The sequence below is a fragment of the Asterias rubens genome, unplaced genomic scaffold (assembly GCF_902459465.1).
Source record: "Asterias rubens unplaced genomic scaffold, eAstRub1.3, whole genome shotgun sequence".
Taxonomy (NCBI): Eukaryota; Metazoa; Echinodermata; class Asteroidea; order Forcipulatida; family Asteriidae; genus Asterias; species Asterias rubens.
In genome coordinates, this window is record NW_022985711.1 from 57,938 (window position 1) to 128,568 (window position 70,631).

At 39.4% G+C, this 70,631-nt stretch overlaps 7 protein-coding genes across 8 annotated transcripts in view; 3 read left to right on the top strand and 4 right to left on the bottom strand.

The window, feature by feature from the left end:
* The first annotated feature begins 11,847 nt into the window (after positions 1 to 11,847).
* LOC117305998 (matrilin-4-like) lies at positions 11,848 to 14,680 on the top strand. Its single transcript, XM_033790850.1, is given in 6 exon segments — positions 11,848 to 11,905; positions 12,332 to 12,849; positions 12,851 to 12,887; positions 13,764 to 14,001; positions 14,003 to 14,033; positions 14,366 to 14,680. Coding segments are annotated over 6 exon segments (1,179 nt in total). The 3' UTR covers positions 14,663 to 14,680.
* A 3,649-nt stretch (positions 14,681 to 18,329) lies between these two features.
* Positions 18,330 to 25,183, top strand: LOC117306005 (collagen alpha-5(VI) chain-like). Its single transcript, XM_033790857.1, has 6 exons — positions 18,330 to 18,504; positions 19,834 to 20,273; positions 21,529 to 21,634; positions 22,130 to 22,699; positions 23,592 to 23,863; positions 24,205 to 25,183. The coding sequence occupies exons 1-6, from the start codon at positions 18,483 to 18,485 to the stop codon at positions 24,499 to 24,501; spliced, it is 1,707 nt and encodes a 568-aa protein (XP_033646748.1). The 5' UTR covers positions 18,330 to 18,482; the 3' UTR covers positions 24,502 to 25,183.
* A 3,467-nt stretch (positions 25,184 to 28,650) lies between these two features.
* LOC117305999 lies at positions 28,651 to 31,197 on the top strand. Its single transcript, XM_033790851.1, has 4 exons — positions 28,651 to 28,688; positions 29,057 to 29,124; positions 30,049 to 30,291; positions 30,669 to 31,197. The coding sequence occupies exons 1-4, from the start codon at positions 28,651 to 28,653 to the stop codon at positions 30,905 to 30,907; spliced, it is 588 nt and encodes a 195-aa protein (XP_033646742.1). The 3' UTR covers positions 30,908 to 31,197.
* A 4,907-nt stretch (positions 31,198 to 36,104) lies between these two features.
* LOC117306007 (inositol hexakisphosphate kinase 3-like) lies at positions 36,105 to 45,093 on the bottom strand. Its single transcript, XM_033790860.1, has 6 exons — positions 44,920 to 45,093; positions 42,837 to 43,079; positions 41,798 to 41,987; positions 41,170 to 41,309; positions 39,846 to 40,021; positions 36,105 to 38,674 (listed from the first exon to the last, which is right to left on the bottom strand). The coding sequence occupies exons 2-6, from the start codon at positions 43,006 to 43,008 to the stop codon at positions 38,237 to 38,239; spliced, it is 1,116 nt and encodes a 371-aa protein (XP_033646751.1). The 5' UTR covers positions 43,009 to 43,079; positions 44,920 to 45,093; the 3' UTR covers positions 36,105 to 38,236.
* Positions 45,094 to 48,142: 3,049 nt separating this feature from the next.
* LOC117306009 (bcl-2-like protein 1) lies at positions 48,143 to 52,432 on the bottom strand. 2 transcript variants are annotated; one of them, XM_033790862.1, is made up of 4 exons: positions 52,235 to 52,432; positions 49,740 to 50,093; positions 49,187 to 49,409; positions 48,143 to 48,515 (listed from the first exon to the last, which is right to left on the bottom strand). In XM_033790862.1, exons 2-4 carry the CDS (start codon positions 49,982 to 49,984, stop codon positions 48,405 to 48,407), a joined length of 579 nt encoding a protein of 192 aa, XP_033646753.1. In that variant the 5' UTR covers positions 49,985 to 50,093; positions 52,235 to 52,432; the 3' UTR covers positions 48,143 to 48,404. The 2 variants fall into 2 exon arrangements, with proteins under 2 accessions (XP_033646753.1, XP_033646752.1); XM_033790861.1 differs by lacking the exon at positions 52,235 to 52,432 and adding an exon at positions 51,049 to 51,125.
* Positions 52,433 to 57,573: 5,141 nt separating this feature from the next.
* On the bottom strand, positions 57,574 to 68,097 carry LOC117306001. Its single transcript, XM_033790852.1, has 7 exons — positions 68,023 to 68,097; positions 66,048 to 66,234; positions 64,193 to 64,356; positions 62,546 to 62,673; positions 61,880 to 61,921; positions 60,058 to 60,132; positions 57,574 to 59,041 (listed from the first exon to the last, which is right to left on the bottom strand). Exons 1-7 carry the CDS (start codon positions 68,095 to 68,097, stop codon positions 58,816 to 58,818), a joined length of 897 nt encoding a protein of 298 aa, XP_033646743.1. The 3' UTR covers positions 57,574 to 58,815.
* LOC117305992 (methyltransferase-like protein 5) overlaps positions 67,343 to 70,631 on the bottom strand; it is a 7,490-nt gene continuing 4,201 nt past the window's right edge. Inside the window, exons 5-8 of the mRNA XM_033790846.1 lie at positions 70,509 to 70,591; positions 70,066 to 70,117; positions 69,240 to 69,289; positions 67,343 to 68,501 (exon numbers count right to left, since the gene is read on the bottom strand). Of these exons, the coding sequence (XP_033646737.1) occupies positions 68,379 to 68,501; positions 69,240 to 69,289; positions 70,066 to 70,117; positions 70,509 to 70,591 (308 nt within the window). The 3' untranslated portion in view covers positions 67,343 to 68,378. The remainder of the gene's footprint in view (positions 68,502 to 69,239; positions 69,290 to 70,065; positions 70,118 to 70,508; positions 70,592 to 70,631) is intronic.

Below are 70,631 nucleotides of genomic sequence, written 5' to 3' on the forward strand. Positions count from 1 at the left end.
ATAAATTTGGGGTATTTAATGCATGATATACACGGCATGTGGTAATTATTGGAGAAAACAAATATATGCCGCTGAAAAAAAGCCCGGACTTATAAAAACTTTCAGCTATACTTTTGAATCATTCTGGAACTAAAAACGATAGAGAGACGCAGTTTGTACCTGCGTCATCCTGGCATGTCCCTAAATCAAATTTCAAAAATTTATGGCGGCTTCCAGACTTCTTTATACCGAAAATTAAAAGTAGGCGGCTGTGCTCCGAAACGAACTCAACAAGCCTCCCTATGGGATTTTTGAGCACAAAGAAAATCAAAAGTACAACGGGTCAATTTGACCCGAAATCATTGCTCAATCTAAACAAATTTAGCACCATTGGATTGAAAATTTCACGGGCTTTCCTCTCGTACAAAAATTAGTGCTATGGGGATTTTCAAAGCGACGCTAGAGGCCAGGCAGTAGACCCGACACCCCCCATAAATTTGGGATATTTAATGCATGATATACACGGCATGTGGTAATTATTGGAGAAAAAAAATATATGCCGCTGAAAAAAAGCCCGGACTTATAAAAACTTTCAGCTATACTTTTGAATAATTCTGGAACTAAAAACGATAGAGAGACGCAGTTTGTACCTGCGTCATCCTGGCATGTCCCTAAATCAAATTTCAAAAATTTAGGGCGGCTTCCAGACTTCTTGATACCGAAAATTAAAAGTAGGCGGCTGTGCTCCGAAACGAACTCATTAAGCCTCCCTATGGGATTTTTGTGCACAAAGAAAATCAAAAGAACAACGGGTCAATTTGACCCAAAATCATTGCTCAATCTAAACAAATTTAGCACCATTGGATTGACAATTTCAAGAGCTTTCCTCTCGTACAAAAATTAGTGCTATGGGGATTTTCAAAGCGACGCTAGAGGCCAGGGAGTAGACCCGACACCCCCCATAAATTGGGACATTTAATGCATGATATACACGGCATGTGGTAATTATTGGAGAAAACAAATATATGCCGCTGAAAAAAAGCCCGGTCTTATAAAAACTTTCAGCTATACTTTTGAATAATTCTGGAACTAAAAACGATAGAGAGACGCAGTTTGTACCTGCGTCATCCTGGCATGTCCCTAAATCAAATTTTAAAAATTTATGGCGGCTTCCAGACTTCTTTCATGCACAAAGAAAATCAAAAGAACAACGGGTCAATTTGACCCGAAATCATTGCTCAATCTAAACAAATTTAGCACCATTGGATTGACAATTTCAAGGGCTTTCCTCTCGTACAAAAATTAGTGCTATGGGGATTTTCAAAGCGACGCTAGAGGCCAGGGAGTAGACCCGACACCCCCCATAAATTTGGGATATTTAATGCATGATATACACGGCATGTGGTAATTATTGGAGAAAACAAATATATGCCGATGACAAAAAAACCCGGACTTATAAAAACTTTTAGCTATACTTTCGAATCATTCTGGAACTAAAAACGATAGAGAGACGCAGTTTGTACCTGCGTCATCCTGGCATGTCCCTAAATCAAATTTCAAAAATTTATGGCAGCTTCCAGACTTCTTCATACCGAAAATTAAAAGTAGGCGGCTGTGCTCCGAAACGAACTCAACAAGCCTTCTTACGGGATTTTTGTGCACGAAGAAAATCAAAAGTACAAAGGGTCAATTTGACCCGAAATCATTGCTCAATCTAAGCAAGTTTAGCACCATTGGATTGACAATTTCAAGGGCTTTCCACTTGTACAAAAATTAGTGCTATGGGGATTTTCAAAGCGACGCTAGAGGCCAGGGAGTAGACCCGACACCCCCCATAAATTTGGGACATTTAATGCATGATATACACGGCATGTGGTAATTATTGGAGAAAACAAATATATGCCGCTGAAAAAAAGCCCGGACTTATAAAAACTTTCAGCTATACTTTTGAATCATTCTGGAACTAAAAACGATAGAGAGACGCAGTTTGTACCTGCGTCATCCTGGCATGTCCCTAAATCAAATTTCAAAAATTTATGGCGGCTTCCAGACTTCTTCATACCGAAAATTAAAAGTAGGCGGCTGTGCTCCGAAACGAACTCAACAAGTCTCCCTACGGGATTTTTGTGCACAAAAAAAATCAAAAGTACAACGGGTAAATTTGACCCGAAATCATTGCTCAATCTAAACAAGTTTAGCATCATTGGATTGACAATTTCAAGGGCTTTCCTCTCGTACAAAAATTAGTGCTATGGGGATTTTCAAAGCGACGCTAGAGGCCAGGGAGTAGACCCGACACCCCCCATAAATTTGGGACATTTAATGCATGATATACACGGCATGTGGTAATTATTGGAGAAAACAAATATATGCGTTGAAAAAAAGCCCGGACTTATAAAAACTTTCAGCTATACTTTTGAATAATTCTGGAACTAAAAACGATAGAGAGACGCAGTTTGTACCTGCGTCATCCTGGTATGTCCCTAAATCAAATTTTAAAAATTTAGGGCGGCTTCCAGACTTCTTCATACCGAAAATTAAAAGTAGGCGGCTGTGCTCCGAAACGAACTCAACAAGCCTCCCTACGGGATTTTTGTGCACAAAGACAATCAAAAGTACAACGGGTAAATTTGACCCGAAATCATTGCTCAATCTAAACAAGTTTAGCACCATTGGATTGACAATTTCAAGGGCTTTCCTCTCGTACAAAAATTAGTGCTATGGGGATTTTCAAAGCGACGCTAGAGGCCACGGAGTAGACCCGACACCCCCATAAATTTGGGACATTTAATGCATGATATACACGGCATGTGGTAATTATTGGAGAAAACAAATATATGCGTTGAAAAAAAGCCCCGACTTATAAAAACTTTCAGCTATACTTTTGAATAATTCTGGAACTAAAAACGATAGAGAGACGCAGTTTGTACCTGCGTCATCCTGGCATGTCCCTAAATCAAATTCCAAAATTTTAGGGCGCCTTTCAGACTTCTTCATACCGAAAATTAAAAGTAGGCGGCTGTGCTCCGAAACGAACTCAACAAGTCTCCCTACTGGATTTTTGTGCACAAAAAAAATCAAAAGTACAACTGGTAAATTTGACCCGAAATCATTGCTCAATCTAAACAAGTTTAGCATCATTGGATTGACAATTTCAAGGGCTTTCCTCTCGTACAAAAATTAGTGCTATGGGTTTTTTTAAGCGACGCTAGAGGCCAGGGAGTAGACCCGACACCCCCATAAATTTGGGACATTTAATGCATGATATACACGGCATGTGGTAATTATTGGAGAAAACAAATATATGCGTTGAAAAAAAGCCCCGACTTATAAAAACTTTCAGCTATACTTTTGAATAATTCTGGAACTAAAAACGATAGAGAGACGCAGTTTGTACCTGCGTCATCCTGGTATGTCCCTAAATCAAATTTTAAAAATTTAGGGCGGCTTCCAGACTTCTTCATACCAAAAATTAAAAGTAGGCGGCTGTGCTCCGAAACGAACTCAACAAGCCTCCCTACGGGATTTTTGTGCACAAAGACAATCAAAAGTACAACGGGTAAATTTGACCCGAAATCATTGCTCAATCTAAACAAGTTTAGCACCATTGGATTGACAATTTCAAGGGCTTTCCTCTCGTACAAAAATTAGTGCTATGGGGATTTTCAAAGCGACGCTAGAGGCCACGGAGTAGACCCGACACCCCCATAAATTTGGGACATTTAATGCATGATATACACGGCATGTGGTAATTATTGGAGAAAACAAATATATGCGTTGAAAAAAAGCCCCGACTTATAAAAACTTTCAGCTATACTTTTGAATAATTCTGGAACTAAAAACGATAGAGAGACGCAGTTTGTACCTGCGTCATCCTGGCATGTCCCTAAATCAAATTCCAAAATTTTAGGGCGCCTTTCAGACTTCTTCATACCGAAAATTAAAAGTAGGCGGCTGTGCTCCGAAACGAACTCAACAAGTCTCCCTACTGGATTTTTGTGCACAAAAAAAATCAAAAGTACAACTGGTAAATTTGACCCGAAATCATTGCTCAATCTAAACAAGTTTAGCATCATTGGATTGACAATTTCAAGGGCTTTCCTCTCGTACAAAAATTAGTGCTATGGGTTTTTTTAAGCGACGCTAGAGGCCAGGGAGTAGACCCGACACCCCCATAAATTTGGGACATTTAATGCATGATATACACGGCATGTGGTAATTATTGGAGAAAACAAATATATGCGTTGAAAAAAAGCCCCGACTTATAAAAACTTTCAGCTATACTTTTGAATAATTCTGGAACTAAAAACGATAGAGAGACGCAGTTTGTACCTGCGTCATCCTGGCATGTCCCTAAATCAAATTCCAAAATTTTAGGGCGCCTTTCAGACTTCTTCATACCGAAAATTAAAAGTAGGCGGCTGTGCTCCGAAACGAACTCAACAAGTCTCCCTACTGGATTTTTGTGCACAAAAAAAATCAAAAGTACAACTGGTAAATTTGACCCGAAATCATTGCTCAATCTAAACAAGTTTAGCATCATTGGATTGACAATTTCAAGGGCTTTCCTCTCGTACAAAAATTAGTGCTATGGGTTTTTTTAAGCGACGCTAGAGGCCAGGGAGTAGACCCGACACCCCCATAAATTTGGGACATTTAATGCATGATATACACGGCATGTGGTAATTATTGGAGAAAACAAATATATGCGTTGAAAAAAAGCCCCGACTTATAAAAACTTTCAGCTATACTTTTGAATAATTCTGGAACTAAAAACGATAGAGAGACGCAGTTTGTACCTGCGTCATCCTGGCATGTCCCTAAATCAAATTCCAAAATTTTAGGGCGCCTTTCAGACTTCTTCATACCGAAAATTAAAAGTAGGCGGCTGTGCTCCGAAACGAACTCAACAAGTCTCCCTACTGGATTTTTGTGCACAAAAAAAATCAAAAGTACAACGGGTAAATTTGACCCGAAATCATTGCTCAATCTAAACAAGTTTAGCATCATTGGATTGACAGTTTCAAGGGCTTTCCTCTCGTACAAAAATTAGTGCTATGGGTTTTTTTAAGCGACGCTAGAGGCCAGGGAGTAGACCCGACACCCCCCATAAATTTGGGACATTTAATGCATGATATACACGGCATGTGGTAATTATTGGAGAAAACAAATATATGCGTTGAAAAATAGCCCGGACTTATAAAAACTTTCAGCTATACTTTTGAATAATTCTTGAACTAAAAACGATAGAGAGACGCAGTTTGTACCTGCGTCATCCTGGCATGTCCCTAAATCAAATTTAAAAAATTTAGCGCGGCTTCCAGACTTCTTCATACCGAAAATTAAAAGTAGGCGGCTGTGCTCCGAAACGAACTCAACAAGTCTCCCTACGGGATTTTTGTGCACAAAGACAATCAAAAGTACAACGGGTAAATTTGACCCGAAATCATTGCTCAATCTAAACAAGTTTTTATAAAAACTTTCAGCTATACTTTTGAATAATTCTGGAACTAAAAACAATAGAGAGACGCAGTTTGTACCTGCGTCATCCTGGTATGTCCCTAAATCAAATTTCAAAGTTTTAGAGCGGCTTCCAGACTTCTTCATACCGAAAATTAAAAGTATGCGGCTGTGCTCCGAAACGAACTCAAGTGCTATGGGGATTTTCAAAGCGACGCTAGAGGCCAGGGAGTAGACCCGACACCCCCCATAAATTTGGGATATTTAATGCATGATATACACGGCATGTGGTAATTATTGGAGAAAACAAATATAAGCCGCTGAAAAAAAGCCCGGACTTATAAAAACTTTCAGCTATACTTTTGAATAATTCTGGAACTAAAAACGATAGAGAGACGCAGTTTGTACCTGCGTCATCCTGGCATGTCCCTATAAATAAAATTTCAAAGTTTTAGAGCGGCTTCCAGACTTCTTCATACCGAAAATTAAAAGTAGGCGGCTGTGCTCCGAAACGAACTCAACAAGCCTCCCTATACGGGATTTTTGTGCACAAAAAAAATCAAAAGTACAACGGGTAAATTTGACCCGAAATCATTGCTCAATCTAAACAAGTTTAGCACCATTGGATTGACAATTTCAAGGTCTTTCCTCTCGTACAAAAATTAGTGCTATGGGGATTTTCAAAGCGACGCTAGAGGCCACGGAGTAGACCCGACACCCCCCATAAATTTGGGACATTTAATGCATGATATACACGGCATGTGGTAATTATTGGAGAAAACAAATATATGCGTTGAAAAAAAGCCCGGACTGATAAAAACTTTCAGCTATACTTTTGAATAATTCTGGAACTAAAAACGATAGAGATTTTCAAAGCGACGCTAGAGGCCAGGGAGTAGACCCGACACACCCCATAAATTTAGGACATTTAATGCATGAAACACACGGCATGTGGTGATTATGGGACAAAACAAATATGCCTTGACAAAAAAAGCCTGGACTTATAAAAACTTTCAGCTATGCTTTTGAATCATTCTGGAACTAAAAACGATAGAGAGACGCAGTTTGTACCTGCGTCATCCTGACATGTCCCTAAATTCAAATTTCAAAGTTTTAGAGCGGCTTCCAGACTTCTTCATACCGAAAATTAAAAGTAGGCGGCTGTGCTCCGAAACGAACTCAACAAGCCTCCCTATACGGGATTTTTGTGCACAAAGACAATCAAAAGTACAACGGGTAAATTTGACCCGAAATCATTGCTCAATCTAAACAAGTTTAGCACCATTGGATTGACAATTTCAAGGTCTTTCCTCTCGTACAAAAATTAGTGCTATGGGGATTTTCAAAGCGACGCTAGAGGCCACGGAGTAGGCCCGACACCCCCCATAAATTTGGGACATTTAATGCATGATATACACGGCATGTGGTAATTATTGGAGAAAACAAATATATGCGTTGAAAAAAAGCCCGGACTGATAAAAACTTTCAGCTATACTTTTGAATAATTCTGGAACTAAAAACGATAGAGAGACGCAGTTTGTACCTGCGTCATCCTGGCATGTCCCTAAATAAAATTTCAAAGTTTTAGAGCGGCTTCCAGACTTCTTCATACCGAAAATTAAAAGTAGGCGGCTGTGCTCCGAAACGAACTCAACAAGCCTCCCTATACGGGATTTTTGTGCACAAAGACAATCAAAAGTACAACGGGTAAATTTGACCCGAAATCATTGCTCAATCTAAACAAGTTTAGCACCATTGGATTGACAATTTCAAGGTCTTTCCTCTCGTACAAAAATTAGTGCTATGGGGATTTTCAAAGCGACGCTAGAGGCCACGGAGTAGACCCGACACCCCCCATAAATTTGGGACATTTAATGCATGATATACACGGCATGTGGTAATTATTGGAGAAAACAAATATATGCGTTGAAAAAAAGCCCGGACTGATAAAAACTTTCAGCTATACTTTTGAATAATTCTGGAACTAAAAACGATAGAGATTTTCAAAGCGACGCTAGAGGCCAGGGAGTAGACCCGACACACCCCATAAATTTAGGACATTTAATGCATGAAACACACGGCATGTGGTGATTATGGGACAAAACAAATATGCCTTGACAAAAAAAGCCTGGACTTATAAAAACTTTCAGCTATGCTTTTGAATCATTCTGGAACTAAAAACGATAGAGAGACGCAGTTTGTACCTGCGTCATCCTGACATGTCCCTAAATTCAAATTTCAAAGTTTTAGAGCGGCTTCCAGACTTCTTCATACCGAAAATTAAAAGTAGGCGGCTGTGCTCCGAAACGAACTCAACAAGCCTCCCTATACGGGATTTTTGTGCACAAAGACAATCAAAAGTACAACGGGTAAATTTGACCCGAAATCATTGCTCAATCTAAACAAGTTTAGCACTATTGGATTGACAATTTCAAGGTCTTTCCTCTCGTACAAAAATTAGTGCTATGAGGATTTTCAAAGCGACGCTAGAGGCCACGGAGTAGGCCCGACACCCCCCATAAATTTGGGACATTTAATGCATGATATACACGGCATGTGGTAATTATTGGAGAAAACAAATATATGCGTTGAAAAAAAGCCCGGACTGATAAAAACTTTCAGCTATACTTTTGAATAATTCTGGAACTAAAAACGATAGAGATTTTCAAAGCGACGCTAGAGGCCAGGGAGTAGACCCGACACACCCCATAAATTTAGGACATTTAATGCATGAAACACACGGCATGTGGTGATTATGGGACAAAACAAATATGCCTTGACAAAAAAAGCCTGGACTTATAAAAACTTTCAGCTATGCTTTTGAATCATTCTGGAACTAAAAACGATAGAGAGACGCAGTTTGTACCTGCGTCATCCTGACATGTCCCTAAATTCAAATTTCAAAGTTTTAGGGCGGCTTCCAGACTTCTTGATACCGAAAGTTACAAGTAGGCGGCTGTGCTCCGAAACGAACTCGTAGTTAATTCTACATTTAATTCTATATCTATGTCTCATTCAGGTTGTGTCACGTGCAAAACCTGAATAAGCACAGGTGCATGTCATGCCCATTTAAAGGCAGTGGACACTTTCTTTGGTAATTACTCATCGGATAGCCATTTTCAAGGTATTTCTTCTTGAACTAATTTTAATGATATGAAATTTATCTAAGCGGGGCCAGCAGCCAGGAAGTAGACCTATTATCACCCCAAAGTTGTATGCATGGGCTATACACAAAAAGCCGACGAATTGTTTTGTTGAATGGTTTTAAAATAAATCTGAGCCGAACTCTTCAATAACTCTGAAATTAAACATGCTAGAGACACGGAGTCATTGTACCTGACTCTACCTGGCATATCCCTGCATCCGAATTGTAAACGTTTTAGGGCGGCTTGGACAATAGTTCTTGATAGCGGAAAAAACAAGTAAGTGGGAATCAGAACTGTGCTCAACAGCCTCCCAAAAAGGATGTTTGTGCACAGAGCTGTTCAATAAAAGATTACAGATTTATTAAGGTCATTTCGACTCCAGACTAATGCCCAATCTCTACAAGTTCACCGCGTCATCGGTTGGCCATACGTACACCCGATTTTTTCCGGGACGAATTTTGTCGTTTTCCTTTGTACATATGCTAAGTTGAATGGTTGAAATGGAGTGATAACAATGCTGTACATTCTCTGTGATCAGACACAAGGGCTTGGCCACAAAACATCGGTATTTCTCATTCTTAAAAGGTACTGCGCCATCTATATAGGCAAAGGAATGTGAAACGTTTAACTCTAATCGGTACAATAGATTGCATAATGGCCAAAAGACTAAGCTCAGGACATACCGTATCTTCAAACCCAGTTTGAGTTTGAGTTATATTTACGTTGTGTTAATTATGATATCGCCATTCTTTGGCCTAATTCAAATGCTCTTCACACAAGCTACTTATTGAACCATAGGGAGGTTTATTGGGTTAGAGTCAAACCGAAGAATTGGCAAAATGTTTCCGTATGGCGCCACCACTTATTAATTCGAAATGAAATGATACAGTATGTAATTTACCTCAATGAGATCCCTTTTTGTAAAAATTAGTAAAAAAGTGGTGGCGCCATATGGAAAGTTATCCAAAGAATTTGCCCGCATTGCCACCTTGATGTTGAAACTGAAATTCTGTTTTTTGTTTTAAATTGCCCATTAAACAACGACCTTATGAATATTATGCTGGTTTACGTTTTTAATAAATACAAAGACTTTTAAATTCTTGGTAGGGACGATAGATGTGCGTTTTTTTATGGACACTCCTGATGAAGCTATAATTCATTGCGGTGCAAAGTATGTCTTTTTATTTATCGTTAAAAATAAATCAAACTGTGTGAACAAGGCTTTACCAATGTATGTTTTTTGTTATTAGTTAAAGGAATACGTTGCCTTGGATCAGTCGAGTTGGTCTTTGAAAAGCGTTTGTAACCGTTTTTTAATACATTTGATTAGAAATATATTTTAAAAGTAGAATATAATGATCCACACAAGTATCACTCGAAGTTGCGTGGTTTTCCTTTTACCTTATCGACAAACACGGCCAGCCATTTATGGGAGTCAAAATATTTTGCTTCCATAAATGGCCGACCGTGTTAGTTCGTCAAGTAAAAGTAAAACCACGCAATTTTGAGGCAAATGTGTGTGGATCATTGTATTCAACTTTTGAAACATCTTTCTAAACCATGCATTTTATAACAAACTGTTACACACGCTTTTCAAAGACGAACTCGGCCGATCCAAGGCAACGTGTTCCTTTCACACTCATTTCCTTACGACTTCTTCACTAATTGCTATTCATTATTACAATGTTACCCTCCCCGTTTCGGAATAAAACAAATACGATTAAAAACAATTAACTTAGAGTATATGGACAAGCGGGGGTACGGCTGACAACAGCTTACCACTTGCTGAGTTAGACACGTCCTGCCGTGTTCAGACGCTATCACTCGGCGCTCAAAATGGCAGCAAACTTCACTGTTTCAGCTCTCCTTCAGACGCATTTCCTGATCGTATATCCATGCATATTGTGCATCAGTCCATAGACAAGTTTTGGTGATCATTTCTACCTTCTTGTGGCGGATGCTAAGACCTTTGATGAAGCTGAACAGTATACTGTCAGAGTTTGTCACGCCTCGGCAGACCACTCCCAACTGGCGTATGAGCCAAGAGAAAAAATGGCGGTAAGAGGGTCTTGTGTAGAGATGCGTTATGGCCCCTTGTGGAACGACACGCCTTGCACCGGGTTGTTGAGATTCATGTGTTAATGACCTGAAAAATTTCAAGCATACTCTGCTTAATCAAGATGAGCACAACTCGTCAAAAGTCATCGGGGAAGTAAATGAAAATATAGACTTGAAAGAAATGTAACAATTGTACACGTTTGTAACCTGTGGGTGGGGGACAAAATTAAGAACTCGTTGTAAGTGCTGAAATTAAAGGCAAATTATTAATGAAGACAAGTAACTTATTCAAATTTAGTTTGTACTTAAAATAAAGCACTAATAGACTTAAGATATAAAATGGTGGCAATGCACACTTTGTAGTGGTTGTGCCAATGCGCAACCTTCTTTAGACCTGTAGTTGATTGCGCTTTACGCAAATGATGTCATGTGCATAAGGTCCATTACGGTACTCTGTTAATTATTTTGTATTATTTATGTTGTTAGTTTAAATTGTAAAATTACTTGTAAGGTTTGTAGTCTTTGCGTTTACTTGAGAATTAAATTTGTTGTAATTCTTTGTAATTTTATGATCTTTTTAAATGTTACTACTTTTAAGTATTAAAATATTAAACACATCTGGTAATATTTGTATTGTTTATTTTTGTACTGGAAATAAACCTTAATTTAACATACACCAACTGACATGTCTTTATTCTATCTTTCTTCTTTTGACTCTTGCTAAGGTCAAAGGTCATAGGGTTCATCTCTTTTTTTTTTATTCGACCTTTCCATTCTAAGGTTTAAATATTAGTTCCGAGCAAATTTTTTTAGGAGCCGCCGTAGCGCAGCGGGCTAGCTCACAGCCCCAGGAATCCTGGAGCTGTGAGCAGGGTGGGTTCAAATCCTTCCGGGGACCCTTTTACCATTAAAAAACAAACTTTTTTTTACAATTCTGATAAAAAATGTGCAGGGTTTGAACCTGGGACCTTCCACTCTGTAAGCACTCTCTCTCACTGCTGTGCTACTGAGCTAGCTGTTATAAAAATCTAACGGCTTTTGGAGTGATGAAGTTAAAAATGGCTGACTTGGGGAAAATATTTCAGAAATTATTTTCCCTGGCTCAACCCTTGGATTTCTAGCTGATCTGAGAGTTGACCAAGGGCATACCAAGGGCCTTGGAGCTTGGCTGGAGGAGTAAAATTTCTAAGTGATGAGGATTAGGATGAGGACTTGGGGTGATGGTAGGAGAGTGGGATGGGCTGGTTTGGATGGAGGCTTGGGTGGGTGATGGTAGGAGTAATGGGGTGGGCTGTTTGAGATGAGGTGGTTGAGGGTGAGTGTTGTGTTGGGATGAGACGGGCATGATAAAGCTTGCGAGGACTAGGGGGTGTACGTTGGGATGAGATGGTTTGTATCCGAGGGAGGGGGGTGGTATCCATTAAAGTGGTGACTCTATTCTTAGATATAATTTGACGGTAGGGGTTTTTCGTATTAAAGGTGTGGTATGATACTTTTTTGGTAATGTATTTAATGGGGTGGAACTATTTCTATTAAAGTGGTTATTCTTATAACCTATTATACACGTCAACTTATTACACACGTCATCACGCGATTTATTTTATTAGATACTTTTCTTGAAACTAATCGGGCATTTAAACAATCACAGTGTTACTATTTTAATTGTTGATTTTCTTTTATTTCACCAGGATGTACAAACAAGGGCATCGATTTGGTCTTTGTAGTTGACGGTTCTGGAAGTGTTGGATCAAGTGATTTCGAGACGTCCAAGCAATTTGTAAATGACGTTGTCGATTCATTTGAGATTGGTAGCGATCGCACACGCGTTGGAGTCATTCAGTATTCCTCCTCTGTTAACATCTAGTTTCACTTGAACCAATACAAGGATAAAAGTTCAATTCAGCAGGCGATTATGAATATAGCTTACTTGGGTGGAGGTACTAATACGGAGGGGGCTTTGAATGTCATGGTAGATGAAGGTTTCAAAGTTACAAACGGAGCCAGGGAGCTTGGTATCCCTCGGGTGGCAGTTGTTCTAACAGATGGTCAATCACAAGGAGCTGACCGTGTCCGTGTGCCAGCAGACAGAGCCCGCGAAGAAGACATTACCATCTTTGCCATCGGTGTGACGGCAAACATAAATCAGGCTGAGCTGAACGCTATTGCAAACAAACCGAACGACACCTATGTGTTTGAAGTTAGCAATTTTTGATGCTATCGCAACAATCGGTGCTACACTCCAAAGTATTTACCATGAATGTTTGGTTTACTATAGGCAGTTGACACTATCGGTAATTACTCAAAATAATTATTAGCATAAAACCTTTCTTGGTGACGAATAATGGGGAGAGGTTGATGGTATAAAACATTGTGAGAAACGGCTCCCTCTGAAACGCCATAGTCTTCGAGAAAGAAGTAATTTTCCACGAATTTGATTTCAAGACCTCAAGTTTAGAACTTGAGGTCTCGAAATCAACCATCTAAACGCACACAACTTCGTGTGACAAGGGTGTTTTTTTCTTTCATTATTATCTCGCAAGTTCGATGACCAGATAACAGGTTTGTTATTTTATGGATATGTTGAGATACACCAACTGTGCAGGCTAGTCTTTGACAACTACCAATAGTGTCCACTGCCTTTAAAGGAACATTACATATTTTTTTGCTAACAAGTAATCCACCATATTTAAATAAAAAAACTGAAGAAGTTTCCGATCGATCAGCCATCTGGTGGGTCACGAGAACATAGTGAAAAACGATCATGGTGCTGGGGCGCATACAGCTGCCACAGCCAGGAACACCGGGGCGAACCCCTTCTCTTTTCGATAAAAAGATGTGACCAACGGTTTTACGTCCCATCCAAAGGACGAAGCAATGAGTAAATGTCTTGCTTAATTAAGGACAAAAGTGTCACGGTTGGGATTCGAGCCCCCACGTTCTTGGCACACCGTTTTCCACGCTCCCTCTACGACACACAATTACTTCACTTGATGTTGAACCCACACCCCGATGACCTAACCACTAGAACTTTAATCGGACGCTCTAAACAACTCGACCATGCAACCCTTTATTATTATTTTTAAATAGTCTTCAATGCTTAAGATTTGTTTGGGTTTTCAGAATCTGCTGAGCTGCCTCCACTCGCCGAGCTCAACGGAACAATCGGAGAAAACCAAGCACAGAACTTCGTCCAAGACATACCTCCAGAAGGTATTACCATTATTCTCCGAACAGCTAATGGTACCGTAGTCATGTATGGATCCACAACCCTCGAATTGCCCAACTCGGCCCTCAACGATTTCATACTGACAGCCATCGAAGGACAAGGCCCCGTAGAGATCTTCATTGGAGACTTCATTTGGTAGTTTGCTCGGCCGTAGACGACGTCAGGTATGACTTTGTAACCTTTCAACTGAAAATGTTTTCAAAGACCAGTATACTCACTTGGTGTTTCCGAACCAAAAATTTAACAGATTTGTAAAAATTTGGACTCAATTGGTCATCGAATTTGCAAAAGAAAAATGTAAGAAAAACACCCTTGTTGCATTAATACTTTGTGTGCTTTCGGATGCATAATAAAAGGCTTCAGCTGAATTGTTTTATTATTAATTTTTGATTGAGAAATTATCTTTTCTCAAAAAATACTTCACTTCAGAGAGAACCGTAAACAAAAATGCTCGATACAAAATATGTTTTTTTTTTTTTTTTTTTTTTTTTTTCAGGTGCCTAATCAGAACGACACGAAAGCGAACAATGAAACAATCGACAAACTGTATATCAGCATCAAGGGAAAGCAAGCAACCAATGTCTTCTCATTGGTTACAGCCGAGGGTGACGTCACCAAACCAGAAGCCACCGAACCGGGAACCACCCAACCGGAAACTACCGAACCAGAAGGCACCCAACCCGACACCACCAAACCTGACAATGGCGTTGGCATAGTCACTCCGACAGTGCCATACATTGCTCTGATCATCCTGAATGCATTTATTACTGCTCGTTTGGCAATTGAACTTTAAATCTAAACTAATTCGACCTTTATCACGCTGCCACTATCTTGTTCATGTTCCCTGTATCCAACAACAGTAACTGTTGCTAATATTTAGGAACCAGACTAATTCTCCTTCCAGCCTCAGTTTGCTTCAGTGATTTGAATGGGAGAAAATCAAGATGGCCGCATTATGATAAAGGTCTATAAAGTATTGCGCACCTCAAAGTAGGAAGTCCTCATGCATTAAGTCAAAGAGAGGCTATAGTTTATGGACACACTCCGCGCAACAACTTTATTGCACATTTATAGACAATCAGTTGATAGGCTTTGTTGTTTGCTGTGTTTTTAGTTGATAGGTTTTGTTGTTTGCTGTGATTTTTTCTCTTTCATCATTTCGTCTGCAACACTGACGGCGTGATGACGTCACGTGATGAAGCCTACACAGTTTCTAGAGTGTGCTAAATAGATAGATTGAAAGATCGATAAAGGAGTTCCTCAAAATAGTCATCACAACATATAAACTGAAATACAGCTATGATACAACATTGTTTTTAAGATAAAAGATCATCATTTAAAGTCAACAATGAATAACAAAGTACTAGCGAAAATTGAAACATTAAGCAAAATGCAAACACACACCTATGGCAAAGACACACACCTCACCAGCACCCACCCAGAAAAGAACAAAAAACGCACGCCGTACCCAGTCTCACAAAAAGACATTATTATTCTAATATTCAGCAACACTCACAAAACCAATTCATGCAAACGCAAAAGAGCATTATAAAAAGTGTGGAGGGAGTTTGAGTGTTAAATTCAAGTACCCCCCGTATTTCCAGAGGCCGCAGAAATAACGTTTGTCTCATGTGACTACAATAAAAGACACGACCAAATTTGGTTTTGTTGGGGGGGGGGGGGCTGAAATGACTAGTTTTTTAGAGGGGTGTGGTATTATTTACAAAGTAAATAATACTAACAGGAATGACTGTTTTTAATTTTAAGACATGTTTATATTTTCAGTAATTAAAAACTATTTTAAAGAGGTGTCGGTAGGAAACTATATTGTTTGGTATTAAGTAGACTATGGTTTGGGGTTCAAGTTCAACATACCAAATTCCAAGTGTGGGACTGGGGACAAAACGAAGTCCACATGTTGGGTGCGTTGCTTAGCTTCCCTGGGTCAACCCGCCCGGTGTGTGGTGGGGTTTTTTCCAGGACGAACGTGGGTAATTATCTGCACACGTTCGTCCTGGGGAAAAAAACCGCCACACACCGGGGTCGACCCAGGGAAGCTAAACGAACGCACCCATAAATTATGATTATGTAGGGACTTGAAACACTATGTCGACTAACAATCGTCCACACACAGCTCTATGTTGCATCCACTTTATTATATTTGGACATTCCTTGCTTCTGTAAGGAAAATCAGATTCTTCAACACTGGGTGCGTTCGTTTAGCTTCCCTGGGTCGACCCCGGTCTGCCCCGGTACATTCGAATAGCTTTGACGGGGCTCACCCGGGTCAGCCCTCAGTGCCCTGCTTGTGGAGTGGGTCACTTGGGGCTGACCTGAGGTGCATGCCGTCTCCACGAGAGGGCGAGTGTGATCGTTCGGGGTCGACCCAGGGAAGCTTATCGAACGCACCATATGTAACAACAATTGTGTGGAGTGTGGAAGTGTGGAAGTCCACATAGTGTTTCAAGTCAACACACTGTGCGGGCTTCTTTTGTTCTCTCTGGCGCACGCGCACTTTTACATTGTTTGACATCAAAGAGATCTATTATCAATGACCTCATTTTAATTTGACCAATTAGAGTCCGTTTGGAGTGGTTGTCATGTGCTCATTTAATGCATAATTTTTAGGCAAAATACATTAAACGAATAATTATCATAAATAGCATGGAGATATATTTTTCACTGTGTTACTACAGAAAATTATCACTAAAAACAAGAAACAAAACAAAACCCAAAAGACAGCCTTTTATAAATATAACCATATCCTTGAGAAATGTCTTGTTTAAAATAAAATTCAGATGGAACTCTCACCAAGTTGATACAAAAACCAGTAGAAATACTAAGAAAATATCAAATAATGTATGCAAAATATGAAAGTGTTACGCAGAATTGTTGTATAGTAAAATAAAAAGAATTACAGTGCCTATGCTACAATAGAAAAAGTGTATTGCTTCTATTAATATTGGAGACCGCCGAGCTGTGCTAAGCAGCTAAAAGTGTAACGAAACTAACCATGGAATTGCCCATAAGCTTTGTTAATTCTACCATCATTATCTTCAAACCGTTTAAGTTTTATGTTATTATAGCTTATAAGTCTTGTGTAAATCTGTGGACATGTTTTGTGTCGTACAAAAACTACCAAAACCTTTAAAACTTGTTGTCGGCATTTGTTGTCAGGCGTATTGTCAGTTATCGTTACTATGTGCAATGGTTTTGGGTTTATATTCAGGTGGGTTTTTTCAGGGATGTGATTGGCTGTTGAAAAAAAAGGAGTTGTTTTGAGGATGGGGGTTTAAAAAAAAACTATTTCCGATTTAAAACGGACAAATCAAATCCCTGTTTTTCCGAATTCCGCTTGTAAAGTTGTAGCCGTCGATAAAGGTTTAGCTTCACCGAAGTTCATGCGCTCTGTATATATCCTATAGAGGGTTTGTTTATCTTTTATTTGAATAAAAAACCTTGTCATAACTTTCTTTGAAAATAAGTTCGGAGTGACGCGATTGACTAGGTACAATGTTCGTCATACCTATAGCCGTAGGCCATGTCAGACAACTGGCAACCAAGGCCCACCGTCAATGAAACTTGGCCCCTTTCCTGCGACAATCTCTAACAAGAGAACACAAAAATTCACATTTATTTGAATGGTCGCATATATTTTTTTGAGATCGTTAGATAAAGTTTGGGAAATGACTCATGATTTGCCAGTATGCACTGCATTTGGTTGCTTCATGTTGCCGTGTAAAAAGTTGCCTCATGTGACAAGGAATTCAACAGCAAACAGAGAATCTAGTGACATGGAAAAGCCGCTCCCGTTAATACATACCGGCTAAAAGTGCATGGTCACTCTAAACAATAATTCAATTCAAAGTTCTATAACTTTTTCTGTGACGTCACTCAATTGATGAAAAAGTAGATTATTTTGACGAATTTACAGTCAATTAATTGTATATACGGGATCTACAGTTGAGTGTACAAAGTGATAGTTCAACTTGAAAATGAATCTTTCCCCAAATAACACGATGTGAAAAAAATCAGCTGTAAACATTTATTTCAATGTCCAAAAGCATTTACCAGTTAATCAAATTAATTTAGTAAAAGACGTAGTCCTAAGTTAGGACAAATAACTCGTCCTAAACTCGAGATAAGACTAATCTAACCCTGTTTTTGAAATCCCACCCGGAGCCTTGCACGTAGATTGGGTTTTCAGTCCGGACTTTGATCGCGTTGGTTTTCCCCTTTGGGCATAAATATGGGTTGTTTCTATAAAAATGATTGATGTATTCTCGTTTTATATTCATCCTGTCATTGGCGCTAACTGTGTCAATTAATGCGATACATCGAACCAGGACTGGAACTACAAACAAAAATTAGCATATCAATGCATCTGGCAAAGATCCCGAACCCGGAACCAGACGTGTTTTTTTTCTTGAAACCACAGCAAAGACCACAAAGTGTGTTCGTGTACATAAGCACAACTATCCAACCAACGGGCCCCAAATCGACAACTGCGCCATCAGGGGTATTTAATCAAGAGTTGCAATAGTTTTGTCATCACTAATTTTGGAAGCCTCCTGATTAACGAAACCGCACTAAAGAACAGTCTTCAACTAACCATGGGGATAGGCTTGATAAAAGGTGGGTCTTTTGGCAAACAAACAAATTAATCTGCCTTTTTATTTTTCCAGTTCCCTCCTTTTGATTAACTTATTGAAACGATGATTGTTTGTATCATTCATTATGTTCTGTATAGCTTTTAGTGACTTTTAAAGCCAGTGGACACTATTGGTAATTTTCAAAGACCACTCTTCTCACTTGCTGTATCTCAACATAATATGCATAAAATAACAAACCTGTGAAAATTTGAGCTCGATTGGTCGTCGGAGTTGCGAGATAACTATGAAAGAAACAAAAACATCCTTGTCACACGAAGTTGTGTGCTTTCAGATGCTTGATTTCGGGACCTCAAATTCTAAACTTGAGGTCTCGAAATCAAATTCGTGGAAAATTACTTCTTTCTCGAAAACTACTCCACTTCAGAGGGAGCCATTTCTCACAATGTTTTATACTACCAACCTCTCCCCATTACTCGTTACCAAGTAAGGTGTTATGCTAATAATTATTTTGAGTAATTACCAATAGTGTCCACTACCTTTAACATGAGGGCATAAGTAAGGCTCCAAATTCGCTTGACACACATGTTTCTCCTGAAGACAGGCAGAGTATACTGTTCGAAACATCGATACCACGCCGGCACTTTTCAAAGCCAACACGCATACAAAAGAGATTTACACATTGTTGTACCCGCAAGTTTACTATTTTATAGGTTCTTCATATTATGTTTCTGAGTAAAGAACTACTTTCAAAGCATTCTCTGTTTGAAGTGCTTGTCTGCAAAGTTGCTGAAATTGAACCAATCACTTCAGCTCACCTATATGTTTCTTAATACAGAATTTATCTCAAAGCATTCTGAACATAGTTGTCGCCAAACTCGCTTAGATCGAACCAGTCTCTTCACCAGACCTACATGCTTCTTACCACAGATTTAATCTTAAAGCATTCTGAGTTTGACCAAATTTTGTCTTCAAACTTGCTAACATTAAACCAGTCGCTTCAGCTCACCCATGTTTCTTACTACAAAGTCGCTGAGAATCAGTAGTTTAACCACATACCATGTTACTTACGACACAGAATTAATTTGAAAAATTGTTTTCAAACCTGCTGAGATTTAACCAATAGCTTCAGCACACCTATTTTATTAATACACTAAAATAATCTCAAAGCATTCTGATATATATATATATTTAAATTGGCTTGCAACTTTCTGACATTAAAACAGTCGCTTGAGCACACCTATATTGCTGTTAAAGCCTTGAGCGTCACTGATAACGGATGCGCGTTATATAACAAGCAACTATTATCTTAAAATAAAAAATATTTTGATCGTGTTTCTAAACTGTTTTGCAGTTGCCCTATTGGCATCTTTGATAGTCGCTTGCTTCAAGCAATCATCACTGGCTGGTACGGACAACACCATCCTCCCAGATGCCTTTGGTCCCGATGTCGTGGATGCCACCATCGGCAAGATAGCAATAGTTGAACAGGCCAGCCTACTCAAACCGCAGGACAGGATTCTGATTCGCATAGCATGGGTAGAAACGCAGTTCGGCACTGCACAGCTCACTCACCCTAACTACTACGGTGGGATATGGCGTGTCGATCGTGCTATGTTTGATGTTACTGTGGGCATGTTCAACATGGACAGATACAGTGATATATTTGAGGCGATTTCAACTCACCTGGGGATAATCTGGGTCCAGTCTACTTGGGAACACTGCCGCCAACCTTTGTACTCCGGTCTTGCTGCTCGTCTATTTCTTCACAACGCCAACCCGATCATCCCACCGGTAAGTTGCATTGATATCGTGGCTATCAAAGGGTGTACGTTTGGTATCTCTCCCTGAATAAATGACAATAAAAACTTATTTCTTATAACATAAGTCTCATGAATTGTGTACCCAGTGCATGGTGGTAGAGTTTAAAGGGGGTGCTATATTTGCTGTCATTTATTTCTGATATATGTATTGAACATCAATAAAATGTGTTTAGTTTTTCCCCCGACATATCTCACTTGCGTAATTAGCGAATAAGTCATGCCCCCCCCCCTTTTGTGGATTGTTACCGCCCCCCTACCATCGACGTCACGTCGGGAATTCAAACATATCGTCGGCAAGAAGAGTCTGGTCCCTAACTACACGCGCCTAGGTACCAGGCCACACAGTGCACACCTCTCTATATGCACAGCCAGGGGGCCCGACGGCTCGGGTTACCGTCATGATGTCACGTTTATGCAAATGAAGGCTCCCTTTTAGGGGCGGGGTGGGTTCCCCTAGTCTCTTAAAAAACATTTTAAAAATACTTGCGCATTTAATAAAAAATATAAAAAAACATTTCAGGTTTAAAAAGTCATGTTTAATCGTTTAAATTATTTAAAAAAACACTTCAGCCACTATTTAAAGCAAGACAGTCCTCCGCCGTGAGCGATTGGCAAAGCTTAGTGTACCAATTCCTTTTGTAGTTGCGGGGACGGTAGTTGGTTGGGTTTTTTGTTGGGGTGTGTGTGTGGTTGGTTTTTTACAGGTTTTGTTTTGCCCGTCTCGCTTTGATCTTTATATTTTATATGATGATGTATTGAAATATGCATTGTTTTATGATTTCATTAATGTCTCATAAATATTAATTTGGAACAACAAGCAATTTTTTTTTAGAACCAACACAACTCGAAAGAAATTGATTGTGCATTGTTAAGATGATCAGAGCATACTGATCAAAACTGTGATTTGTCAACCATCAGCCCCAATTCCTTAGAGCTACTAAGCACACACATTTGCTTTGCATGAAATTTCTTCCTTACCAACCAAATTTCCGTTTGTTGTTTATTATTGCTTGTTACTTGTATTCAGCTGTTTGCTTATCCTGAAAATGACGTGGAAATTTGGTAGGTTTTCCTGTTTTTATCAAGGAAGAAACATCATGCTAAGCAAATTTTTGTGCTGAGCAGCTCTATGAAATTGTGAAAATAGTTCTTTTCACAGATCCAACACTCAAAAAGAGATTTACAAGTGATTTCTTTTGCTGTTTTTTCTAACTCTGTTACTACAGGGCTGGTCTGTGGAGCAACAAGCAATTTATTGGCGAGACAACTACCCACACGATCCTCCTACTGGTAATGTGACGTATTTTTCCGTAAGAGTCGCAGAATTACCAGGTAGGTTAATTACAACTGTAACAAGAGGGCGTTTTTGTTTTTGTTTTTTTCAAGGGGGTGATGATTTAAGAGGGCGATATATTTTTTTTTTTTCTTGTTCTTTTAGCAGAGGTGGCACTCTTTAGAATAAAATAATAAAACTTACAACAACTAAATCACAACTCTTATGTACATGACTCTCTGCAATGCATGTAAACCTCTCCCAACTGGCATTAGTGGAGATATCAAGTCCAAGGGGGCGAAGACTGATTTCATTTCAAAACATCTTTCCAGAGATAAAAATAAAACTTGCCTATCTGAGATTTTTGCGAGCTTCGCTGGTAAGTAAAGTTAAATGTACATTAGGCTGGTTATACATAACCTATTATACACGTCAACTTATTACACACGTCATCACGCGATTTATTTTATTAGATACTTTTCTTGAAACTAATCGGGCATTTAAACAATCACAGTGTTACTATTTTAATTGTTGATTTTCTTTTATTTCACCAGGATGTACAAACAAGGGCATCGATTTGGTCTTTGTAGTTGACGGTTCTGGAAGTGTTGGATCAAGTAATTTCGAGACGTCCAAGCAATTTGTAAATGACGTTGTCGATTCATTTGAGATTGGTAGCGATCGCACACGCGTTGGAGTCATTCAGTATTCCTCCTCTGTTAACATCGAGTTTCACTTGAACCAATACACGGATAAAAGTTCACTTCAACAGGCGATTAGTAGTATAAATTACATAGGTGGAGGTACTAATACGGAGGAGGCTTTGAATGTCATGGTAGATGAAGGTTTCAAAGTTACAAACGGAGCCAGGGAGCTTGGTATTCCACGGGTGGCAGTTGTTCTAACAGATGGTCAATCACAAGGAGCTGACCGTGTCCGTGTGCCAGCAGACAGAGCCCGCGAAGAGGACATTACCATCTTTGCCATCGGTGTAACGGCAAACATAAATCAGGCTGAGCTGAACGCTATTGCAAACAAACCGAACGATACCTACGTGTTTGAGGTTAGCAATTTTGATGCTATCGCAACAATCGGTGCTACACTCCAAGATACCGCATGTGATCGTAAGTATTTACCATGAATGTTTGGTCTATTAAAGGCAGTTGACACTATCGGTAATTACTCAAAATAATTATTAGCATAAAACTTTTCTTGGTGACGAGTAATGTGGAGAGGTTGATGGTATAAAACATTGTGAGAAACGGCTCCCTCTGAAATGCCATAGTTTTCGAGAAAGAAGTAATTTTCCACGAATTTGATTTCGAGACCTCAGATTTAGAACTTGAGGTCTCGAAATCAACCATCTAAACGCACACAACTTCGTGTGACAAGGGTGTTTTTTCTTTCATTATTATCTCGCAAGTTCGATGACCAATTGAGCCCAAATTTTTACAGGTTTGTTATTGTATGCATATGTGGAGAAACACCAACTGTGCAGGCTAGTCTTTGACAACTACCAACAGTGTCCACTGCCTTTAAAGGAACATTACATATTTCTTTGCTAACAAGTAATCCACCAGATTTACATAAAAAAACTGAAGAAGTTTGCGATCGATCAGCCATCTGATGGGTCACGAGAACATAGTAAAAAACGATCGCGGTGCTGGGGCGCATACAGCTGCCACAGCCAGGAACACCGGGGCGAACCCCTTCTCTTTTCGATAAAAAGATGTGTCCAACGGTTTTACGTCCCATCCAAAGGACGAAGCAATGAGTAAATGTCTTGCTTAATTAAGGACAAAATTGTCACGGTTGGGATTCGAGCCCCCACGTTCTTGGCACACCGTTTTCCACGCTCCCTCTACGACACACAATTACTTCACTTGATGTTGAACCCACACCCCGATGACCTAACCACTAGAACTTTAATCGGACGCTCTAAACAGCTCGACCATGAAACCCTTTTTTATTTTTTTTAAATAGTATTCAATGCTTAAGATTTGTTTGGGTTTTCAGAATCTGCAGAGCTGCCTCCACTCGCCGAGCTCAACGGTACAATCGGAGAAAACCAAGCACAGAACTTCGTTCAAGACATACCTCCAGAAGGTATTACCATTATTCTCCGAACAGCTAATGGTACCGTAGTCATGTATGGATCCACAACCCTCGAATTGCCCAACTCGGCCCTCAACGATTTCATACTGACAGCCATCGAAGGACAAGGCCCCGTGGAGATCTTCATTGGAGAAGGCTTCTTTGGTAGTTTGCTCGGCCGTAGACGACGTCAGGTATGACTTTGTAACCTTTCAACTGAAAATGTTTTCAAAGACCAGTATACTCACTTGGTGTTTTGTTTCCGAACCAAATATTTAACAGATTTGTACAAATTTGGACTCAATTGGTCATCGAATTTGCAAAAGAAAAATGTAAGAAAAACATCCTTGTTGCATTAATACTTTGTGTGCTTTTGGATGCATAATAAAAGGCTTCAGCTGAATTGTTTTATTATTAATTTTTGATTGAGAAATTATCTTTTCTCAAAAAATACTTCACTTCAGAGAGAACCGTAAACAAAAATGCTCGATACAAAATATGTTTTTTTTTTTTTTTTTTTTTTTTTTTTTTTCAGGTGCCTAATCAGAACGACACGAAAGCGAACAATGAAACAATCGGCAAACTGTATATCAGCATCAAGGGAAAGCAAGCAACCAATGTCTTCTCATTGGTTACAGCCGAGGGTGACGTCACCAAACCAGAAGCCACCGAACCGGGAACCACCCAACCGGAAACTACCGAACCAGAAGGCACCCAACCCGACACCACCAAACCTGACAATGGCGTTGGCATAGTCACTACGACAGTGCCATACATTGCTCTGATCATCCTGAATGCATTTATTACTGCTCGTTTGGCAATTGCACTTTAAATCTAAACTAATTCGAGCTTTATCACGCTGCCACTATCTTGTTCATGTTTTAAAGTTAAAAGATCATCATTTAAAGTCAACAATGAATAACAAAGTACTAGCGAAAATTTAAACAATAAGCAAAATGCAAACACACACCTATGGCAAAGACACACACCTCACCAGCACCCACCCAGAAAAGAACAAAAAACGCACGCCGTACCCAGTCTCACAAAATACATTATTATTCCAATATTCAGCAACACTCACAAAACAAATTCAAGCAAACGCAAAAGAGCATTATAAAAAGTGTGGAGGGAGTTTGAGTGTTAAATTCAAGTACCCCCAGTATTTCCAGAGGCCGCAGAAATAACGTTTGTCTCATGTGACTACAATAAAAGACACGACCAAATTTGGTTTTGTTGGGGGGCTGAAATGACTAGTTTTTTAGAGGGGTGTGGTATTATTTACAAAGTAAATAATACTAAAAGGTATTACTGTTTTTAATTTTAAGACATGTTTATATTTTCAGTAATTAAAAACTATTTTAAAGAGGTGTCGGTAGGAAATTATATTGTTTGGTATTAAGTAGACTATGGTTTGGGGTTCAAGTTCAACATACCAAGTTCCAAGTGTGGGACTGGGGACAAAACGAAGTCCACATATTGGGCGTTCGTTTAGCTTCCCTGTGTCAACCCGCCCGGTGTGTGGTGGGGTTTTTTTCCAGGACGAACGTGGGTAAATATCTGCACACGTTCGTCCTGGGGAAAAAAACCGCCACACACCGGGGTCGACCCAGGGAAGCTAAACAAACGCACCCATATGATTATGTAGGGACTTGAAACACTATGTCGACTAACAATCGTCCACACACAGCTCTATGTTGCATCCACTTTATTATATGTGGGCATTTCTTGCTTCTGTAAGGAAAATCAGATTCTTCAACACTGGGTGCGTTCGTTTAGCTTCCCTGGGTCGACCCCGGTCTGCCCCGGTACATTCGAATAGCTTTGACGGGGCTCACCCGGGTCAGCCCTCAGTGCCCTGCTTGTGGAGTGGGTCACTTGGGGCTGACCTGAGGTGCATGCCGTCTCCACGAGAGGGCGAGTGTGATCGTTCGGGGTCGACCCAGGGAAGCTTATCGAACGCACCATATGTAACAACAATTGTGTGGAGTGTGGAAGTGTGGAAGTACACATAGTGTTTCAAGTCAACACTGTGCGGGCTTCTTTTTGTTCTCTCTCTCTCGCTCAGCATAATAAGTATTGTAAGGTGAAGGAAACGAAGTTTGTAGTATTTTAGATTATACTGTTATTAGCAACAATGTAACTCCTATAACCAGCTCCTGATGAAATCCAAGTCTCATAACTTCACCTCAAAGATAGAGCAAAGTAACACTAAACAGCTGTTCCATGCCCAGTTCGTAAACAAACTCACTGCACCAACGTCACATCAAGCCCTCCCTGACAGTGAATCCAATCAACAGTTGGCTTATGACTTTGGAAAGTTCAAGGTATTGTGTCTTCATTAGGATGATATCCTCTTCCTATACGGATAATGTGTCATCATGCAACTCTTCGTTCATTGACTTTGATCCGGTATCAGAGGATGAAGTCCGTAAAACTATCCTAATAGAGAGTCCTCCCAAGTCCTGCAGCCTTGACCCGATAACCACCACTCTACTCAAGGAATGCATCAACGAACTTGTTCCATTTATTACAAAACTTGTCAACCAATCACTAACTACTGGTATTGTTCCAAAGGCTTTTAAAATATCCCATGTTGGACCTGTATTGAAGAAACCTAGTCTGGATCGAAATGAACTAAAAAATTGTCGTCAAATTGCAATTCTGTTGTTTGTTGCGAAAGTTATGGAACGAATTGTTTCAAACCAGCTTCGACTGTATCTTGAGGAAAATTGCTTGAGCACAGTCAGCTTACAGACGTTTCCACTCAACCAGAGACTGCACTGCTTAAAGTATATAATGATCTCCTACTGGCTGTTGACAAGGGTCAAGAGGCCATTTTAGTAATGCTAGACTATATTCGGCAGCGTTCGATACTATTAATCATATCACTCTAGTTGAGCGCTTTTACCACAGGTTTGGAATTGGCGGTACTGCATCGAAATGGTGTAAAGGCAGTGGACACTATTGGTAATTACTCAAAATAAGTATTATCATAAAACCTTACTTGATTACGTGTAATGGGGAGAGATTGATAGTATAACACATTGTGAGAAACGGCTCCCTCTGAAGTAATGTAGTTTTTGAGAAAGAAGTAATTTTCCACGAATTTGATTTCGAGACCTCAGATTTAGGATTTGAGGTCTCGAAAATTTCGAAATCAAGCATCTGAAAGCATACAACACCGTGTGACAAGGGTGTTTTTTTTTCTTCATTATTATCTCGCAACTTCGACGACCAATTGAGCTCAAATGTTCACAGGATTGTCATTTTATGCATTTATATGCCAAATTACCAATTACCAATAGTGTCCAAATGAACAAAAATTGCGGAAATCGGCAACTTCATTCCTAATTAAACTACAAAATTAAGCCAAGAAAAGCCATTGAAAACTACCGATGTTATAGAGACCTTGGTGTAAAATATTCCGACCGTTTTTACCCAGATGGCCGTTCGACCTCAAACCTCTACGGGTTTGTCAGTTTAATGTATTTTTTTGCCGTGTGAAAAGGGCTTTATTTGCACTAGTACTTCTTAGGTAAAAGTAGCAGGTATAATTATTGTCGTAGGTCCAGATCTCCGATAAAATGTAGCAATGTTGGACAAGACTTTAAAAGGGACCCTGGACACTCCAAAAAATTGGACACACACGAGGTACATTTTGTAAAATTTTACAACCATGCTACAATTTAGCAAGGGAGCCTTGATTAAATTGCTCTCGTGTGAAAGGGGCTTAATTGTCTGCAAAGAATGTTCCAACGTCCAAAGTTTGTTTGTTTATATGATTTCCCGTCAAGCCGGAACTGGACAAACTTCCCGGTTTGCCGGGGACATAAACACCAAGTTTGCAACAGCCAATCTCTCTCATACAAATATCGGCTTAACGTCTATGGATATGATTTGAACAATTCAATATACTACAATACTTATTCTAGTCATTGTGAAATCAGCGGTTAGATTGGTAGGATTCGAACCCATAACTTTTTGATCGAAAGTCCTGCAGTCTAATACTGAACCAAGATCTCACAAATGACAGGTTTTATACTTTTTTAACCTTGACAGCCCCGGCTGTCCAACTTGTAATCATTGTGTATATGTCTAAAGATCTAAAACAAAATAAAGACAATGACAAATATCTTTGAGAAAAAAAAAACTTGCATAATGATATCGTCCTTGGTCCTTGGTAATTACTCAAAATAGTTGTTAGCGTGCAGAAAAAATACTTGGTAACGAGCAATGGAGAGCTGTTGATAGTACAAAACATTGTGAGAAACGGCTCCTTCTGAAGTAACGTAGTTTTTGAGAAAGAAGTAATTTTTAAATGAAATATTTGAATTGGATTCGAGACCTCAGCTAAATTCTCGAAATCAAGCATCTGAAAGCACACAACTTATGCAACAAGGTTTTTTTTTTTTTTTCCATTATTTTCTCGCAACTTCGACGACCAATAGACCGATTGCGCTAAACGTCACAATACCTGTAATCTATATTATAACAGCGCTTAAATCGCATTGGCGCTGCCATGTTGTTTTCCCGTTAAATGGTGCCCGCACCCTGCTAAAATGATGCGTCGTGGGGTCAATTTCGGGGTACCCGTGGGTTGGGGATATGTGTTGCTTGTGACGTCACAGTCAAAGCGCGAGCGTGTATAACTTTGGAATTGAGTGCAGGCGTCCTTTGTGATGTCACAGTCACAGCATGATTTGGGACGGGGAGAGGAGGAAGGGGCACAAAGTGGTACATCTGTGAAACGGGGGACGGGGAAACGGCACAAATCAAATGACGGGGAAATTAACAGGGCTGGGGTAGGGATTGAAAAAATGAAAAGGGACTATCATGATAATAAATGGGACATTGGACAAGAAAATATTAAACTGAATTTGGGGGGGGGGGGGTATCAAGCCCATCAAACGGGAAAGAACCACAAACGGGACCCGCGCGAAACTGGAAAAAGTTATGGGCAAACAGTGGCAAGCAAAGAACAATGCCAATGCACGGGATCGCGGGGACGGGAGGCGCGGGGTTAGACATGGGACGGGATAGGGAAGGGGCACACGGTGGGACAGGGAGTTGGGGGAAAAATGAATGGGGCTGGGGAGGGGGGAAAAGAAATGGGACTTGAAAACGATACAGGAGAGGAAAATAAAAAACCGAACGGGAACAAAATAAACCAAACGGGATATAAGTGGGACAGGGAAAGAACCACTATCGGGACCCGCTGGAAACTGGAAAACATGGATGGGATCGACAAAATGCAAAAACGAAAAGAAGACGGACAAGTGTACGATTTCACAAAGCACTAAGATTCGTCTTAGCTTAGGATGGGTGGTTTTCCACAGTGATTTGTATTGTGAACCTGCCCAGCCACTTTAACCCTCCCCTGTACACAGCGCTACACTTGCAGCATTTTATACTATCCCAACCATCGGTGCTACACTCCAAGATACCGCATGTGATCGTAAGTATTTACCATGAATGTCTGGTCTATTAATGGAAGCACTTTAAGTAATCCACCATATACATGACAAACCGGTAGAGGTTTGAGATCGATAAGCCATCTGGGTCGCGAGAAAATAAGGGAAAACCGATTACACTTTGCATGACATCGATTTTTTTTTTTTTTTATGAATAAAACGCTCACTGAGCGAGAACTCCAAACGGGAAATTAGTTTTACTTATTTCTCATAAAATATGACATTTCAGACAGAAATATTTCAAGGTATGTTTTCTACTATCGTCATCATTATACCGTGTAAGTTTTATGTAAATCTGTGATCTCAGACGAGGTTTTTGTTTACCAATTCTGAAATGTTCCTTAAAAGTCTGAGAAATCTGAGAATTTTAAATGTTTACATTCTCTGAATAATGGGAATGCCAGCATTAAGTCAAACATGTTTTCCACGAGTGTTGACATAATGTTGTTCTGTCATCCTTCATGTTAAGACATTTGCCATAGCAGTCACTTCTTTCTTGGATTAAATGGTGCAACTTCGAATTAAAATTGTCTTTCTTATATTTTAGTAATATTAACTAGTTCTTAAATAGCGCATTTAACGATGTACTTTACAATAGTGCCCCGGTCATTGGGCCTATGACACTCCTGTAATATTTCTCAGCCCCCGGGGGGTATACAGCCCCGAGGTGCTGTGGCTTTTTCAAACACAATATCAAACTCGCATGAACCTAGTTATACTCCTGGGTGAAGAGAAGCAATTATAGTAAAGTGTATTGCCTAAGGACACAAGTGTCATGAACGGGATTCGAACCCACACCCCGATGACTAAACCCCAGAACTTGAATTCGATGCTCAACAGCTCGGCCATGACACCCCATTATTGTAAAAAAGTAGTCTTCAATGCTTGAGATTTGTTTGGGTTTTCAGAATCTGCTGAGCTGCCTCCACTCGCCGAGCTCAACGGTACAATCGGAGAAAACCAAACACAGGACTTCGCCCAAGACATACCTCCAGAAGGTACCACCATTATTCTCCGTACGGCCAAAGGTACCGTAGCAATGTATGGATCGGCAACCGTCAGGACACCCAACTCGGCCCTCAACGATTTCAACCTGACAGCCACCGAAGGACAAGGCCCCGTGTTGATCTTCATTGGATTCGATTTCTTTGGTTTTGTTAACGGCGGTAAACGACCTCAGGTATGACCTTACGACCTTAATGTACCGCATTAAGGGCACTGGACACGTTGTGTAATTGTCAAAGACCAGTATTCTCACCTGGTGTATCCCAACATATGCATAAAATAACAAACCTGTGAAAATTTGAACTCAATTGGTCATCGAAGTTGCGAGAGAACAATGAAACAAAAAACACCCTTGTTGTATTAATACTTTGTGTGCTTTCGGACGCATAATAAAAGGCTTCAGCTGAATTTTTTCATTATTTGAGTGAGATAATACCTCTTTTTTTTAAACTACGTTACTTTAGAGGGAGCTGTTACAAAAATGCTCGATACATAATGTTTTTGTTTTGCTTTTTTTTGCAGGTGCCCAATCAGAATGACATGGAAGCGAACAATGAAACAATCGGCACAGTGTATTTCACCATCGAGGGAAAGCAAGCAACCAATGTCTTCTCATTGGTTTCAGCCGAGGGTGACGTCACCAAACCGGAACCAACCCAACCAAACTACAATGGCGTTGGTATGGTCACTACGACAGTGTCATACATTGCTCTGATTATTCTGAATGGAGTAATTATTGCTCGTTTGGCAATTGCACTTTAAATCCAAACTGATTCGACTTCCTAATGTATAAAAACATCTATATCACGCTGCCGCCATCTTGATCATGTTCCCTGTATCCAACAACAGTTACGGTTGCTAATATTCATTGTACGAAAAGGAACCAGACTCATTCTCCTTCCAGCCTCAGTTTGCTAACATCGATTTGAATTGGATAAAATCAAGATGGCCGCACCATGGTAAAGGTCTAAGGTATTGCGCACCTTTAGCACATGAGATCATCCGAGTAGGGCGCCCTCATGCATAAAGAGAGGTTAGTTTATGGACACACTCCGCGCAACAGCTTTGTTTACAGACAATCAGTTTATAGGCAATCAGTTGTATAGGTTTTGTTGTTTGCTGTGTTTGTTCTCTTTCATCATTTTCGTCTGCAACAATGACGGCGCGATGACGTCACTGCATGAGGCCTACATAGTTTCTAGAGATAGATAGATAGATATATAGATAGATAGATCGATAAAAGGTTTACTCACACAAGCCGTCACAGCATAAAGACTGAATTGCAACTATGATACAACATTTTTAAATAGTTAAAAGTACATCATTAAAAGTACAGCACTGTATAAAAATCACTGCGAAAAGGGAAACATAAAGCAAAATGCAACCACATACCTCACCAACACACCCAGAATAGAACAAAACAAACGAACAAACCCAGTCTCACACAAACGACAGCATAACTCTAGTACTCTGCAACGATCACAAAACCAATACGCAAGCAAAGGCAAAAAAAACCGTTAACAAAATGTGGAGAGTTTTTTAGTTAAATTCAAGTACCCCCAGTATTTCCAGGGGCCCCAGAACTAACGTTTGTCTCCTGTGACTACAATAAAAGAAACAAACAAATTTGGAAACTGTATTACTGTTTTCTTTTTGAGCGAAATTTGTAAGTTTTTGAACTTCTGCGAACAAAGCATACTGCTTTTGTTGGGGGGGGGGGCTGAAATGACTAAGTTTTTAGAGGGGTGTGGTATTATTAACAAAGTAAATATTAACAAAGTAAATAATACTAACAGGAATTGTTGTTCTTAGTTTTAAGACATGTTTATATTTTCAGTAGTTACAAAATTATTTTAAAGAGGTGTGGGTGATAAACTATATTGTGTGGTACTAACATAGAGTAAGGACAGAGACAACATAGTGTTTCAAGTCAACACACTGTGTGGGCTTCTTTTGTTCTTTCTCTGCATAATAATTATTGTAAGGTAATGGTACGAAGTTTGTAGTATTTAGATTATGTTGTTATTAACTAAAAGTGTTGCTATATATTCCACATTATATAACTGGCCATTTGATTGGTGGAAATTACTTCACGTGACATTCACTATTACTCCCATCCGCACTGGCGATCAAAAAGACCTATTCGCCCATGGGGAATAGCATTTCCCATCCAACAGTTAGGATCATCATTGTTTAGATGGATACCGCCGCATCATAAATGCCCATTATTTTTATTAAAAACTAATATAATGATGAAATAAAATTTAAATTAAGAAGAATTTATTAAAAAGTGATCAAAAAAAGGTTAGTAACTTCTCCAAAATTTCGCAATGTTTGAGAAAATGTCGAAAGGATTGTAGAACATATTAAAACTTGTTGTTATTGACATAAAGCTCAATTCGCCCGAAAGTGTTGCCCAGGAATGTTGAAAGAAGCCGAAAACACCCCACGTAGCACAAGTAAGGACTTACACACTTGATTGAAGTTGCGAGTGCTTCGTGAATATGACGCAACTCGCAAAGAACGAACTAGTAACACGAAAGTGCTTACTCTAAGGCCTAAGAAGAAAAGGCTTCATGAATAAGGCCCCAGGCTCCTAGTGGAGTATACCAATGCCTACGTACATCCTTACGGACTGTGAATTGTAGGTGGCAACGGGCCCTTTGTGGTAATTGACTTCGCCTAATTGGTTCCAAGTCTGCGATCGTGGCTTTCAGTCTACCTGCTGGCCCTTATTATAGGACTCTTTCTCTGTACAGGTACTGTAGTGTAGTACGAAAGTCTAAGGCCGTCAACGTAAACTATTACACTCTGGGAATATTTTTATTCGTGATATTTCAGAATATCTTTATTATTATCAAATATGTTTCATCTAAAGAAAAAGATCAGTGCATAATTCCAAGAAAAATATATATCCAATTTCATAATGTACTACTATAAAATACATTCACAATTTCTAAGTACATTTTCAGACAAGTATCAAATACAGGCACAGGATACTTTACAATTGAGTTTCCAGTTTGCTAACCATCAAAACATTACTAGTACTCAATACACTTGAGTACTACTTGAGCAGTACTTGAGAAGTACTAGAGTACACTTGAGAAGTACTTAAGTTCACTCGAGCAGTACTTGTGAAGTCTCAAGAAATTATCGAGTACACTTGAGAAGTACTCCACAACACTCGAGTAGCAGCCTGTCGAGTAGTACCAGAGTCGTACTTGAGAAGTCCCAAGAAGTACTCAAATACACTCGAGAAGTATTCCAGTACACTCAAGTAGTACTCGAGTAGTACTCAAGCAGTACTTGAGAAGTACTCAAGTACAGTCAAAAAGTACTCCAGTACACTCGAGTAGTGCTCGAGTAGTACTCGAGGAGTACTTGAGAAGTACTCAGGAAGTACTCGAGAAGTACTCAAGTACTCAAGTACTGGAATAGTACTTTAGGGCACTTGAGAAGTGATCCAGTATAGTACTCACTACTGTACCCGAGGCTCTTGAGTACTACTCGACTGTATTGTACACATAACTACTACAGTTTATACTCGAGTACACTCCAGTTTATACTCGAGTACACTCCAGTAGTGTGCTCGAGTACCTACTACGAGTACTACAGCACTGGTTTTTACATCCCGATGTGTTCGATTTCATTGGATGTGTTCTAGATTTTATTTCTACCTTCTCGGAAACTCCTGTAGAAAATAATGTCAGCAATAAATATACAGTAACTGAAGTTGTACTATTCTTTAAAGCTAGTGCAGCAGCTCACTTAAAAGGGCTGTCGTGTCCTCATGATCAAGGCCAGAGGCTGTACGGATTTCTTCATTTCTCCACGTTAAAGGACATGTGCATACGCATTCTCCACAGGTATGACAAAGCAAGACAGAGGGAAGGTATGGCAGTAAATGGGTGAGTGCGAGTTCATCATACAGCCAAAGGCCTGCTTTAATCATGATGACACAGCCCCTTTAAGGAATATAAAGCAAATACTACACATTTGTGTCCATGTAAACAAATCTGCAACAGTTTCAGTTCGTTTTATTGTACACATATCCATGCGTGCAAGCAGCGAATATTATTGTACTAAAAATAACTGTGTCCACCACAAAGTGGATTATCTGCCATCATGCCTCCAATACCTGGCTGGGCCCAATTTCATTACTCTGTGTTACAAGACAGTATTCACTTTACACAGCTTGCACAGAAATTTGACGCTTGTACAGGAAGCAGAGAATTGCAGTAAGCAGAGCCATGAAATTGGGCCCTGTTTAAGAAATACATGCAATTACTTTGAACAAACAGAATAACTAGCTCTACTTACAGCACATGTGCATCACTTGCCTTGAGAAAATATTGAGTTGCTGTCCAGTCTCCTTCCACTTAATAAAATGAAATATTTTGTATATAAGTTATATATTTAGTAAATAGTAAATTAAAAATAAACAAGATACATAAATAAACATGTTTGAAATAATGCTGTGATATCAACGCATACAAGCCAAAAAGTCAGGGTTTAATTTCAAAGAGCTGCTAAAGCAGTAAAATTTGCCTACAAATATTTCCGCTAAGCATATCTAAGCAGGATACCGGTCACAGATTGTAGACAAGGAGTGCCATTTTGGCTATAAATCACATTCTTGTAAGCATAATTTTGCTGCGCTTTTTGAGCAATAAGAAGCCCTATGAATTGGGCCCAGTTATAGAGCTGCTTAAGCAGAAAATATTGCTGAACAATGTCATGCTTAAAAGGAAAAGCAGGATACCAGGGTGCATGTGATATGGTACTTTGGCTGGTAACCTTTTTTTCTGGTAAGCATAACTTTGTTGCGCACTACTTTTGTGCTTACGCAGCTTTAAGAAATTGGGCACAGGGTTCAATCACACTAGAGCTAACTGCAAATCGATCTTAATTGCTAATTGTGATGTCACAATTCAAATCAGTGTGGTAAATAATATCACGTCAGCTCATCTTAAATGAACCTAAGCGCTTTGTGAAATGGACATCCGGGTCAAATTTCATAGAGCTGTTTTAAAAGCACATTTTTATAGTTGGCTAAAAAAAAGCACAACAAAATCATGCTTGTACCAGAATAAGTTTACCAGCCACACTACCATGACGCGTATGTACAATTTGAGACTGGCATCCTGCTCATTTCTGCTAAGCAGACAGCTGCTAAAGCAACATTTTCTGCTTAAGCATGAAATTAGGCCCAGGACTCAGATTAGATATCTGTCACAATTTTGGTGGCTCCAACTTGACTTGAGTCACACCTGTATAGCTCTATGGCCGCACCGGCAAATGACACAGATTTGTCATACACAGTACACACGAAAGTGCTGTCATGCCAGTATTAAAAAGATTATAAGTCAACTTGAATTGGATGTCAATGGCCTGATACAAAACTGGCCAAAGAGAATGGTCTTAGGATTAAAAACTTAAAGGAAAAATATCACTAAAACCCAACAAACACACGAGAGATCATGAAAAACAATTTCAAGGATGAAAAATAAAAAAAAACAAATCTTTTTAAATAGGTAAAAATGATGCATTTCTGGCAACAAAATGTGTCAAATTCAAAGACAAATTAGTTTGAGCCATTTCCTAACTTTCTTTAAAGCTGAAAATACAAACAGGGATGTGTATAAGGCACTGAAAACGTTTGGTAAAGACTAATATTCTCACCTGCTGTATCCCAACATGTGCATAAAATAACAAATCCTAAGCAAATTCTGGCTCAATTAGTCATCGGAGTTGCAAGAAAAAATGAAAGAAAACAACAACCGTCCTTGTTGCATAAAGTTTGTTACAAGATACCCGAGAGAGGCTTCAGGCTTGAAGTCTTTCTCCTATTCAAATATTGAAGTGAGAAATTACTTCGTCTCAAAAACTATGCTTCTTCAATTCAGAGGGAGTAGTTTTTTAACAATGTTTAATACTAAATTACTATCAACAGCTCTCCATTGCTTGTTACCAAGTAAGTTTTTATGCTACGATTCTAGTTATTACCAAAAGTGTCCAGTGAGTGGCATTAATTTAATGTGTAAAATCTAAATTTCAGATCACACAAAGGGGCACGACCATTACGGGTGATTAATTTTCCAGAAAATTTGAACACAGGCTCATGTTGGTGCATTGCCATTGGTGCAACAATGCTAGTTGGCAATGATCATTAAAATGTTGAAGATTTCCGTATTCTGTCAATCCATCACTACAACTTCTTGTTCACTAATTTTAACCGAAAGGAATACATGTATCTCATTCTCATTTTAGAGTAAACTATACTTATTTATTTCATAATGAAATGAAATTGTGGTGGCAGAATAAGGAAATGTTTCCTGTCAAGATATACAAACAAAGTAGTAGTACACCATATATTTACATTTTGTGCTTCTGTATAAATACTAGTACTACAGTAAAAATCCTTGAATAACATACTCGAGACTGTTGGGTTTTTTGCTAAATAACATAGCTGGTGGGGTAATCAACTGGAATGGCTCGGGCTGCTCGAAGCGTTCTTGTGGGGGAACACTTTACTTTCTCTTCGGGAACACTTGGTTTGTGTTCAATATGAAAGAGGGAGTCCATAGATATCCGTTGTCGGTTTCCTTTCAATGTACACGTCCAGGCGTCATTAAACTGGACATCACAACCGAAACAGCGCCCTCACTGGAGTTCAATGAATGCCTGTCATTGGCTGGGAGTTGTTTTGTGTGCCACACAACTGGCGCACGCGCACTTTTACATTGTTTGACATCAAAGAGATCTATTATCAATGACCTTATTTTAATTTGACCAATTAGAGTCCGTTTGGAGTGGTTGTCATGTGCTCATTTAATGCATAATTTTTAGGCAAAATACATTAAACGAATAATTATCATAAATATCATGGAGATATATTTTTCACTGTGTTACTAAAGAAAATTATCACTAAAAACAAGAAACAAAACAAAACCCAAAAGACAGCCTTTTATAAATATAACCATATCCTTGAGAAATGTCTTGCTTAAAATAAAATCCAGATGGAACTCTCACCAAGTTGATACAAAAACCAGTAGTAATACTAAGAAAATATCAAATAATGTATGCAAAATATGAAAGTGTTACGCAGAATTGTTGTATAGTAAAATAAAAAGAATTACAGTGCCTATGCTACAAAAGAAAAAGTGTATTGCTTCTCTACGGTAACATGTCTTAAACAACGAAGGTAAACGTGTTGGAATTCATGGTAATACCAAACTGCAATTTGTAGTGGAAAAATTGCAATATTTTGAACATTGAAGGCGAAATTTTGAAGGCGATAAAAGACATTTCTACATACCAAAAGACTACAACAGTGTTTTTCCCAATTCCCCAGCTAGTGTAGCAGACTGATATGTGCGAAACAGAACCTATACACGCAGTTTCTGGCCAATATACAAAATATCTGTTTTTATTTATCATTTCTGATAAAAAAACAGCATGGCAGAGGAGCATTGGTAATAGGAGAGCACCGATGGTCATAGTAAGAACAGGGCCAAATTTCATGGCTCTGGTTACCGCCAAATACTGCGCTTACGATCACGATTCCCTGCTTACGAGCAAGCGCCAAACTTCTGCGCTAGCCTTGTAAGCATAGAATGTAAGCCTTGTAAGCATAGAATGTCTAACGCGGAGTACGCATGCACAGACGCAAAAATTCACCACTAACCCAAGAAATACGTTTGCCGTAAGCACAGAATTCCCTGCTTCTGTAAGCGCCGACTCTGTGCTTAAGGTAAGCAGAGCCATGAAATTTTGCCCTGATTCTTTAGCTTTTGTTATTGTGGGAAGGATTATTTCAAAGTACCTTCCAGAATAAATCCACATGATCTATATTACACTCATTCAGCAAATATGGCGTATCCAGGCCAGCAACCGATTTAACGAAACGCTAGGATTAATCCTATCTCGAGTTCGGACGAGTAGTCATTCTATTACCGTGACACTAACGAATATACTGTTAAAAAGTCAACAAACTGCCTTTAAAATAACCTAAAATAAAAACTAGTATTACAAGCCCGTACATACTTAAACCTGAAAATAAAAGCAACTGAAACAGTGTCACATTTCTTCTTAACTTGAGCTATTTGCACCTTCAATATTGCCCATGATTCTCACAAGATTCTGCAGTCCATAAACACATCCTCTGTTGCATTCTTGATCGCTGTCAAAACTCTCGGAATCCTGCTCTGTGTTGCCGAAATCAATAATGCGCAAATCGACTGCCGCCGCTGATACGTCTCTTGTGCAGCCTTTAGGGGAAGGTTCTACAGTCTGGTCCCCTTCATAGATCAACAGCAGAGAGCTACTGAGGAAGGTGTGGGTCTTGACTGTTGAGATGACTTGTATGAGAGTGTTTAATTTCTCAACAAATGAGGGGATTAACTCAGTCCTCACCCGTTCGTTGTCGCAGAGGTAATCTGAAAGCGCCCTCTGCAATCCGTCTTTTGAAAGGCGACGACCGTCGTATTTGTTGCGGCACTTGTAGATGCCTCTGTTTGGTTGATAAACCTGATTCAGAACAAAATACAAAACAAGACATGTGAACCAGTGACCTATATAATTTAATCCAGTTTTTAGTCAAGGTTCTTAGATCAGGTCAGAGTTGAAGTCATGAGTTACCTGGGCCCAATGTAATAGAGCTGCTAAAGCACAAATATTTTGTCTTGATAAAAACAAAATTACCAACCAAATTTCAAAGTGATTTTTCAGGATTAAGCAAACAACAGATGAACACCAGTAACAAGCGATATGCAACTAATGGAAATTTGGTTGGTAATCCTATTTTTATCAGGGAAGATATTTCATGCTTTATAGCAAATTTGTGTGCTTAGTATCTCTATAAAATTGGGCCCTGGTCCGAGTCTGAGACACAGCACGATTCATGAGTCATGGGTGAAAATTATTACGAAAATTATTTTTACTAACTACAACATTAGCTAAAGGGGGGCTGGTCTACATCACTGTTCATTAGGCAGGCACCAGTATGAAACTTCAAACTTTTCTTCTTTTTCTTCATTTTGAGTGCAGCCTTCATGATTGAAGATTTACTCACTGCCAAATAATTCGGGGCGAAACCCCTTCTCTTCATGATAAGAACACCAAATTCAAACTCTGGTGTTTCTAATCAGCAGAGTGTGAGTTTGAATCCCCAGCCGTGACACTTGTGTCCTAAAGCAAGATACTTATAACCATTGGTCCCATGTGTTGTGTAACGCATGTAAAAGAACCAAGTGTACTTATTGAAAAGAGAAGGGGTTCGCCCTGGTCTTCCTGGCTGTGGCTGCTGTATGCACCGTAGCACCTTGTAAACCTTTTTTTTATAAGGTGCTTAAGAATTGGGTCTCAGAATTCGTCAATGCAATAACCTATCTTTCTGAAAGTTTGTATATACTCAGCGCCTTAAGTACCTTGTACCCAAACTTTGTTGATCAGAAACACCCCACCAGAGCTTAAGTTTGCTGGTCTTAACTGCTCAACACAACACGCCACTAGTATTAAAACATCACACAACACTTTACACTGTGAACATTTCATCAAATTAGATGGTCATGAAAAACAAAGAATGGTCAGTGTCAATTCTGCTGTGGTCTCCCTATTTGGACAATATTACTTTCTTCAACAATTTACCGGCTCAGTTTGATTTGACAATCTGCAGTGATAGCATTGGATAATTTCTTACTTGCATTCCACATATTCGGAGACCTAGCGTGGCTGTGGTCGTTGCAGCATCCCGGTCAATGTGAAGCTTGCGCTTGGCTTCTGAGTGGTCCTTGTGGTACGTCCTCGTGCCAAGTTTAACGTCCAGTATGCATGGGGATTGGAACTGCCACGTCAGATTCTCAAGAAGAATAAACTCTGAATTTGGGGGGGGTGAAGATTTAATAATTCAAGTACGGTCAATATGACTGCATAGAAAGAAATTCAAAGGCTGTCAGAAGTGATGTAGTTGGTGGCTGGTGGCAAAGGGCAGGTGCATTACCAGCCGCTTGGCCAGCCACAAGCCCGGTTCTCCTATTATATAATACTCCAGGGCCCAATTTCATAGAGCTGCTAAGCACAACAATTTGCTTAGCATGAAATTTCGACATTGATAAAAACAGGATTACCAACCAAATTTCCACGTGATTGTCAGGATAAGCAAACAACAGCTGATAACCAGTAACAAGCAATATGCAACAAATGGAAATTTGGTTGGTAAGCCTGTTTTTATCAAGGAAGAAATTTCATGCGAAGCAAGTTTGTGTGCTCTATGAAATTGGGCCCAGGTCTCCAAATAACCCGGGGGACCAACAGCAACTGCTGTGGTGCCCTGTTCAAGGTTCCGGTACAAACTTACTTACATTTTCCTCATAGAGGTGCCCCTGGCCAGAGGAAAATTAATGTGCCCCTTTAAGAGCGAAGTCCAAAGCCCTGCCCCTTGCATTGAATTGTGCTCAGCACATTTGCTTACAGAGCAAGAAATGAGTGGGGTACCAGGTGGCAACAGTATAAATTTAATGGAATGTTGGCTGGTAACCTGTTTCTGCTAAGCAGGACTTGTCTGGGCTTAGCATGATTTTGTGGTTACATTCTTTATGAAATCAAGCCCTGGTCTTAAACTGCTCGAGCTATGTCTTAATCAGCTATTACCAGGAAAACATGGTCATGTGACAACCTCTCAACCAATATGACTGCCTAAAGTGTCCGAGGCATTTATGAATTCATGTAAAAACTTGGGGTGTCATGGCCGTTCGAGTGGTCAAGGGCAGTGGACTCAAGTTCTGTATTTACAGAATGTGGGTTTGAATCCTGGCATGCTCAGTCATGACACTTGTATCCTTGAGCAAGACACTTGATCACAATTGCTTCTCTCAGGAGTGCAAATGAGTACTGGCGAAAGCCGGGGAGTAACCTGTGATGGACTGGCATCTGGGGAAATAGAAATATCCTCTGTCTTTTAATGCCAAGGAAACCATATTGGCTCGGCACAGACTTTACTTTTACAAAATAAAAGAATGCAATACCATGAAGTTTGCCAGTTCCATTGTCCCTGTGCATCCTGTCTAACTGTCGCTGATAGAGATGGTGTCCCCAAGGGTTTACTTGAGTCATCTTACTCCCGGAATGGTCCGCAAATACTACCTCTGAGTCGACTCCTTCCAATCTAAACCCATTAAAGCAAAATACATTAATTATTTATTAAATGCAAGCAGACCCCCTGGGCAACAAGTGCAGTTTACTACTGGACTAGTCGCGGCTCAAACACTAAACAGGACAAATTTCTCATACATGAGATTTATGGCTGCAAATGATTACAGCAGGCGATATATAGTAAAAAATCATGCTAAAAGGATTGTTGGAAGTGATGTCTGATGTGTTGCCTAAGTAAATTATGTTGTCATGAACAATCTTGGGTGACCCAATTGGTTCACCAAACAGGTAGTGGCAACTATTTTGTAGTACTCTTGATGTTTTGTAGTAGTCGTGGCGGCACAATTAACCTAGCAGCTTAAAAAATTTAGTCGCAACTGGACTAAGCAATCAATGGTCGCGACTATGACATTAGTCGCACTAGTCGCCTAGGCTTTAACGCAGGTAAGATTTTCGACTAGTAAAGAACTATGTCACAATGCATGAAGTTTTGTTTTGTACCTTTGGGGATGTTTCCACTTCGGCGATCGATGAATCTTTGGATTACATGTAGAAGACCCCCGACCCTCATTTTCAACAATCGGGTTTGGGAGAGAACCTGTAGGCTGGCGGTGCATTCTACAAGTACGTGGGTAAGCTCTTAAGCTCATTGACCCGTCGTCCTCCTCTTGTATAGAGACATGTACAACCCCTAAAATAAAATACATCAAAATATAATGCCTAAAAAATCGCTCCACTGTAAAGGGCAGGGCAATTTTCCATTTTGTATCAAACCAGGGTTCGATTTCACAAAAAGTTACTTAGGACTAGTCCTAGGAGGTATAAACGTATGGCTAGTCCTAAGGCAGGACGAGTAACTTGTCCTAACTAGAGATAAGACTAGTCCTAACTCTTTGTGAAATCGACCCCAGGTATTTTATTTATTGGTCCTTCCAAAGGCTTACATACATAGTACAAATTGTGTAGGCTTTAATAGACATTTCAGGCAATATAATCACAATTTTTATCATTTTCCCCCCTCAAATGTCAAATGTAAAGTACAAGGCATTTTACCGTTTGTTAAGGGCACCTCTTTACGTGATATGTACTGTACATTTCTAGGGGCATCAAGACAAGTACCTCCATGCCTATGTAAATTAGTATCAAACCAAGAATTTCATTTATAGTGTTTCCCAGTTGCGAAACTCAATGCAGGCAGGCCCGGAATTACATTGCACACGCAGGCCATGGAGGCCATGCCCTGTGTTGCCCCTGGAGGCGATTTCACAGAGAGTTAGGACTAGTCCTAGGAGATATAAAAAGACTCAAGATAAGACTAGTCTTAACTCTTTGTGAAATCCACCCCAGGTCTTGGCCTTGGTGCTCCTTCAAAAGTTTCCTTATTTACTTTAAGATTTACCAATGGAAGTGCGATTGCAAAATGAAAAACTTCTTCCCGTTTCAAAGATGAAATTCCAGTGCCTGCATTTATGACCTAGAATGGACCTTTCCAAAAGAGGCTGTCAGTTTCCATGGTGTAACGTTTCTATAAAAGAATTACCTTTAAACCCTGGGGTGAATTTGGCCAACTCCGGTGAAAGCGTTTTGTAAAACTGAAGCTCAGCTGGTTGAACAGGCTTGCAGACGGTTGCCTCGTCATATTTCATCATGGCTGTATGACCCCCGACCTGATGGACAAAGGGCACCAGGGTCACACAATCATTGTTCGCCATCTGCACCTCCTTTGTCAAGGTGCATCCTCGATGGAAATGGTTGATAGTCTCGGAGTTCTTGGGTCCTCTGTCTGCACAAACAAATACAGGTTCAGGTAAAGATGAAATGTACACATGTGCACTTTGTGGCAAAAAAATATGTCATTTCATTGTGAAATGAAGGGTGCGTTTGATTAGCTTCCCTGGGTCGACCCCGGTCTGCCCACGGTATGTTTGAAAAGCTTTGATGGCATTCCAGGGGCTCACCCGGGTCAGCCCATGGAGGTAGAATCAGCCCAAGTGCCCTGCTTGTGGAACAGGCCACTTGGGGATGACATCACCACCTGAGGGCGACTTATCAGTCAATTTAGCAAATTAACATATTAAAATTGCCTTTTGGCACTGGTACAAAAAATATCTTACTAGGTCTGGGATCAGCATTCATACTAACTTTCTATTTCTTTTGTTATGTATGCCTCATTAAGCCCGATTTATACTTCCTGCGAATGCGAATGCAATGTGAATGTGACGTGGATTTGACGTCACAACTATGTTTTTGCTGCGATATTTGCAATAAGAGAGTTTCAGAGCATAAACTCAACTGCTGCTAATTATTTGTTGCGAATTTTGACGTCAACATTCGTATCGCAATTCACATTCACAGGAAGTATGAACCTGGCTAAAGTGAACTTAATCGCTGTGTACTAACACACAAGCCTGATGAAGAAATCTGTTCTCTATTTTGTTCAAACTTACTCTAGCCAGTCTCCAGTGAGTACAGTTTGTTTACAGGTATAGTTTGTATGCACTACATACATCCACAAATTAATCATTATTATTAATGACCATTCATGCCATTGGATTGGATTAAAGGCAGTGGACACTATTGGTAAATGTCAAAGACTAGCCTTCACAGTTGGTGTATCTCAACATATGCATAAAATAACAAACCTGTGAAAATTTGAGCTCAATTGGTCATTGAACTTGCGAGATAATAATGAAAGAAAAAACACCCTTGTCACACGAAGTTGTGTGCGTTTAGATGGTTGATTTCGAGACCTCAAGTTCTAAATCTGAGGTCTCGAAATCAAATTCGTGGAAAATTACTTCTCTCTCGAAAACTATGGCACTTCAGAGGGTGCCGTTTCTCAAAATGTTTTATACCATCAACCTCTCCCCTTTACTCCTCACCAAGAGGGGTTTTATTCTAATAATTATTTTGAGTAATTACCAATAGTGTCCACTGCCTTTCAAGCCATTGGACCCTTTCGTTAACGCGACCTTATATTGTTTTGCTGTTTTCTCAAAAAGTAAAGCATTTCATGGAATAATATTTCAAGGGAAGTCTTTCACCATTGCCTTCTGTAAACCCTGCAAGTTATTTGTAAATCTGGCCATGGCGTTTTCCACCAGCATTTATTTGTATCATTGTTGCTTCTTTTTATATGCAAACCAGTTTCACATTGTCCTCAAAAGTTCCCAGATCAGATTGTTCAGGAGATTGCCAGCCATCTCAAGACGAAGACAAAGTGACCGATCTCTGACCCCTCCCCACCCAGCCCCGCCCCTCCCATCCCGCTGTATGGAAAATGTTATTGTTTTTACGACCAATAAAATACTAGCCTACTGATTGTGTGATGGCAATGATTAGGCAGATCATAAATAAGGTCTTTATTTGGGCCTAGACAATTCATATGTGAACCGTTGATTCACTGATTTCATATGCTTATTGTCTACAAATATTTGTGCCCTGCCACTGTTTTGTCCAAGATTTTTTTTAGAAAACTTCACAATCCCATTCATTGTTCTTTTTGTAAATAAAACGACGGTTTTTCATAAAAATAATTGAATTTAGGCTACTTTTATATTATTTTTCCATTTCGTAACAGTTTTTGGTTGATTGTTAAATCCTTGTAAATACTTCGTACTTACTAGTAATTGTTGATATTGTCCGATGTTGGTCCCTGCTGTAGTTTGGACAAAATAAAAGTAGCTAGCCACGACGACAATAGTTTTTTTCAGCAACGTGTATCATATGTTTTATAGTGCTGGTGCCACCATCCATAATATAATGCAATCGGTGCACTCCTTCGCTATGTGCGTGAGCCCCGCCCATAGCTTAAAGCCTGCCCTCAACGTTAATCGACCTAGAGCACTGAGGCCCTTTTCGAAACCACGGCTTTGGATTTTGGCGGCTCAGGCTAGCTTGGCCTGGTGGTTGTTTTGCTAAATATTGCTCGTGCTTTGTGTACATGATCAGGGCTTCAGAGGAGGTAACGGAGCCGAAGCCAATTGCGAAGCCGTGGATTCGAAAAGGGCCTGAGACTTGGCACCATACTTGCAACCCCTAGTCAGGACAACTGGATTTCAGAACAACTGGGGGGACCCCATATATGGTGGGGTAGGGTGTGGGGGACCACTAGACCAAGTAACTGGGGCGCTCAGTACTCCTTTTTACGAATTATGACATTATCGGTCGTACCTATCCACTAAAAGTAAGGGTTACCGATAATGTCAAAATTCGAAAAAAGGAGTACAGCGCCCCAGTTACTGGGTCTAGTGGTCCCCCCCCCCCCACACCCTACCCCACCATATATGGGGTCCCCCCATACAACCATAAAGTGAACTGTTAAGAACCATAGGGTAGTGCCCTCGTTTAAATCATTCTCCTGCAGCCTATGTTAACTTTCCATCATAGGGACATACCAGAAGTCATTGGTTCGAATCCTGCTCTAGTCAATTTTGTTTTAATCCAATAATTATGCATAAATACCTCAGACAGTTTCGCTATTCCTATCAGTGGAGAGATTGTCACGTGGGTGTGTATACACCTTTGTTTATGAGGAGTAAAAAGTGTTGAAACATGGGCGTGACACGCGAGCTTGCACTCTTATGAGACAGTTTCTTCTTTCCTATTGGTCGAGAGCAACGGCTGAAACAGTTGTGCCACATCACGCGATACGCACAGCATTCCCTCATAAGGAGTTGTTTACCCGAGGGTGGTGGAGGGCTCTACCATTTCATAGCTGGAGGGGTGTTGAACAATTATGTTGAACAATCATTGAACAATTATATTTTTGCATTTATTTTTACTTTTTGACCAAAAAGTGTTGATGTTTTTGACCGAAAAGGTATTTATGAATGGGAATCAGTGTGTTGAATCGGTTTTCAACTAGTGGTTTAAACCCGCCGAGGCCTGGTTCTTGATAATTTACCTCGACTTTGTCTCGGTAAAATTACTTTTTTTCCTACTTTTTGGATATGTTGTTTTAGAGGGTTTCAGGAGACACTTGCAAAAAAAATCATTTCTGTTGAAATTTTGTCTAGGTCCATGAAGGTTATTCCTCCATGGATTGACTAGACTATAACTGCTTGGCCATCAAAGGCTGGGATTATGAGTAAAATTCGCTTGTGGGAAGGGACTTGGCTCGAAATATTGGTTTAAAGACGCTGGACACTATCGGTAATTGTCAAAGAACAGTTTTCTCACTTGGTGTGTCTCAACATATGCATAAAATAACAAACCTGTGAACATTTGAGCTCATTTGGTCTTTGAAGTTGCGAGACAATAATGAAAAAAAACCTATAGATTTACGACAATAACTCCTTTTTAAAAATCTACAATCATTATTCCTCTTATTGTTTTATTTCATTCTCTCGGGAATTACCCAGCTCACAAACTGAAAACCGAATATAAAGCAATGCATTACTCGACATAAAAACATTTTCATCTCACAACAATCCAATTTAAAAAAAGCAGTTATTCATTTACTGATTCACCTATTTGTTTAGCCATATACATGTATTGAATTTTCGTTGTTGTTTTGTTGTTTTGTTGTTTTTATTGCTTTATTCATATTTAATTATCTGTTTATTGATGTAAGAGTTCAAGTGGAAAAGGTGATTGCTTGATTAACTTTTTCGTTGATTGACCTATTTTTTGTTAAATCCATCCCTTTATTGAATTATTTGTTGCTTTATCTCTTTTTTACATGTACTTTTCTAATTATTTATTCATTCATTTGTTAATACTTTTTATTTATTTGTTTTAATTAACTATTTATTTGTTTATTTATTTATTTGCTATTTGCTTGTCTAATTTCTGGTTTTGGGTTGGTATTTTAATTTGTGCTTTGTGTAAACAGATTATTTATATTAGTACATGTATTTATTTCAAATTATTATTATTTTCCAAAGAGAGTATTTTATATAGTGTGTTTGCTTCCCTATGTGACTGGATTAACAGGCTTTCGAGCTACAGTGTTTAATTATACTTTTGTTGATCCTGGCCATCACATTAGGGTTGTTTTTATAATTTCCTGTGCCCTTATTGTTTTTCTTGCTTTGTATTTACTTTTGTACATGTACTTATAATTACCTATTTGACATACTGTCTGCTTGTATTTGTAATTGTTTATTGGCCAAATAAAGAATAAGAATAAGAATAAGTTAACAACTTAGTTATGGCAAGAAAAGTTAGTTTAACGGCAAGAGGTTTTAAACATCGATTAACCATAGAAGCAATGAGCAAGTATTAATGTATCAATGAACATATAGCATGAAAGTATTTACTTAACGTACATGTAGGACTAACAAGCAACAAATATTTTCCAGTGATTTGGCCCATCTTTAGGGCTATAATGTCACATGAAGCAATTTACGGGCAACCAGTTCAAGGCAATCTCCAAGAAGAAAAGCTGTTAACATTTCAATGTTCAGATATATTTTTGTTGTTGATTGTAAGACATTGTTCGAAAAACTACTCATGTGCTACCAAAGTGGTCCTGTAGCAAGCACTGTAGTTGGTTGCCTCCAAGTTACCTGTAGTGCAAAAGTTGCCTCGTGTGACAAGATAAGGTCAATGTCACTGTGAGTTTTTCAGTGAAGTGCACGGGCGTTTACACTAGCTGTAGTCATAGCTGTAGCTGACAATGTGGACATTGCCTAAAGGAACAAGTTGCCTTGGATCGGACGAGTTGGTCTATTAAAAGTTGTTATAACCGTTTGCTATAAAATGCATATATGGTTGGAAAGTTATTTTAACAGTAGAATACAATGATCCACACACATTTGCCTCGAAATTGCGTGTTTTTTCTTTTACTTTGCGAACTAACACGGTCGGATATTTATGGGAGTCAAAAAATGACTCCCATAATGGCCGACTGTGTTAGTTGACAAGGTAAAAAGAAAACCGCACAATTTTGAGACGTGTTTGTGTGGATCATTGTGATCTACTTCTACAACATCTCTCTACCCATACATGTATGCATTTTATTAAAAACTAGAAACTCTTTTCAAAGACCAACTCCTCCGATGCAAGGCAACGTGTTCCTTTAGTATATTATCCTGACTCGTGTACACTTTTATAATCGATTATCTTCAAGGCACACCTTCTCCATGAAGTTGAGAGGATCACGTCATCTTGAGTGTACGTGCAGCATCACCAATGCAGTCATTCCGGCGAGGGCCGCCAAGCCTAGAATGTTCTTCCAACAAACCAAGGGAGAAGCTGGGGAAATAATTCCCATCTGCGAAATACAATATAATGATATTTAACTGTATGGAAGTCTTATATAGCGCACGCATTTACCAACAAGGTATTCAAGGCGCTTAGTATACACATTATTACAGAAATGAAGTTATGAATTCTGAGCCCCAAATATGTAGCACCTTATGAAGAGTTTACAAGGTGCTATGGCGCATGCAGCAGCCATAGCCAAGAATACTGGAGCGAACCCCTTCTCTTTTCCATAAGTGCACTAGGTTATGTTACGTGCATTACAAAACACACGGGACAAACCGCTTTACGTCACATCCAAAGGACAAAAGCATCGGTTAAGAGTCTTGCTTAAGTGCCAGTCCTTGGACCTGAACCCACATTCTGCTGATCAGAAACACCAGAGGTTGAATTTGGTGCTCTTAACCATTCGGCTATGACACTTCCAGCTTTTAGAACAAGCTTTTAGTTTGAGATGTAATTTGGGGTTTATCAATAACAAATTTAAACCAGCTACCTCTGCTGGACGAGTGCTCCACCAACTAAGCAAACGCACTTCAGTAAAATGTGCATTTACCATTCTTCCATTTTGGGAGTCAATTCCAATGTGAACATTTTGACCACCAAAATGGTGGACACTCATACCCCTATCTTTAATATATTTTCTTAATATTTGTATAGAGTAGTCATCAGCAAACTTACCCAACCCCCGTGGCTGTTGATCCATCCCAGCAAGTAAGTATCTATGTAGCTTATTGTCCACTGAGCAATCTGCTGCACTAACTGCGGCATTTCGTTCTGAATGCAGTGGATGACTAAGTTGCCGCTGAAGGTCAGTAACGAGACGATCCGACCCCACGAGGGCTGTATTCCATTGTGGCTCACGTTAAGGTTGAACGAGTTGTAAAAGATTTGATTGACGACTCTGTAGTAATGGTTAAAAAGATCAGAAACCAAAGTAATTTATAAGTCATTGTGAGAGTAGCCTGAGCCTGAACATTAATTTGACATACACTTCATCGAGGCTCGTGAAGTACGCCAGAGATTTGCCTGTTGAGCATCTAAAATACCTTTTTACATCGCAAACAATTTTTAAATAATAGTAGCTTGTTCCTATGGCGCATTTCACAATAAGGTCTTGATGCGCTTTACATTAGTGCCCTGGTCATTGAGCAAATAAACGATTATTTTTGTGACAAATCCAGGAGAGTCTTGAACCAAGACTAGGTTCCTACAGGAAAAGAATCTGACAAACCTGTGGAATGTGCTGAATGCAGTGTCTGGTGTTACATGAAGGATGTCCATCATATCCAATCCATTGGTTCTCAGCTGATACTGATACTCAACTTCAGATGTCATTTTCCTCAAAGCATCTTGAATCATGGGGTTACTGCTTTGGTAAGAGTCTAGACCCTCTATAAGCGGGCACTCCAACCCATTGCTCTGTGATTTATAGTGAAGAAAATCAACTACAACACTGGCTGTGGTGACACCTGGCATGTTTGGCGGTCGTCTGTTGTCAATCTTTAACTACTCCGGTCTTGGCCTGGGTGTAGTGAAGCTTCTTCAGCAGCACAATATCTTGGTCAGTCTAATTTTAGAAAAGAGTCTGGAAAACAAAATAGGAACACAAAATGTATGAATCAATTTCAACCCAATGTACATATATGCTGAATGCAGTCATTGAGTTGAACTTTTCCTCTTGAATTGAAGGGGCACAGCAATTTCCCTACTGGTAGTTGGAAAGGGGACGTATTTTTAGTTTGTATTGGATCCTTGCACAGGGTAGTTACGACTAGAAAAAGGCTCTCCCTCATGTGACTGTTAGACTAAGACTAAGAGCATCACATCAGCAGTACTACAGAGCACCACGATGCTGTGGGTTATTTTCGAGGCCTGGAAACTGGATGACTCGTACTTCTAGAAGTTAGAACTGTATAGGTTCATTCCTATATCGCCTCCAACCAAATAGCGGAACGACCCTCATAGTTCTAGAACTAGGACGTAACTCGCTCTGAAGTCTCATTTGTAGAAACTATTAATTATAAAGGTTCCCGGAGCCGGCCTTATACTTAATAGTTTCTAGAAGTAACTCGTACCTACTACGAGTACACTAGGCCTCGAAGCAGCAATGCGTGGTGCGGCTCCGTACTGCAGAAAGTTGTGGTGCTCTGTACATTTGATTTGCTGCACTGCCCTCTGCAACTTGCAAGAATCAAATGCAATTTATAACCCCTTTAATTTTTACCAGAGGAAATTTGGAAATGTTTCAGTATCCTGCCAGCTACGCTAGCTTAGCTGTAATGTAAACATGGTAAAATGGCTCTCTTTTAAAACCAGTCTCAAAGTAAGGGTTCCAAAATAAGTTCTATTCAATGCAATAAATATGACAGGACCAAGCAATTGTTGAACCATGGAGCAGTAAATTGCTCCATGGTTGAACAGATTCAATTTTTAGCAAACTTTTTTTTTTTAATGAAAGAAGTAACACTAAACTAAGTTTTAAAAGAAGCAGATAAATAAGGGGAAGATCATGATTTCCCGTTTTCAACAAGCTGACTTACACAAATGGTCGTCCCTCTCGCATGCTCTCGCCTACCCCAACCAAATCCAACAACACTGTTAGCACTGTGTACTAACATAGAAAATAATGGCTGATTCTGAGTGAGAGTTCCGCATGCATGCTCTGGCTGATTACTTACGGGATGTACAGTCTGTGTACATTATGTACGTTGTTGATGATAGCACGAGGAAGTAAACGAAAGAGGGCGCTAACACGCTTTAGTGGTGGTGTGGCAGGAGATTTTTCTCTGGGCGGAAACAAAATTAATTTCCCGAGACAGCGGAGCGGCAAACCACATCCGGCTGTTTCTACTGGGTCGGATTGTCGAGAGGCTGACATCATTCTTAGACCAAGAGCATGGAGGATGCTTCCTCCATGGACAAGCAGAACGAACAAACTGCTAAAAGCAGCAAGTTTCAGTGTAAAACAGTCAGAGGCGAGAGGGCATGGAAAGAAACTTTCCTTAGAAAGCGATGACTCGTTTTAATGTCGGGGAATTTATTAGAGCGAGATTAGGCCGTGAAAGTGTTTAAAAAGATCCACTCCCATGCTGAGACGCAAGACGAAGGAGTTCCGGATAATTTTTGCACAAGCCTACAATGAGGATATTTGACTTGACTCTTTTTCTAATCTATAGATTCGGAGATGTAAAAAATATTGTGCACTCGGCTATTCGCCTTTAATTATAGTCGTGCTCGATCGGCATACCTGGAACTGGGGCTCAAAAGGTTTGGCTCAAATGGCTTTGCAACCGTATAAGTAATCCAACAAAATAATTGTGAGGTAGAATATTCTTTTACTTATCGTATCGTTCAGAACAAAATGTGCGCCACCACGTGCTGCTTGGCCTTTTGAATTTGATGCGGTCATTCAAAAGTGACAGGGCATGCATGGCAGTATGTGCAGTAGGCCTACAGGAACCACTAGCATTTTACGGGCCTCTAGGTCTAAAAAAAAAAATAGGTTTGCGAAACACCGTGTGGATATCGATTTTGCGGAGGCTATGGTAGCCTAATTATGTTATAATGGTTCTAAAAAGAACCACTTTCAGAATTCCAACACGACACTAGTTACCGCAAACCACTAAAAGTTGACTTCCACCATGCAAAGTTTCAAATCCTACTAGTAAATTGGGTGAATCATGGAGTGACTAATACATGCTCAAGACTCACGAGATCAAAGCTTACCTCACAAACAGCCAGTCAATAGCGGAGACTATTCTGGACCCGTCTCAAACCTAACTTATAAAACAGCCAATTAATTTCTAACAGTGGTAGATTTTTCTTCACCAATGACCTGAGCACTCTTCACCGCAGCTGATAACAGTGTCGGCTCTTTCACCGACCATAAAGCTATAAAGGCCAACATTAATTTTATATTTTTGACAAGCGGGAGTCCTTAGGGAAATCCCCACCAGTTGTTAGTCACCAGCTCAAGTTGTGCATGTGACAAGAACTCGGTGTGCGTCAGCGGATGTTTCAAAACTCAATAGCTTTGTTTGCACGACCAACCTTTTGACTAATCTCAGCCTCCCAGACAAATAATATTTCCGTTTAAAGCCATTGGACCATTTCGGTAAACAGTGTTGTCCAAGGCCCACACTTTGTGTACCACAACTTCTATATCAAATAACAAACCTGTGAAAATTTAGGCTCAATCGGTCATCAGAGTCGGGAGAAAACAACGGAAAAACCCACCCTTGTTTCCGCGCGTTTCGCCGTGTCATGACATGTGTTTAAAATAAATCCGTAATTCTCGTTAACGAGAATTTGTTTTGCTTTTTTCTCAAAAAGTGAAGCATTTCATGGAATAATATTTCAAGAGAAGTCTTTCACCATTGGGTCATTCCATGTCAGACCAACGCACTTTTTCACCTCATGTCTTCCGATTTTGATAAAAATTGCTGTGATTGTAGGTCCTTATGAGCAATGAATGCACAGCAATTTTTAGCCCGATCAGACTTACCATGTGGTCAGGGCAGAAACCACTAAAATCTGACATTTTTAGGGTAAAATACCACCTTTTTGGTAAAAATATGTCATAACCATGTCAATTCTCATCACATATATGCAAATTTGGTATCAAAATGATGAGAATTGCATGCTCAAATCAGTTCTTTTGTCGAAAATAAATTTTCTGAAATGTAGGTCACTGTAATCTTTAATATGTTATCGTGACCTTTGACCCAGTTTTTGAAATAATGTATCATTCCAAAAATCAACCAAATAAAAATCACTTGATAGAACATGTTTTCCTCTATCACAATCAACCCAAGAAACAACTGGGCTCTTCAAAATTTACAATTTTATTACCATTTTTGTACAGTTGTTAGGTCACTCTTTAAGGGCAGTGGACACTGTTGGTAATGGGCCATATTTTTGACCGCGTGAGGGCGCTCTCAATCACTTCCGGGGGTATATTCATTCATACGCAAAACAGTTTTTAAAGATTGGAACACATTATAACCACAGACATCTAATCCATCACAGACAATAAAACTTTTAAAGGAGCCGTTATAATCCACCTCTAAAGCAAATTGAAACTACGGCGCAACAAAAGTGACAGAACGCCTATTAATTTGTGCAGGGCGAATCGCGTGTACCCCCGGAAGTGATCAAAATACTATTTATAGCGCCCTCGCGCGGTCAAAAATAAGGGGCATTGTCAAAGACTTCACAGTTGGTATATCTCAACATAATGCATAAAATAATGTTTCTAAAGTTACTTAAAGTGTTCATGGTTTGCGATTTGTTTCTTGTTGAGGGCTGATGTGGTTTAACCAGAATCAGAATTTAAACTATCAGCAGTGACACACCCAGGATTTATTATTTGTTTGGGGGGTGGGCCATATTTTCCCCAAAAATTTCTTTCGAAGATTGTAAAACAAAAATCAAAACAAATCAAACAAACAAATTGAATACCTTGGAGGGGCTGGGATCAATCTCCCAGACCCATCGTCCCCCCACCCCCCCCCCTTTCGGGTGCACCACTGTGATTATTAGTGATCCCAGTTAGAGATTACATCAAGGTTGAGATGGAGAAGCTGTCTGCCTTTCTTCAGTAGATCACAAACTTATGCAGTCTTACTTTAACCCCCTGTGATGAATCTTGAACAACAAATTAATGCATAGTAACTTTCTGAGAAATCCTCAAGAACAATTTGTTCACCATGCTGCAACTCTGACTTCAGTGCCCATTTTAATAGAGCTGCTCAGCAGCAGATTTTGTGCTTACTGCGCGATTTCCATTTAACCGTATAGCACACGAAAAGGCATACTAACCTTCCAATGAAGTCAGAGTTGCAGCATGGTGACATTTTTTGTTTACCATCTTGGAAAGAATTTTGTTTCAGAAAAATGCCCTCCCCCCCACCCCCCTCCACCCACAACCCAAATTAAATCCTGGGTGCGTCACTGCTGGTATTTTAAAGTATGATTCTGGTTAGACCACATCAGCCCTCAACATGAAAAAATCCCAAACCAATAACAATTTTAGTAACTTTGGAAAGTTTTTTATTTTTATTTATTTATAAAGTAAAGTACATGTATAAATTGACTAATTTGTAACCTATCAACTGTACAAAAATAGTCTTAAAGTTGTAAATTTTGAAGAGCCCAGTTGTTTCTTAGTGGATTCTGATAGAGGATGACATGCTCTATCAAGTGATTTTCATTTCATTGACTTTTGGAATGATGCGTTATTTCAAAAATTGGGTCAAAGGTCACGATAACATAATATTAAAGATCATAGTGACTTGTACAAAAACAGTCATAAACTTGTATATTTTGAAGAGCCCAACTGTTTCTTAGTGGATTCTGATAGAGGAAGACATGCTCTATCAAATTATTTTTATTTCGTTGATTTTTTGAACGATACATTATTTCAAAAACGGGGTCAAAGGTCACGATAACATATTAAAGATTACAGTGAAAATTTATTTTTGATGAAAGAATTGATTTTCGCATGCAATTCTCATCAATTTGATACCAAATTTGCATATATGTGATAAAAATTGACATGGTTATGACATATTTTTACCAAAAAGGTGGTATTTTACCCTAAAAATGTCAGATTTTTGATTTTAGTGGTTTCTGCCTTGACCACGTGGAAAGTCCGATCGGGCTGAAAATTGGTATGCATTCATTGCTCATTAGGACCTACAAGCACAGCAATTTTTATCAAAATCGGAAGTCATGAGGTAAAAAAGTGCGTTGGTCTGACATGGAATGACCCCATTGCCTTCTGTAAACCCTGTAAGGTATTTGTAAATCTGTGAACTTTTTTTTTTCTGAACCGAAAGGGTCCAATGGCTGAAAAAAACTGAGAGGTTTTTTTTAAATTAATTCCCAAAATCTCAATTTTTATTGCAATTATTGATTGCAGCCGTGCAATTGCTCAATAGCAAGGTAATGCTTCGGCTTACAGATTCAACCGATTTAGTAGATGCACCAAAAAGTAAAGAAATGGTTAAGAATAGAGATAGATCCATTTTGTTTTTAAAGATGGTATAACAGTTTGCGACAGCTCGTTCTATTTTCCGATTTAATACGTTTACTTACTTTGAAGTCGAAATGTAAAGTTGATTTTATGTATTTTTGTTCTAATGAATCTTTCCTGGGTTTTTTTTATGTTAATTTGCTCGACAGCTTTATGTGAAGTTGTTGTATAGTGTGGCTTCCAAGGGGCACTCTTTTATCTTGACTTTCCAAAGCAGGACTTTCTATCAGCTCTTTAAAGGCAGTGGACACTATTGGTAAATGTCAAAGACTTCACAGTTGGTATATCTCAACATATGCATAAAATAACAAACCTGTAAAAATTTGAGCTCAATCGGTCATCAATTTTGCAAGATAATAATGAAAGAAAAAAACACCCTTGTCACACAAAGTTGTGTGCGTTTAGATGGTTGATATCGAGACCTCAAGTTCTAAACTTGAGGTCTCGAAATCAAATTCGTGGAAAATTACTTCTTTCTCGAAAACTACGTCACTTCAGAGGGAGCCGTTTCTAACAATGTTTTATACCGTCAACCTCTCCCCATTACTCGTCACCAAGAAAGGTTTTATGCTAATATATTATTTTGAGTAATTACCAATAGTGTCCACTGCCTTCAAGGCTGGAATGCACTTTTTTTGGTCAAACTTTTACCAATAATTTGTTTAGGTTAATTTTTTTAAAGAAATTGAAACTGAAAGAAGATTAAACCCTGTGCTTAAACAATATCAACATAATGATCATACTTCCTGACCCTGAAGCACTCATGTGATGTGTGATCCAATTATGATCCCATGCAATCAAACGGATATCAAAGGCAAGTGTGTCTAGTCTTGGCTCATTCAAGACGTCAGTTAGAAATCTCCATAGCACACCTTTTTAAGCTCACCAGTCAAGTTGGTTAAAAATCATGTTTAAAGGCAGTGGACACTATTGGTAATTACTCCAAAAAAATATTAGCATAATACCTTACTTGGTGACGAGTAATGGGGAGAGGGTGATAGTATAAAAACATTATGAGAAACAGCTCCCTCTGAAGTGACATAGGTTTTGAGAAAGAAGTAATTTTCCACGAATTTGATTTTGAGACCTCAGATTTAGAATGCGAGGTCTCGAAATCAACCATCTAAAAGCACACAACTTCGTGTGACAAGGGTGTTTTTTCTTTCATTGTTTACTCAGAACTTTGACGACCAATGAGCTCAAACTTTTACATGTTTGTTATTTTATGCACTATTATGTTGAGAATCACCAAGAAGACTGGTCTATGACAATATTACCAATAGTGTCCAGTGTTTTTCGGAGATTTGGGTAAAAAATATAGGGAGGGCTAAACAAAGATATTAGTTTAAACAAACATAGATTGGAAAACTTGCATACTCTGATTTTATTATAAGATAAAGTTGTTTATTTTATAAAGTCTCGAAGACACTCAAACTGGTACTTTACTTTTTATAACTTATAAAATAAGATAAAGTCATAATTATTGTTGAAATCAATTATTATGTATGAACAATAATTAACTAATTGAAAATGCTTGTGAGGGGGAAATGCCTTTTGAAAAATGAAACTATGTTTAGCCTCAAAAAGCATGACTTGAACTTGTAATTGAAATAATTCATCATGGAACTCATTATAGATAAGAACTTTGAATTGGGATAAAGTAATTTGGTTTTACTTGCCCCAATTTGTGTAAGCACAGTATACTCAGTACTTTCCCCCAAGTCCTGTGTAGAGTGTCACGGCCGAGTGGTTAAGAGCATCGAATTCAAGTTCTGGTGCTAATTCACCGAAATGTGGGTTCGAATCCCGGTCGTGACACTTGTGTCCTTGAGCAAGATACTTTACTATAATTGCTTCTCTTCACCCAGGGGTATAAATGGGTACCTGCGAGGGTAGAGGTTGATATTGTGAATGACAAGCTTTCGGAGCGCCACGGCAGCTCGGGGCTGTATACTCCCTAATGGGAGCTGAGAAAGATTAAAGGGATGTTTATTGGCCCAATGACCAGGGGACTAATGTAAAGCGCATTGATACGGTTTATTGTGAAATGCGCTATATAAGAATTTGTTATTATTATTATTATTATTATTATTATGAAAATCCCAGGCATATTATTCTGCTCTTGATTGGCAAAGATCGCGGGATCGAATCCCACCCAAGTAATTTGCCTGTGATTTTGTTTACAGAACTCAGGAAAGTACGGAGTATGCTTTACACACATTGGTGTACCAAATAATAACATCCTAGAGCGTTGAACATTACCAGATTCTCAGCCGACTTTGTCAATCTAAATGTTCATAAAGCTAATAATTTGAAGCTAAATTGCATTTTCCCAATAGTCAATGCAAGTCTTAAGAGTATTTTGAACATTTTGGGGAACGGCAGTTTTAATGTAATACAGTGGTTTTGACGTTAGTGAGGGTGGAACAAAACTAACTGCATATTAATTTCGGTTTTACCCTGAAAAAAAAAGAGAGTTTGTGAAAGTACCGAGCACACGGTGCTGACACACACTTTGGTGTAAGGGTAAAAACAAAATTAATATTCTTTATCCCCGATGCCAATTTAATTTTTTCTTTTAAATATTGCGTTAACCAATGCTGAAATACTGGATTCAAACTGACTCTAGCTACCAAGCAATCACGATGGTCTACATGTAGTTGGTTAGACATCTGCATTTGAATTGCAAAAGTTGTGGTTTCAAATCCCACCCGAGTAATACAATGTACTCACTGAGTAACCGGTGCGAACACACATCGGTGTGAGGGTAAACCAAAATGAATACTCTCTTTCCCCGATGCCAATTTAACATTATGTTCAAAACTAAAAAATTCACGGCCCACAACGCGATGTTGAGAAATGGCCAAGTGTGGGCAGTGGACGGTTGCATGGGCTCCTGGTTGACTGGCGACAGCGACTGTAAGGACTGTAGCACACTATCCTCATCTGCACTCATTACAATGGTCATAAAATTATTCCCCATGGTCCACAACAGTACTGGACGTACAACATTTGTACAAGATAAAAGGAGCCAGACTATGTACTCTTCCATTCTCGATCTGGTTGAATAGACCATTCTATTGCAACGTCACAGCCCAAGTTTTTGCCAACAGAGGTCGGAAAACTTTGGAAAGCCACACAATGCAAATCCAAAACAAAAATAGCCATAGTTTGTAGAAATGTAACACAACAAGGGAGAGGTCCATTTTGAAAAGCAACACAAACCGACCATCTTCTATCCCAGTTCTCAGCTGTCCGCAATTTTATCTCTTCATTCCACTGCTGCGGCACCCACTTTGTTTTTTGTCCTGTTCTTTTTACCCGATGGTTTTCTCATTATTGGTTTATTCTGATCGGTCGTTTGTGATTGTCCAGGGTTCACATCCGCACGATTTGAGTTTTTATCCTGTTTTCTTTTTCTGGATTGGTTCTTTTTCTTGTTCTTGTCTTCGGAGCCGTCTGCCCAAAGATGGTCGTAAGAGCCAGGAGCTTGGTACCTGTTATTTGAACAATACAAAAGTGTTATACAGGATTGGTAAGGATAATACAGGGGTGAGAGTCATTACTAACAAAAAAATCTGAAACTTGGATACAAATTCAAAGGTATGTAGAAATGATTCCATTTCTACCGTTTGGTAGCCCCTGGGGTTATAGATTCCAAGGAGCTTTTGGAAACAGTATCCAAAACACCAGAGAAGCAGACCAATGAGCAGGCTTTCTTTATTTGTGGAAAAAAATAGCGTCTGATTTTCTTGACCAGGCCAACATAATAAGTCTGAAATCAGCCGAAAGTCTGAACAATCTCATGACTGATAATAATAATGATAATAATAGCCGTTTTTTATAGCACGCTTTTTACACAGGTTTGTTACTTTGTGCATATGGTGATTTACACCAAGTGAGAAGACTGGTCTTTGACAAAGGTGTCCAGTGTCTTTAAATAAGGGAATCAATGTGTGGTGAATCGGTTTTCAACTGGTGGTTTAATCCCAACGAGGCCTGGTTCTTGAGACGCAGTCAAGGTAAATGATCAAGAACCAGGCCTCGGCGGGTTTAAACCACTAGTTGAAAACCGATTCAACACACTTTGATTCCCATTCATACCTGTTCGGTCAAAAAACATCAACAGTTATGGTCAAAAAGTAAAATAAATGCAACAATTATAAATTTTCAATGATTTCTTTCAACACAACACCCCTCCAGCTATGAAATGGTAAGGCCCAGTCAAGGCCCTCGGGTTAACAACTCCTTATAAGGGAATGCTGTGCGCGTCGCGCTTATCGGGTGATGTGGCACAACTGTCTCGGCCGTTGCTCTCGACCAATTGGAAAGAAGAAACTGTCTTATAAGCACAGGTGCAGACTCGCGTGTCCCGCCCATGTTTCAACACTTTTTACTGGTCATAAACAAAGGTTTATACACACCCACATGATGCACTCTCCACCAATAGGAATAGCGAAACTGTCTGAGGTATTTATGAATGTAATAGAAATCACAATTCCTAATAACGTACCCACATTCTTGGCTCGGCAGTGACTCTTTGGACAGCAGTATGGAGATTGTTGGTATGTCTCTGCTGACTTTCAGCCTACAATCATATAGAAAACAACTTATTATGAAAATAAGAATAATAATAATAATATTTAAATTTTAAAAATTTGTATTGTGCCCCTTACATACAAAATGATCACAGGCGCAAAACACATGTTAAAAAGCACAGAGTGGAAGAAAAAGACAAAGAAAAAAGACTGGTCACCAGGCTAGTGCCCAAACAAAAGTATGGGGGATACGGAATAGTTACAAGTTCTCTCAGTGGTGAAGTTGGTATGACAATGCTCTAGAATTGCAAAGGTCGTGGGTTTGAAACCCACCCTAGTAATATGCCTGTGATTTTTGTTCACAGGGTTGAGGGTACCTGTGACCCGAGTATACAGTGCTAACATACATTGGTGTATAGGCCTATGGGTCAAATCAAAAGTAATATTCTTTATCCCGTATGCAATGTTCCATCCATTAAATCATTGCAGTAACCACTGCTAAAAACAGGATTCGTACTGCCTCTAGCTACTGGGCAATCTCGGTGGTCTAGGTGGTATGAAACTTGCTCATGAATTGCAAAGGTCTGTGGTTCAAATCTCTACTGAGTAATACGACTGTGACTTTAATCACAGAGCTCTGGTAAGTACTTGAGTATACAGTGCTAACATACATCGGTGTATATGGGTAAAAACCAAAATTAATATTCTTTATCCAAAGTTTAAAATTCCATCTATTAAATGTCAAATCTACTTCAAACGAGCATTTTATTAAAAAATGCATTTCAATTCAACCTTCCCACGCTATCTTTGAACTGCAAAATCTTTGTTTCAATTCTCTACACTCACTTCTTGTTTCACTTTTATAGTCCCCCCCCCCCACAAAAAAAAACCTAACTAAAGCAACAAAACAAAACATGAAACAAAACTAAAAACACAACAGGAATTAATACACAACTGTGGTTGGGGGGTTTCCCTTTACATGTATTTCTCTGTCAGTCATGAGTCTCCTACGATGTTCTAGCAGGAAATGAATTTTTGCATAGTTGTAATTTGTGAAAGGACAATCAATTGATACTTGTTATAATCACCATTAAAGTCGTTTGCATTAGATCTGAAAGAGCTTTAAAGGAACTGGACATTTGGTAAATACTCACAAAGATATTACCTTACTTGGTAATGTGAATGAGGAAATACCAATTAATATAGCGCCTTTTCCTAAGGTTACAAAGCGCTCAGAGAATGACAGGAAAGGAAAGCTATTGCGAGTTGAGAAAAACGGCTCCCTCTGAAGCAACATGGTTTTTTAGAAAAAGGTAAACTCTCACTAAAATATTTTAATCTGAGAGACCAGTGGCCGATTTTACAAAGAGCTAAGATTGATCCTAACTGCATATCAATCGTAGTTGCTAAGTAATGTGTGATGTCACATTACAGATCACTATGGTAATACTGACAATTTGTCTTGCGATGAATTTTATTGTTTTGTAAAATTGGCCCCAGACCTGTAGCTTTCCTCAGGCGTATGAAAGCACACCATTTCTTTTCCTGACTGTGCTGTTCAATTATACATGTGTACATATTATAGGCCCTTTTCGAAACCACGGCTTCTGCTTCAGCCTCGGCTCAGGCTAGCCTGGCCCCGCGATTGTTTTGACAATATTGCGCGTGCTTTGTGCACGTGTTCAGGGCTTCAGACCAGAGAACGGAGCCTGAAGCTGAATACAAAGCCGAAATTGTGGTTTCAAAAAGGGCCAGTTTCACGCACACAGGCAGTTTTGGAAAAGTTTCTTTTCTTACCTATCAAGACCTTCTTCCTTTGGGTTCCAATACTCGTCTACTCTGCAATAATAAAAACAAACAAACAAACAAACTTTATAGTGGGATGAGAAACCAGTCAAAGATGGTACTGTATAGGCCTGAAGCAACAAAGGGGATTGCCTCCATGCCCCCTGTCATTGTCGTGGTGCCCTTAAAATGTTCCAGTAGAAATGTACAATGTCGTCATAGGGTGCCCTGCCCTTTGTCAACGAGAAAATGCCTTGGTGCATTTGCGCTTTAAAACATGAAGCATACAGGTCTGGGTAAATTAGTAATTTGGTTATCCTTGAACGTTGTTGATTTTTAGCAGCTGGATGAGACTGGGCCACGCATAGGGTTTTTTAAGATAAACGATTAACTAAACGATCAGTTGTGTATGTAGGGTGTCATGGCCCATGGCCAAGTGGTTTGGAGGATGGAATTCAAGTTCTGAGGGTCAAGTCGTCAAATTGTGGGTTCAAATCCTGGTCATAGCACTTGTGTCCTTGAGCAACATGCTTTGCAGTAGTTGCTTCTCTTCACCCCAGAGGTAGAATGGGTGCCAACTAGTGTCAAACTCGTGACTATTTGAGGGGCGACTAGTGTGTAGTAAATTCCACTAGTCGTCCAGGCCTAGTAGAGTACATTTAAACTGATAAGGATTACCTGTTGTAGAATATCCTTGTGATCTGATGCAGAGTCTTCATCTTTCGTTTGACGATCTCAACGCATGTTATTGTCTTACTGATGGCTGGGCCTGAGCCTGTGAAGATGATGTATTTGGTGTTTTCGTTCTGAAAAGAAAATAAGAACACAGTTTCAGGCCTGGAACTTCGCTTTAAAAGGGGAACTTCAAGGGGCACTTCAAGGGGCCCTTTGTTTGTTTGTTTGTTTGTCCAAAGAGGGGACATAAACACCACGCTGGCAACAACCAATTTCTCACATACAAACATTGGTTTACATCTATGATTATGAATTGCACAATATCAAGAAATTGTGATTCGGTGACTCGACGACAATATTTATTCTAGTCATTGTGAAATCAGCGGTTAGCTTGGTAGGATTCGAACCTACAACCTTGTGATTGCTAGTCCTGCAGTCTTACCACTGGATCACAGTGAAATTTGGGGTATTCGAACCCACTACCTTGTGATTGCAAGGCCTGCAGTCTAACCACTTGACCACAGTGACTTCTATGAGGAAAGCTTGTGTTGGAACCTTGCAGAGGGCAAAACAGCTAAAGCACAGAGCACCACAGCAATTGCTGTGGGTGCCGTGGGTTATTTTGAGGCATGCAGCTTTGTTTTTCCTCTGTCACTGCCTAGGGTTGAAGACAGTGGACACTATTGGTAATTGTCAAAGACCAGTCTCCTCACTTGGTGTATCGCAACATATGCATAAAATAACAAACCTGTGAAACTTCAGCTCAATTGGTCGTGGAAGTTGCGAGCTAATATGAAAGAAAAAAACACCCTTGTCACAAGAAGCTGTGTGCATTCGGATGGTTGATTTCGAGACCTCAAATTCTAAATCTTAAGTCTCGTAATCAAATTCGTGGAAAATTACTTCTTTCTCGAAAACTACATCACTTCAGAGGGAGCCGTTTCTCACAATGTTTTATACTATCAACCTCTCCCCATTACTCATGACCGAGTAAGGTTTTATGCTATAATTATTTTGAGTAACTACCAATAGTGTCCACTGCCTTTGAGGACTGTTTGTCCAAGACTTTCTCCGACGAAAAGAGACTTTTGATAAAGGAACGGTCAAGGTTGGATAAGGGCAGTCTGAAAATGCTAAGTTTTTATAACGATTTATAAAGAACATAACTTGTAAAATTATTGTCCTCTTGCGAGACCCATAAGCGTCTTTCTTCTACAAAAATGGACCATTGATAAAGGAACAGTCAAGATTGAATAACTCTGTTTCAGCCACAAGAGAAGGTGGCAACATGCCCCTGGTGTCAGTTGATCTGGGAATGATAACCCAAATCAAGGTGATCAAGGTGAAGCCCTCACCTCGGGGCTAATAGATACTTCATGGAGGCAACGAAGGCGACTGCCTCCATGCCCCCTGGCCATTGCCTTGGAGCTGTGCGTGAAATGCTCCAGTAGAAATTTACAACTTCCTCATAGTCATAGGATGCCCTTTACCACGGAGGAGAAAATTCCTTGGTGCCCTTGCCCTTTCAAAAACGAAGCATACAGGCCTGCAACACCTTGAACTGGTCGCCAGCCTTTTTAGTTACAAGTAATAATAATAATATCAAAAGAAACTTATGCAAAAATGTTTCATATATTAGTCACAGTGTACCTTGATGACTTTGAAGGCGAAACCAAGAAGGTTGCGTACTTTACTTCCATGTTTGACTTTCATCGTCGTGATATTGCTCAGGTCCAGACCGAGATTGGAAAAAGTTTTTTCTTTGTCATCTTCGCCGTGCACCTCAACAATTTCTCCCTTCTCATAATGATCCACTGCAATCAATTTAAACAAGTTAAATTTTCAAAATGTAATATTAAAGACACTGGACATTATTAGTAATTGTCAAAGACAAGTCTTCTCACTTGCTGCATCTCAACATGCATTTTTATAACCTAACAAACCTGTGAAAATTTGAGCTCAATTGGTCATCAAAGTTGCGAGCTAATATAATGAAAGAAAAAACACCCTTGTCACACGAAGTTGTGTGATTTCAGAGGCTTTGATTTTGAGACCTCAAATTCTAAACTTGAGGTCTCAGAAACAAATTAGTGGAAAATTACTTCTTTCATGTAAACTTCATCACTTCAGAGGGAGCCGTTTCTCACAATGTTTTATACTATCATTATCCCCATTACTTGTTACCAAGAAAGGTTTTATGCTAACAATTATTTTGAGTAATAATTACCAATAGTGTCCACTGCCTTTAAAGACCATTGTTACTGGATGAAAATTCTTTTATTACGTAAATACTCCAACAATTACAATATAACTTTAAAACTTACTGCACAGCAGCTAACTGTTGACAGTAATTAGACTTTGAAAATCGTCGGAGTTCAGACAACTCGTCCGTCGGACAACTCGATAGTTGAGTCAGCTTGAACGTTCCGTCAACTCGACTTAGGACCAAGACAAGTCGACAGATGGATCAGCACAGGGCTGGGAATAGTTGCGATAACGTAACCCTCCTCTCGATGGCCGCCAGGTCTGAGGGTTATGAGACTCTCTCGAGCACCGAGCGGCAATTGATAATCTGGTCAAACATGTATAATTTCGACAGCTAGTCACAAGATTTGCCCCATTTTTACCACTTTCAAAAATCATGACACAAATTCTAAGGGCACAAATCTAATCCTCAATGTCTAATGAACACACGAAACACCACTCATTGAGAAGATATTTTTTAAGAAAAAGGAAAAAAACTTCCCAGATCCCGGAGTGAATTCCCAGGTTCATATTTTGTACGTGTTGCATTGCTTTGCAAATGCGTTATTTGTTGGTTGTATAAACCATCAAGTTGTCTAAACAATTAAGTTGTCTGAACGATCGAGCTGTCTCAACTTTCATTCAGTTCAAGTTGTCCGGACAGTCAAGTTGTCGGAAAAGTTTCCGCATGGCGCCACCACTTTTTCATTCGATATGAAATAATATAGTATCTAATTTACCTCATTGATATATCCCTTTTTGTAAAAATGAGTGAAAAAGTGGTGGCGCCATACGGAAAGTTACCCAAGTTGTCTGACAATGCCCATGGAGGTAGGTCAATGAAAAGCACGCTCTCTGATCGATTTAATTTTTAGTTTAGAATAAAGTTAGTTCACAAACAAAAAGACAATAAATTGTTATGGGTTCATTAGATTGAGACTCAAAAGAAAGAGCAATGACTACTTGACTTAATTAAGAACTCTTTGCTTTGATGGGTCACGTTCAGTCCATGGAAGTTGAAATAATACTAATAGAAGCATTGGCCTGAGCTATAAATAATAAGCCTAACTCGTCAAGAGAGGGCGGTATATAAGATGAGTGGTCTCCATCTATCAACGAAAACTAACTCAGTTCATGGTTCAAAAAGGCCAGAATCTGGCTAAGGAACACATTTACATCTATTTTTGAGCTGACACAGTTAGTATCTAGTAAAAGGTTACTTACTATTTTAATAATGTACTCGAATGCATACTTTCTTTACATTTTATGCAATTATTTGATGTCTCGCTTCCACTGCTCAGCACATGCACACTGTTCCGTGAATTTTGCACAAACTCATTTAGAACAAGCTTGCCCCCAGCGTTGTTATAAAAATAGTATGCGTAGGTATCGAGAGATCGATCAAAATTTTGGACACAAGGCTGTACGTACGTATGACCGACAAACGGCTGTTTTAATAGTTTACGACTGTTTAGCGCAGAGAACAAAAACTTTCGGAAATAATTTGTAATATTCTCCTGCATGGTTTGCGCTCAACACCATTTAGCTGCTGCATTCTATAAAAAAAAAAAAAAAAAAAATAATAATACAGCAAATTCAATTTGTAACAACTAGAGTAAAGACAGAGTAAATTTAATTTAATTTCTGTTATTGAACATTCAATTTTGTTTTATAATAAGGCGGCTTGTTCTCATTTGTAATTTTGTACAGAATCTCCATGATTATGTTGGCCTAAGATGCAATTACATATCTGGAAAACACCCTCACTGCATCACAGAGTTGATTTTGATGCCTGAAAAAAGAGGCTTAAATGGCTGAGCCTTTCTCAGATTTAGTTTTATGGCGATAACTTTTCCTATTTTTCTTAACTACATAACTAACTTCAAAGAGAGCGCTACTAACAATGTTTCATAATACAAACAGCCTCTACTGCTCTTACACCAATTACATTTTGTTATGGTTAATAATATTTGGAGTAATTAAACAAACAATTTGGTGTTGAGAATTGAAGAGATCGATTGAGGTTACCTTAGGCTACTTCTAGAAACTTTAAGGCTCCTCACAGGGGAGCCTTATAGTTTCTAGAAGTAACCTTAGGCCATGTGGTCAATGTTATTTTTAAAAGTAGCCTACTGGGCTAGTAATGTACATTACTAACTTGCCCTCAGAGAGTTATGAGTACCCGAGATTCTAAAAATTTATAATAACAACCGCATTTCTATAGCGCCTAACACCTTCAAAAGAAAGTCTCTTTAGTGCTCAGAGGAAAACAAAAGAATAATTAAGTATAAGAAGATTTGAATAGATATGTTTTGAGAAGAGACTTGAAACTTGAGATCGTGGTGGCTTGTTTGATGTGTAGAGGGAGATTGTTCCATAAGTGGGGTGCAGCAAACTGAAAACTCCGTTGACCATTATGCTTTGGTGGCAACATAAGGGATAACAAGTGTGTCTTTGTTAGCAGAGCCGAGGTTTGTCATAAATAAGTCTTTCTGATGAGTTAACGGTAGCGATAACAACCAAAACGCAAAAGAAGTTTTCACACAAAATCCAAAATAACTTAACACATTTTAGAATTTATTATTCACATCTGAAGGGGAAGAAATATCATAGAGCAATATTAACAAGTATGGACTAGGTTACATGTAGGTTGCAGTTTTTAGTAACCCTCGAGAAGTGGTGCTTCAATTTAAGAACGCCTTCCACCTCTTGAACCCAAAACTCAAACTTTCCATCCTTGTCTTCCTTCATTGGTTTCTAGTTCGCTTTAATTGAGAGTCCTTGGCTTCACATAACAGAATCCAAGAAATGAAAATATTTGTTTTTTTTCTATGACCTTTATGATCAGGAACTGCACTGAAGGGATCCATTCAATGTTTCCAACAATGAAAGTCTAAGCGCCAGTTCAGTCTAGCGCCATCTTGAGGTCGCTCTTAGTTCACTTCATGTTATGACTTCTCTGTATTAGTTACCGTTTATTCCTGACCTGTTGGCAGTATTAAAAGCAGTAGTTTCTCATGAAAACGAGTTCTATTTTGATCGTGTATGTTTAGACATCCAACTACTACTCCTGTAGTGGCGTGGTGGCAGTGGTGGGAATGTCTACTTCAATGGCAACAAGCAGGGACACAGATATCTGAAAACATGTCTGGCCAGCAGAGCACCATCCTCCAGCAACTTGTGAGATCTGTTGCCAGTTCTGTGAATCCATCTCTCTTGAAGAATCTTTATCTCACCACCTTGGCCCTGAGCGGACCCTCACCATCTCGACTCCATGCTATCACCTGGTCAACCCTACAGTGGTTCACCATCGTGCATTTGTCCCGATATGGTTTTGCAGTGTCCAGCAACTTGTGAGATCTGTTTCCAACTCTGTGGATATGTCCCTCTTGAAGAATCTCACCATCTCGATCCTCACCACTTTGACCCTAAGTATCACCTGGCCAACCCTCCTCTTTCATCATACTGGCCTGTCAATGAATTGGCAGTGAAAGGCAGGGTTGTCCGCCATGAAAATCTGAGAAGGTCTACTTCGATGCCAACTCTGTGGATCAGATTGTCTCGAAGAATCCTCATCTCACCACCTTCACCCTCACCACCTTGACCCTATGACATCACCTGGCAGACCCTTCTCTTTGATCATACTGCACTGAGTTGGAGATGTAGGCAATGTTTTCGGCCATGAAAATCTAAGAAAGTCTACCTCAATGTCAACCTACATGACAAAGAAAAACAAATCATTGTATCAACCCACCAAGTTCATGGTAATTCTCTACGGTACTTTAACATCATTAGGTCTTGAACTTGGAGGGAAACTCCACAAGACAGTTGGACTTGTAGATCAGAATCTTTGCTGGAATGGAATTTTACAAGACCAGAATCAAAATGAAACAAGACTAGGATCAAAATTAGAATAAGGATTTAATAATATATCTTAAATTTGCATCGGGATAAAGAATATTAATTTTGGTTTTTACCCATACACCGATGTGTGTTAGCACTGTATACTCAGAACTTTCCCGAGTCCTGTGAAAAAAATATCACAGGCATGTAACTCGGGTGGGATTCGAACCCACGACCCTTGCGATTCTAGAGCAGTGTCTTACCAACTAGACTACCGAGGTTGCCCGGTAGCTAGAGACAGTTCGAATCCTATGTTTTGGCAGCGAGTACCGCAACGATATAAGAGATGTTAAATTTGCATCGGGATAAAGAATATTAGTTTGCTGTTCCATTTGAACAAAACATTAAGAAAAGATGCCGTTTGAACAAACACTAAGAACAGATTTATCTCCTCTGTTTAATGGGTGACACTAAAGCCCTAAGAAGGATTAAAAGATATTTGTGAGACTGATCAAACTCAACATTTGAATATCATTCTTAAGAGACAAAGATGTTTAATTGCGCTCTGTGGAAAGTCTGTAACGCAAAGGAATTGCACCAACTGACATACCGATTTCTGCTTGTGAAACTTGTATGTCGCAGGCAAATCAAAACGCAGTTCTGAAGAAAAAGGGAGGAAAAGGTTTTGATTAGTGTGTAAGCAAAATCCGAAATCTACCGGAGGTAAAGGGGCAAATGTTCTCCCTCTGTCAACACAGTATCACCACACTTTCTACCAAGCTGTTTTAAACAATGTGCTTAACAAATAATAAGTGGTGAGAAATTTACAAAATAGGGACACTGCCAAAATAGGGCTAGATAGTCGAGTTAGTAGAGTGCAAGCACATTAATCTGGAGGTCGTTGGTTCGAATTCCACCCTTTACAGTTATTTGCTCAACCCCAAAATCACATTGAAACATTGTATTATAATGTGCCTCCTATGTACCCCATTTTTTAAAGTGTTTTATCTCCATCTCCAAGGAAGTGTTTGGCGCATCAAAAATTCTGCCCCAAAGTTCTGCCATGCCTAAAAACTAGCAAGAGTCCCTATCTTTAAAATCATTTATGGTGTTGCTACAAGAAAACATTTAGGTTGAGCTTGAATCGGCCACCTTCTGCTGATTTGCCAACAACACCAAGTCTGGTGACATTGGTGCTCTAGACGGCTCAGCCTCAAGAAGTGGGGATATCTGGACTCTGAAGACAAGACCTGCATATGTGGGACGGAGCCACAAACTATGGATCACCTGCTGAGATGCCCCCTACTAAAGCAAGAATGCAGAACTGAAGACCTTGCAGAGAACAATGATATTGCAAGGAGCTGTGATCAGTTCTGGCTGAAGCACAATATCTAGTGTGTGGACACGATAAGAAGAAGAAGCCTCAACAAACTTACCAGCAACTACTTCCATCTCAGTCCCCCATTCTTTGGCTTTCTTCTCAATATGCTGCACACAAAAAAGGATAAAGAACAAAATTAAATTGTAAAATTAGGTGTGATCCCTGGCTACTAAGAAGTTGTGCAGCTTCTGACTGGCTCTGAACAAAGCTAATGGAAAAAAGAGGAAGCCAGCTGACATAGGGCTAGATAGATAGCTCAGTTGGTCGACCGGTGGCATGTTTATCCAGAGGTCATCGGTTCCAATCCCGTTCTAGTAAATTTGTCTTCGTTCAACCCCAAATCAAAGAACAAGAATGCAACAGAAAAGCATCCCATTAAAATAAAATCTGTGCACTCGTGTTACATTTGGGTTTGTGGGTTAAAACAGTCAATCAAAAACTTCTGTTTTATCGAGTACATAATAAAAACTTTTTAAAAATGGTTTAAGGTAGGGTTACCTGTCTTGTTGATGTTTTATGCAGTGAGTACACAGCAGTGTTGGCCAGATCCAAGGCCTGTCTTAGAAAAACCATGTCTATACCTAAAGAGTAAAACAAACAAAAAGATTTTTATAACCTGTG

What these genes read in the sequence shown, in the direction of transcription:
- LOC117306005 (XM_033790857.1), top strand. Translation starts at nt 18,483, where the DNA reads ATGGGGATAGGCTTGATAAAAG. An exon ending in AAGAGTCGCAGAATTACCAG is followed by an intron (nt 21,635 to 22,129) that starts GTAGGTTAATTA and finishes TTATTTCACCAG; the next exon opens with GATGTACAAACAAGGGCATC. An exon ending in CCAAGATACCGCATGTGATC is followed by an intron (nt 22,700 to 23,591) that starts GTAAGTATTTAC and finishes TTGGGTTTTCAG; the next exon opens with AATCTGCAGAGCTGCCTCCA.
- LOC117305999 (XM_033790851.1), top strand. Translation starts at nt 28,651, where the DNA reads ATGCCAATGCACGGGATCGCGGGGACGGGAGGCGCGGG. An exon ending in GCGGGGACGGGAGGCGCGGG is followed by an intron (nt 28,689 to 29,056) that starts GTTAGACATGGG and finishes CCCTGTACACAG; the next exon opens with CGCTACACTTGCAGCATTTT. An exon ending in CCAAGATACCGCATGTGATC is followed by an intron (nt 29,125 to 30,048) that starts GTAAGTATTTAC and finishes TTGGGTTTTCAG; the next exon opens with AATCTGCTGAGCTGCCTCCA.
- LOC117306007 (XM_033790860.1), bottom strand. Translation starts at nt 43,008, where the DNA reads ATGGCGAACAATGATTGTGTGACCCTGGTGCCCTTTGTCCATCAGGTC. An exon ending in TGGAACTGGCAAACTTCATG is followed by an intron (nt 40,022 to 41,169) that starts GTATTGCATTCT and finishes CCCCAAATTCAG; the next exon opens with AGTTTATTCTTCTTGAGAAT. An exon ending in TCCGAATATGTGGAATGCAA is followed by an intron (nt 38,675 to 39,845) that starts GTAAGAAATTAT and finishes GTTCTGAATCAG; the next exon opens with GTTTATCAACCAAACAGAGG.
- LOC117306009 (XM_033790862.1), bottom strand. Translation starts at nt 49,984, where the DNA reads ATGCCAGGTGTCACCACAGCCAGTGTTGTAGTTGATTTTCTTCACTAT. An exon ending in GCATTCAGCACATTCCACAG is followed by an intron (nt 49,410 to 49,739) that starts GTTTGTCAGATT and finishes CCATTACTACAG; the next exon opens with AGTCGTCAATCAAATCTTTT. An exon ending in TCAACAGCCACGGGGGTTGG is followed by an intron (nt 48,516 to 49,186) that starts GTAAGTTTGCTG and finishes TGTATTTCGCAG; the next exon opens with ATGGGAATTATTTCCCCAGC.
- LOC117306001 (XM_033790852.1), bottom strand. Translation starts at nt 68,097, where the DNA reads ATGGTGAACCACTGTAGGGTTGACCAGGTGATAGCATGGAGTCGAGAT. An exon ending in TCGCCTTCAAAGTCATCAAG is followed by an intron (nt 62,674 to 64,192) that starts GTACACTGTGAC and finishes TTTTCTTTTCAG; the next exon opens with AACGAAAACACCAAATACAT. An exon ending in CTGCCGAGCCAAGAATGTGG is followed by an intron (nt 59,042 to 60,057) that starts GTACGTTATTAG and finishes TTCAAATAACAG; the next exon opens with GTACCAAGCTCCTGGCTCTT.